This window comes from Vicugna pacos, chromosome 2 (genome assembly GCF_048564905.1).
Source record: "Vicugna pacos chromosome 2, VicPac4, whole genome shotgun sequence".
Lineage (NCBI taxonomy): Eukaryota > Metazoa > Chordata > Mammalia > Artiodactyla > Camelidae > Vicugna > Vicugna pacos.
Genome location: NC_132988.1, coordinates 105244798 through 105316886, shown reverse-complemented (window position 1 = coordinate 105316886; position 72089 = coordinate 105244798). Strand labels below are relative to the sequence as shown.

Below are 72089 nucleotides of genomic sequence, written 5' to 3'. Positions count from 1 at the left end.
GATGTTGAGTATATCTACAAGGGCAACTAGCCGTTTCAGTCTCTGTTATATATTTTCCTCTTATTTTAACCAGCCCTGCTTCACTGACCTAAAGTAAGCATTCTAGGTTTTAAGTAAGTGTATACATTGGAGCAAACTAAATGACAGTAACACGAGATTCATCAGAACAAACAAAATATCCAATGCTAAGCTATCACTTGAAAGCAAACCAAATGAGTGTCTTTCCGTGACTACAAACAACAGAGAAAAGAAAAAAACTGAGCCGGAAGTAAAGTAGAAACGTGAAGATAATAAACCACAGAAAAATAACAAGAACAACAAAAACTCTACCGTGGAAAAATATTTAAAAGCACATGACAGCTTATGAACCTACCTGGCAGTATACTCATCTTGCCAACACTGGAAAAACCAGACAGAAAACATTTAATTTTGGAAGAATTTGTTGTTGTTGTCCAACCTGCTTTTGTACAAACTGCTTTTGTTCCAAGTAGATTCAGGCTCAGTGCTTTTGTATTTGTGTGTGTGGTTTGGTGTTTTTTGTATTTTTGTATTTTTTTTTTTTTTTGCTAATTACCAAGAGCGTACAAAAGCCACTCCTTAATTATTAAATGATAGTAATTGTTACTATTATGATTACAGGTCTTCCCAATATAGGTGCATGGAAGGTGGAAAAGAGACACCATTCTAAACATGAGAAAATGAATGCTTTATCCAAGGTTAGGCAGGGCTGGAATGAGATTCCAAAGGGCGCCTTCCTTCCCTGGCTCACACTGTCTCTTTTGATGTTGTTTAGTCACAGTCTGGAGCCAAACTCTTTGGGGACAGAGTGCCTAGGGTCCCGTTTCACCTGCCTTTCTCAGACTCCCACAGCCAAGCTGTACAGTTAACCAGTGTGACTCAGCTGCCTGCTGGACTGCCAGTTGATAAAGTCACATGGCCAATCCCTCACAGGCAAGGGATGTCACCATTCCCGGGTTAGTCACCTGTGTGCAGCATGGCAAGAGGACCCCAAAGGTAAAACTGCAGTCACACTGACATAATTACTCACCTGTTCTGACAGCAAAAGACAGTGGGACATCAAAAACCAGAACTGACGTGACACAGAAAAGCAAGCACTGGTGGAAAGTGCATCATATGAGGGCAACAGGGAGAAGAATGTCTTGAGTTTGATTTTCAAGCAGTGAATTCATCGAAAGTGGCCATATGAGTAGTCAGATAGCGTTGGGATATATTTTAGGGACAGTATGTTTGTGTCAAGTGCAGAAGGTGGACTCTCTCAAAGTTCACGGATGACAAACTTGAGAATATGCTAGGCTACCTTCTAGGGAAGATAGGGCAATGCACATGCCTTCAACCAAACAAGACATCCATGGTCAAGTATAAGCTACATGTGCAACAACATTTCTATTATCTTTTCCCTGCCATCCATTTGCATCTGTCTCCTTGCCTTCTTGGTGGCCTTTTGCATTATGGTGAGCAATGCATCACTTACACCCTTGAAATGGAAATATATACTTTTTTAATATGCAAGTCTAATGGTTCCACTTGACAAAAGAAATCCCAGTGATCTATATTGTCTCTTAAATTGATCCAACATATTGTGGTATTTGGGTCGAGTTACTCGCTAATAATTTCTTAACAGAAAATGGAAAGACAATAGCATTAGTAAATCAAACCAAAGGTGTGATTAAATGCCGCGTGAATATCAGGCATTCGTTTCAGTTCCACCGGCCTGACTCCATCGCAACCCAGCCAGGAGAGGAGGTCGTGTCATCTGCATGCTACAGCAAGGTGCATTATACAAATCACCCTAAGTTATTGATCGCTGCAAGGGAACTGGTTGCTAGAATATAGCGTTCATATATCAAAGGCAAACCTCCAGTGAGGACACACTTTGATTTCTCATTTAAGAGGATACACTTTGTTGCCTTACAATACTTGCCCTTCTCCAAATCCAGTCATACCAGCTTCCCTTCAGATTTTTTGAGGTTGAGCATCATGGCAAACTGGCAATAACCTCTTGCTTGAAAACCTTTAAGGTGTCTGCATCTTTCTCAGCACTACAGATATTTCTCTCTAACCCACTTTGCCAGGGCTCTGGGTTTTTCAGCTGGTCTTGATTCTAATCTACAGTTTGAAATCACGCTAGATCTAGTCTCTTCTCATCTGTGCCTACCAGCTCAGCTTCAACAATCATTCTACTTCTGTTCACTTTTGACTTTTGACCACTTGGATCAGGGATGTATCTAGATTCCACGGTGGAACCTAAGTGGTGCTGTGCTCTATGGAATACTTTTCCATTAGTGATGCATCCATACATGATGTATCTGAAATCTCCGGAATGACATGAGAAATCCAGCCGCTGGTCTCAAAGGTTGAGAACGCATTGCATTATTTTATTCTGTGGCCGAGTGCCCTCCAAATCTTCGTGGGTTCCCCGTTTCAGAGTCTCATACAGAAAGCCCAAATTTAGGGGGGAAGTCACTTACCTAGTGGGGCAAAATATATTTACTTATTTATTTATTCACCATACAAATTGTTGAGTATGAAAAATGTGCAGACATGTTTTAATGAATAGCACAAAAAATTGACTTAATTATAATCCTGGGTTTATGACACATTTATGACAGTAGGAAGATAACCAGCACTCATGACCCTGTCTCCCAATTCCTTACATCTACCAATTTGCTTCTACCTAACCCTATCCCCTGGGCTTCCACAGGGTAATGATTACCTGAAGTTTTGCGTTTCCTTGTTTTAAAAAATTTTAAGCAAAGTACTGTTTAGTTTTATTTGTGTTTTTTTTCTTTTAAACAATGTTGTGGAAGTATGGTCAGAATATAATGTTGTGTCAACTTCTGGTGTACAGCATAATATTTCAGTCATACATATACACACATATATTCATTTTCACATACTTTTTCATTATAGGTTACTACAAGATATTGAATATAGTTTCCTGTGCTATACAATATAAGCTTGTTGTTTATCTATTTTATATATAGTAGTTAGTATCTGCAAATCTCAAACTCCAAATTTATCCCTACCCACCCCCTTTTTCCCCTGGTAACGATAAATTTGTTTTCTATGTCTGTGAGTCTCTTTCTGTTTTGCAAATAAGTTCACTTTTTGTCTTTTTTTTTTTTTTAAGATTCCACATATGAGTGATATCATATGGTATTTTTCTCTCTCTTTCTGGCTTACTTCAATTAGAATGATGATCTCTAAGTGCATCTATGTTGCTGCAAATGGCATTATTTAATTCTTTTTATGGCTGAGTAGTATTCCATTATATAAATATATGACAGTTTTTTTTTTAATCTGTCATCTGTTGATGGACATTTAGGTTACTTCCACGTCTTGGCTATTGTGAATAGTGCTGCTATGAATATTGGGGTGTATGTAACTTTTCAAATTACAGTTCCCTCTGGATACATGCCCAGCAGTGGAATTGCTGTATCATATGGGAAGTCTATTTTTAGAGTTTCTATTCACAACATTTTTGTTAACTGATCAGTACCTAATCTTATTTTTCTATTTAAAGACACCTTATTTAACATATATTGCTGATTCATTAATATTGACTTCACAGCCAGCAGGACTATAATTCACACGTGGATATAAGGATATATAACACATCCTTTTTCTCTATGAGTCATACCATAGAGTCCAAGAGCCTTCTTGCTCTTAGGAGCACTTGCAAGCACTTTAACACTATACATGGAGGCCATTTAAACAGGAACATTATCAAGAAAATGCACAAAAGTGATAAAAGTATGGCAAGGAACAGACTGTGAAAAGAATATTTGTTTACAGTATGAGAGCTTAAAGCAGCATATCTTATGCATTGCATGACTCAAATTTCCCACATGTGTCCATAAATGACCACAAAAGTGCCAAAAGAATTTGCTTTGGGGTAACAGGTAAAAATTTTAGCAAGTAGGGAATTTGCAACAATTGAATTAGAGAATGATGAGGATTAGCTGTAGTTATGTTTCATTTATTTGTTTTGCTGTATAATATCTCATCATGTAAATAAAAATACCCCATTTTTAAAATCACCCTTCTGTTACTGAACATTTGAGATTTTACTCAGAATTTTTTAAAATAAATTTTAATTTTTCACTGTACATGAATTGATCCTGCCACTGACATGATTATGCAAGGGAGAAATGTTGTTTTCATGTAAATATAATGTTCTGTATTTACATGACAAAATGCCAAATCCTCTCTGCTATTAATCCAATCCCTTCCTAAACATGTTTAATACTTTGTAGCAGAATCAAAGACTCATCTTATGCAGAGCAAACTGTATCACCATTTTTGAAGACAAATGTGGATTCTATGCTAAAAATATACATGTGTACTGTGATAGACCCTGAAGACACAGAGATAAAAGGATGATCATTGTTCTCTACAATTTCCAAGTCTAAAGACATGTAAACAGGTAACATAAAATCATAAACACTACCAAAGTGGTCTGAGTGCTACAAAATCCAGTTCCAGGAATGCCAACCACTGCATCAAGCTATCAGATAAAGCTTCCAGGAGGAGATGGAGATGATGATGATATTTGAAATACAGTAATACCTACACCACGACCTTTTCATGGCACTTCCAATGGAAAATTTGCAACTTTCCTGGACCTCATTATTACTTGTATTATTTGAAATACAGGGAGACCAGGCTTGGCCTTTACACACGATCATTTCCCTCAATTTCATGCAGTCCTCTCTGCTGACAGTAAATAAGGGCTTTGGATGCTGTGAGCTGGTTTTAGCTGCTGTAGGTTTTGATGAAACAGAATTTATCCTCCTCTCTATTCCTTTAATCTTTGGTTATATGTGTATTGCATTTGCGCTATTCCTGAACTTGATGGTATCAAATATTATTGGCCACTCTTGTCCAAATACAGTCAGTTCCTCTTCACAGACACCCAAACCTTGTCAGTATAAGGCAATGCTTTCAACCTGTGGTTCTCAAACCAGCAGCACCAGCCCCTGTTAGAAACATTAATTTTTTGCCCTCATCCCAGACCTACTGAATCAAAACTTTCTGAGGTAAGGTCCTGGGGTCTGTGATTAAAGAAATCCTTCAGATGATTCCATCACATGCTGAAGTTTGAAAACCAATGCAAAAGGAAATCTTTATTGATTAAAACCTGTCCCTACACATCAGGTTTTGTCAGGGCTGCGAATTGATCAAAGGATGTTTTCTGGCTCTGTCTTAACTAAGGAGTTAGGGTAAGAATTAAGAGAGTAAGTGATCAGAAGACTAAGTTGTAAATCACAAGCGCTAGGGCACAAATGCATTACACGGGTTGTAATTGAGAAAGCACTTAGAGAAATGAAGAAATATGCCATTGTAGCCAAACCCAGATGTCAGTACCTGGAAGAGCACTTAAGCCTGCTTCTTTAGACTCACCCAAATGCATTTATAGATCCGTGGTATAAGTGTCTATGCCCATTCTATACAAAATACGGTCCACTCTCCAGCAATATTGGCTTCATCTGGGAACTTTCAGAACTAAAGAATCTTAGCGCTCCATCTCAGACTCATTGAATGGGACCTGCTTTCAAACAAATTCTCCAGGTGATCAATTGTACATAAAGTTTTGAGAAGCAGTGGTCTAATCTCTTGTGCATAGTACATGGTATACATTGCTTCTTAATTTTGAATGGATGAAAGAATGAATAAAACTTGCCATAAATCATTTAGCCTTTAGTCATTAGACAGAAACACACTTAATACAAGTAAACACTCCTCTAGCACCTGCTATGTGCCCATCTTCATTTAAAAACGTCACATATGTTGATTCATGTAAGCCTTATAACAACCCTATGAAGTAGGTACTGTTATTATCCAGACTTTACACAAAGGGGTTGAGTCACTTGATCAAGGACATTCAGTTAATAAAAGACAGAATTATGATCCAAATTTTACTGATTTGTCTCCTGATCCTGCAGTAATCCTAAGGCTCTCTCCCTGATTCTCCAAGGAGCAGAGAGTCACAATGCCCTTGATTTGATTAAAGAGTTGTGTTGGTCTTGTAGAACCTCATGACCAGACTTATGGAAAAGGGGGCCGATTATGTCCAACTAGCACCCTTTTTCCAGAGTCCTCATAATTTCTTTTAAAAGAACTTCACTAGAAAAACTCTGCTGGACTCTTAGGCCCCCTAAGTTACCTGACAGGTGAATCTGGGATAAAGAGCAAGGTTTTTCTGGCTCAGCTCCTTCTGGATTCTCTGGGCTGTCTCTGTCTGTAGGGAAACCTGATCACTTTCAGAAAAACCCAGGGAAAACACCTGCCTCTGGTTGTGAGGCCGGTGGTTCTCCAGCCCTGCTTAGGATCGAGGGTTAAGCTCTGCCATCTAAGGACACCTGCTGTTGCTGGGGATCTGAGCCACATCCTTCAGTCCACACCTCACCCCCATTATCAAAGATATTTTGACCTATATTTCTTCACTGAAGATAGTCGATGTCTTGATAGGTCCTGGAATCAAGCATGCGTCTTTTCCCTCTTCAAAACCATTAAGATCCATACACCAAGGGAAGCAAGACTGCCTTTTCAGAATTTTCAGAGCAAAAATATGATCACCAGAACAGCCATAAGTGAAATCTAATTCAATTGTTTCCATATAATGAGGAATTCAGGCTTCTGTGATGTTGGGCGAGCTCTTTCCCCTACCTGGTCCATCTGGAAAGGTCCCGCTCCTCCTTTGAGATGAGGACACCTCTCCAGAAGGCTCCTTTTGTCATGAAGCTTTCCGGGGCCTCTCCAGGCCCACTGTGTGTTCCTTCTCTGGCCCCTCAATCGCCCGTATTGATACCTGTAGTTTGCACGCCCAGAAGAGAGGCCTTGAGGACGAGGGCTACTTACTCTTCTTTGAAAACAGCTAACACGGTTACGGCTGGGCACAAAGTAGCCATGAAATAGATACTCATTCAACGGATAAATGGATGAATGACTTGGACTTGCGAGGTGAACAGATTTTGAAATTAAATGTGGATTAGTGCAATCTTCGCACACAGGAAAAGAAGTATCATAGAAATCCGTGAAAGAGTAACTGCTCTGAGTTGGTTAAAAGCCCAACACCAAATTGAAATATAATTGTGTTATTTTAGAATAGTTACAGAAAATGTGGTGATTTATAGCCTAGAATTTTGGAACAGCATCAGACTGATAAATTTAAGGCTTTTGGCCCAATTTACACACTCACAGGAGAGAAAATATATGGTCACAGGAACAACTCAATCTAGTCTTGCTCTGCAGCTTAGTGGATGGCTTTAGGCAACTTCCTGAGATGTCCAGGTAACCTGGCCTACAAGTTGCTCAGTGGGAAAGTGCACACTGTTCCCCTGGGGAGAAAAATGGTTCCCATAGGAATTTTGAGTAGTTTCTATGACTCCTCCTCCTCCTGATCGGATTTGCCTTGAACTTGCACAATCAAGGGAGGAAGGGCTGGTTATGCAACTCCCTGTCTGAATTATCACAAATTTCAAGTTGGCAGGATTTGAATTAATGACGCTTTTACCCAACTGCGTTCCATTTCAGCTCCTCCAGATAAAGTGCACTGTGGAAAATTTGGAGGTGGACCAGAAGTCAGCAACTAAAATGATTCAAGTTTTGACTAATATTCCTTCTGAGGAAAGGCTAAAGGAATGGAGTTTATTTAGCCTAGAGGGAAAAAGGCTAAATAAGAAATTAATACTAGTTCTAGGTATATGAAGAAGTGTGTGAGTGATAAGGAACAGATTCCCTTACTTCTAATGAGTCCAGAACAGGAGGAAAGCAGCTTAAGACACGGGAAAACCGTTTGTCATCCCTAGGAGACTTCCTGGCTTTACAAGACTCATAACACTGACTCCTTAGGGATCGATCCAGTGGATGTTTTATAAAAAAAATGTGAACACTTATCTTCTTCCACGAGCTCGTCCATGGGCTTCTGTGAAGTCTGGTCTGGATGCAAGTGGGCTGGACTGAAATGACCACTCAACTTCCCTTCCAACCTGGTGATTCCATGTGATGAAAGGTCATCGGGCTGAATTGATTAGAAAGTTAAAATTGCACTCCTGGATCAGTGAATTCATACTGCAAGAGAGAACCTTTCCGTTCTGAGTGGCCAGTTTGAATTTCATCCTGTTGGCAAGCGACCCAGAGTTACACCACATTGCCCGCGCAGCCAGGACACACGGCACCCTCCAAAGTAACAAGCCTCGTTGGCATTGCACTGAGAGTGTTCTATCTTCCCTTTGGATTAAAAAAAAAAAAGTTTCAGGGCTGCATGAACAACCACACTGCAGCATCTTTTAGATTTATCTCAAGTGCTAAGACAGCAAAGCCTCCACAACAAAGCATCATGCCCGAGCAAGCAAGACAGTCAAGGCTTTAACCTCCAAGGATGCCAGAAGCCCGGAAATAAACATGATAGAATCAGAACAGGGATTCCTAGAGCATGAATGCTGAAGGTAAACATGAGGGGCTCGCGGTCTCTATACTGCCTTCTAAAAGACAGGACAGTTGCAAACCAGGGATCTGGAAGAGCTAGTCTAGTAAATATAACAGTGAAACGTCTTCTTGAGAAACTCACGTTTTCCCCTGGACCTGAAATCAAGGTGACATCCCTGACTCCTTCCTTTCTGTCCACAACTTCCTCCCAAATCCATATCCATTCCTCACCCAGCCCTCGGCTTCTTTATTCTACCCAGCTCTTGGGCATAGCCCCTTTTTGCATCCTTACTGCCACCCCGATCTATCTTCTTTTTAAGTATCAGTGGAACCCTTGAAGTAACCTCTTCACCAGTCAGCCTGCCTTTTCCACCCTTCAAACCACACTGCAAACTACAGCTGGAATTTCTAAATTGCAGATCTAATCATATCACTTACCTGCTTGGGGATCCTCAGTTGATTTCTCCTGATTTCCAAAATAAAGGTCAAACTCCATTCCAAGAAGGCACGAAAGACTTTCATAGTCTTACTGGTGTCTACTTTCTTAGCCAGACTCATATCCCCTGTTGAAAAGTAATTTTCGTATTCTTCAATGACTCCTGGCTTTTCAGACCTGTATGCCTTGACTCATGTTACTTCATTTGTGTTCAGTGTCTCTTGATCTCCCACCGCAACTCGCTGCTGCATACGTCACACAGGCAATTTGTGCTCATGTTTCTGTGAAGGTGCCACTTCCAACGGGAAGAAATCCTAAATCCCTCAGGGTGGTTCCAGGGCTAACATTTGTGGATTTCCACGTTCTCCTGACATAGAGCTATTATAGTGGTCATTTCTATTTTTTCACCTGCTCAGAATCCATGCCCTTCTTTTCTAATTTTCTTTCCCCTGTGATGCGAATTCTTGGGTGCTTTGCCCTCCAGAGTGCCCTGCTTTCCCCTAGCCAACTGGTGAGCTGAGATAAAACTGGGCCAATTGAGCTTACTCTCTGGGAAACTGAGATCTTGAGTGGAGAGACATAAGGATGGAGAATGGTTAGTGCTGATTAATACCAGTGCTGCCAGCCTGACAAAACCACTGATCGGTCCCTGACTTTTATCATGGACTCCCTCTGGCTCCTATTCATTTGGAAGCCTTAGTTACTCAGATGCCCTTTTAGTACTGTGAGCAACTCTGTAGCCTTCAAATAAAATTTTAATTAAATTAACTAGAGCTGATTTCTATTGATTACAGCCAAAAAATCCTGACAGGTACAACCCTTGTAGGGCTTTTATTTGGCTCAAGTTATGGGCTGTTTTCTCTTTAAGGGCAAGAACCAGGCACTTAACATCCTTTTATACTCATCATTTAATATAATGTCTGCCTTGTAATAGGTGCTCATAAATAACTGAATGAATGATTTACCTTGTGGAATGAACATGGGCAAGAAGCAGTGATTAATACCAGCCTAGTGGAAGGAGACTAATGTCTCCATTCTGGTTCACATTATTTGTCAATGACTGGGATAAAGATTTAGAAGGCATACAGATCACATTTGCAACTGGTATTAATTGGGAGAGCTAAAAAATATATATATATATATATATAAAATCACCAATCAAATCCCAAAAAGATATAAGCAAGCAAAAAGGATGAGATACATGTTTAAAAACTTTTATTGAGATATAATTCGTATACCATAAAATTCACCTGTTTAAAGTAAACAATTCACAGGGTTTTTTAAGGGTAATCACAGACTTGTCAAAAAGTAACTTTAGAACATTTTCACCACTCCAAAAACAAAACCCCATTCTCATTAACTACCCCTCCCCACCCTCCACTGCAATCCTCAGCTCTAAGTAATCACTAATTTACTATCTGGCTCCATAAATGTGTCTTTTCTGGACATCTCATACACACAAAATCATACAACATGACACATCGATGACTGGCCTCTTTCACTTAGCATACTGTTTTCAGGGTTCATCCGTGTTGTAGTATGTATTTACACTTCACTTCTCCCTTGCTGAGTAAGTGTCCCATGGTACAAATACACCACATTCTGTGTATCCATTCATCTGTCGATGGACATTTGGGTCATTTCCCTTTTTTGACAGGTGTAAATAATACTGCTGTGAATACCCATCTGCAATGTTGTGCTGCTGTATGTTTTTCTTTTCATTTGTGTGTATTAGAAGTGGAATCACTGAGTCATAGGGTAGCTTTATATTTAACTTAAAAAAAAAAAAGCTACCAAATTATTTTCCAAAGTGGCTGTACCGTTTTACATTTCCACCAACAATGTACGATGGTTCCAATGTCTTGGGAAAATGTTTTGCCAATTTTTAAAATCAGGTTGTTATTTTATTATTAAATTGTAACAGTATTCTATACATTCTGGATAGAAATCCCTTATTGGAAATATAATTTGCAAATATTTTTCTCTCATTCTGTGAATTGTCTTTTCACATTCTTGATGCTATCATTTGCAGGACTAATAGTTTATTAATTCAGCTTTCTTTTTTCTTTCGTCATTTGTGCTTTGGGTGCCACTTCCAACCTAAGGCTGTAAAGTCTTACTTTTATGTTTCCTTCTGTGAGTTTCATAGTTTAACCTCTCACATTTAGCTCTACGATCCATTTGGGGTTAATTTTTTGTATATAGAGTGAAGTATGTGTTCAACTTTACTCCTTTGCCTGTGGGTATCTAGTTGTTCCACGTCATTTGTTGAAAACACTATTCTTCTACCCTATTGAATTGTCTTGGTACCTCTGTCAAAAGTCAACCAAACAAATATGCATGGGTTTATTTCTGGGCTCTCAATTCTATTCCATTGAGCGATAGGTCTATCTGTATGTCAGTACTGCACCATGTTTTGAAATTGGAAAGTGTGAATCCTTCAACTTTGGTCTTTTTCAAGATTGTTTTGGCTCTTCTAGGCCCTTTGCATTTCCGTATGTATTTTAAGATCAGCTTGTAAACTTCTATAAAAATAAACAGCTGGGATTTGGATGAGTTATATTTTGTATTATGAAATACAATCAGTTTAAATACATAAAAGCATAATTAGTGAGTAAGAATAGGGTAATTTAAGGTCCCTGTCAACTCTGGGATACCAGTGTTCTGAAAAAATAGCCACATTAAAAGAGAATAAATATCTACCAACACAAACACAAGTACTAAAAAATAATAATTTAATTTAATTTGTTTCTTAAGGTAAAATTTTCCTTTACCCTTTTGCTAGCACAAAGCTTCAAGCGTTTTTTTTTTTTAATTTGCCTATGGTTCATTATTGTTATCACCATCAAACATTAATATTTATGGCTATTTGTAATAGAGCCATTAGCTCATTATTGTGATTTTAGCTAACTTAAAAGAATAATAATAACAATTTCTTCTAGAGAGGCAGGAAAGCTTTCCAGTCCTGAGAGAATGGAGACCAAGTTCTATTTCCCTTTATAGAATTAGCACCAAGTATGTAGTATCTAGCATCTAACACTAGTAGACCTCAGACTCCCCAGGCTAAACATGATGTATGAACAGGTTGGTTTATAAGAGCCCCAAATGACATTCATTTCATTGTTCCCCTAGAGATGATTGCAATGCCTCTAAACATGTTCCTTAAGATCCCGTCCCAATTCTTCACTGATCTTTTCTGAAAAGCCCAGGTCACCATCAGGATCATCTTCTTGGTTATTAAGTACCATCTGTCATTTTCCTTTTATTTAGCTCCAGCTCTATGGAGAGGTATATGAGGACAGCTCTGAGGACACTTCTATGCCATCAATCTGTGACGCTATTCCATTCTCAAAGCTACTGTGCTACATTCTGTTGTGGCCTTTTGCTTCTCCAGGTGAGCAACCTTAATAATAATGAAAAAAGATTTTAACGCTACTGTTAATAATACTGATTTATTGATGTTCATTTCTATTCAATCCTTATTCATATCTTTTAACTATTTTTTTAAAAATCAGTTATTTTTTCTTATCTTTTCTCCTTGTCTTGCAGGAGTTTCTATTATATTCAGTATTAATCCCATATTGTCTTTCGTAGTTGTGAATAATTTTCTCAGTCTGTTCGTTATCGTCAACTTAATCAGTGGTTTCCTTAAGCAGATATCATTTATTTTTAAGTATTCATAATTACCGATTTTTCTTCTTATGTTTCTGCTTTTACCATCTTGTTTAAGAAGTTCTTCTCCACCCCTAGGGACAAATACGTCTCTTACTTTAATCTAAGAGCTTTATAGATTTTTCTTTCACGTTTAAGTGCTTAATCCACCTGTGGAATAGGGTGGGGGCTCTTTTAATATGGTGTAAGATAGGGATCAAGATTTCTTTTTATTTTCTATAAATTGAGAAAATTTTCCTTCCTCAATGATTTAAACCAAATTGTGATATATAAATGAAACTTATTTTAAGCTCTTTTTCATAACCCTCCTTTGTTTATATCACACTGTTCATCTATTTTTTTCCTTTTTTTTTTTTTAGCATTGGCTTTGCAACATACCTTTCCAGAAGGAATTCTCTCTTTTTGCTCTTTTTAAAAACACCCTATGTAGTACTTTCATCTTTCTTTTAAATTTTGGAATATATCTTTCAGCTCTGTCAAAATACTAAGTGGAAATATTTTTAGAGTTATAGCAAATCGATTGATAAAATTTGGAACCTTCCCCTTTATAAATTAATTTCAGTCATCTAATAACATAAGCAATCTTCCTCTTTGTCTTAGATTTTCTTTTATGTCAATTCATATAATTTAAACTTTCTCTTGTAAAAATATTTTGTATTCTTTGTCAGATTATTTCCTGGATACTTTATACATGGTTTTTATTGTTATTTGAATGTTATTTATTATATACTATTTTCTAGATAAATATTGTTAATAGGGAATGCAATTGATTTTTATAAATTGGTCTTGTATCTGGTAACTCAACAGACTACTCAGGTAAGTCTAATATTTTATCTTAGGAGTAAGTTGGATTTCCTAAACAGATTGCTGTCTTACCTAAACTGTGTTTGTACTCTTCTAGCTTTTACATTTCTTTCTCTTTTTTTTTCTTATAGCATTATTCAGGAAATTCAGTACTATATTAAATGAGTGGTTATAAAAATCATTATTTTATTTATAAACCTAAAGGAATTCAACTTAAATTTTTCATTAAATGAGTTGTGGATATTAATTATAGGACTTTTATAAGTTAAGGAAGTTTTATTCTACCAGCGATTTTCTGGGTCTATGACAAAATAGACATTGAAATTTAGTAAATAAATTTTTGTACCTATTAAAGCAGTTGTATGATTAGTTCCTTATGTGATGAAAGATAAAATGGATCTATAAATGCCTTATTTTGTATTCTACTTAACCAGTTTTGAAATCAATATTATACTAGCCTCATAAAAACTTGGGTGTCTTTCTTTTCTCAGTTTTCTGAAAATCTTTTATAAGATAGGAACCACCTGTCCCTTGAAAATGTGGAAGAATTCAGCTATGAAGCTAATTGGAACTGAGGCGTCTTTGGAGGTGAGCCTGAAGTTACCATTTCAGTTTCTCTAAAGGTTATTGGTCTACCTGGGTTTTTATTCTTGTTGTTTTAACTCTGACTTTTTTATATTTTTATACAAATATCTCTCTTCTTTCTAGGTTTTCAAATATATTAGTGCATAGCCGTTAACAATAATTTTTATTATTTCTAAAGCTTTTGCATATATATGTATATTTATTATATCCTCTATGAATCCTTTAAAAATTTTTTGTAAATATTCTCTCCATGTTGTTGTGGTTTATTTATTCATTCATTTATTAAATATATATTGAGTACCTGTAATGTGCTGGTCTTTGTTACAGGCACTTTGAATCAATAGCAGTGAATAAAGCAGACTAAAACCCCTGCCTTCATGGTAGTTACATGCCTTGCTAGTCTCTGGATCTAGCTAAGGTTATAATTGGCTCATTTATCTTCCTTGGCTTTCTTCTTTTGTTTGTTTTATCCAACTTTTTATATAGGATGCATATGAATTTCCCTCTTAGAAATGCATTTACATTATCATTAAGGGCCAAGGACAGTATGTTTTAATTTCCTGTATGATTTTTTCCTTTACATACTTTTATCCTCAATCTTCAATTAATTATGCCTAACTTATAAATATCTACTAAAATATTATTGTAAACTTACTAATAGCTATGTCTTCCCCCATACAGAGTCCTTGCTTCTTAGGACATAAATGTAATTGAAGTCGTTTACTCACCCACATGGTCATGAACATACTATATCTATCTGTCTGTCTATCTCCTCTACGATGTCTCTTCTCATTTAAATACTTTCTCCAAAAATATTCTCAAAGAGAGTGATGTGGGGTGAACCTTATGAAGACTGAAAATAGCTACAGTTGTTTATGTATATTTAAATAAGTTTTAGCTTATTAAAATTTTTAAGTTTGAAGTTCTCTCTCTCAACAGTTTGAAAATATTATTCCATTATCTTTCCTTGTTTTGCTATTGAAAAACTTCATGTTAAATTGTTTTTGTCTGGGAGGTTTTAGCATATTTTATTTTTGCTGTTTTTTAATTCTTGGCATTCACCACAAGTTGTCTATGTGTAGGGTTTTTGACTTTTTTTTTTTAATCTAACTGTTTGCCACTCTAGAATCCCTTTCAGATTGAGGTCTTTCATTATTTACTAGCTCTAGTAAATTCTCAGCCCTTGACCCTTAAAATATGTTTTCTCCATTTATGAGTTTTCTTACCTTTAAGGAATCATATAAAAAATTAAAATTGCTAATTCTGTTCTTCATATCCTCCAACTGTTTACTTTTTCATCTCTGTTTCTTTCTGTGGTCTCATGGTGACATCCCAACACTCTATATTCTAAGTCAGCAATCCCTTGTGGATGGATAGATTTTGCTATTTATCCCTTATATTGAGTGTTTATTCTTAGCTCATATTTGTATTCTTTATGTGTGGATGGCATTGGGGTTCCCCCCACCCCGGTGTGCCATTTGCTCCCTTTATCAGTTAAAACTGCTTCTTGTGTCCCCCAAGATTGTTCACATTTTTCGAGTTGCTTTGCGTGTTTAAATCTTTCCCATGTGTTACCTCCAGGACGTGCTTCAGGGGACGGAAGCATCAAATACTAATCCCCACTCTTGTCGAGAATGAAAAATCAAGATGATTCTTTCGTATCAAGAGTAAAGAGCAGGAGGGGCTGAGAATTAAGGTGTGAATCCTAGTAGGATATCCCCTTGGCCAGGCAGGGTCTCTTCCAAGAACGCCCCACCGTCACGTCTTCCTGGGACTGCCTATACCTTGACCACGTTCAGACGGAAGCCTGAGGAGTGTGACATAAATATCAAGCAACGGGGAAATGAATTTCAACAACGAATAACATTTTGACTGAGAAACCATTATCACCTTCCAGTGGTCGATATTCTTATTTTATACCTACAAAGGCTGTGATTGAAAGATAAAAAGAAAATATTCTCTGCTCTCACCAAGGCAGTCACCCTGGAGGGTTTCAGGAGGCATCAAGACTGATCCTTAGCAATCAGAAGCCTTCAGAATTTGCTCTCTTTTTCCTTCTGTCTTCTTTCCTCTACTTGCCCTTATTTACACACACGTGCATGCACACAGACACACACACAAACACAACACTTTTTTATTTCTCCCTGAATTCCACATTACTTGAAAGTGGACTACCTGTGAACAAGTTTTCACTACTGATTTTACTTTGTTTCCCACATTTTCTACCATCTATTGTTAAGAGCATCTCACTGTGCATTCCAAAAGAATACATAGTAAATATAGAGGAATGGATATTTACTATATAATAGTAAAATATTAAATAATAGTATAGTATTAACATAATGCTATGCTATAATAAATTATATACTAGGGTATATAATATGCTAACATATGTATATTAAAATAATAAAAGTAATATATTATAATAATGTAATATATAATATAATATAGGAGCACCTGTCTTTTTTCTGATGCATATTCTAGGTGTGTTTGGGAACCTGTGTATTCATATTATAGGAAAATAAGGCGTGGAATTCTCAGTAGTTTTCCACTGTTGAAAGGGCTGTTGTTGAAAATCACCAGTCCCACATACTCAAAGCCCAAGCCAACCACTTCTTCTGTCTTTTGAGGCATGTGGGAAGCACAGAGGGAGAGAAAATACGCAGAGCCAACCCATCAGCGACCAGTGGTCATGTGAATCTTACACAGGGTTTATTATGCTCTGCCCAAGTGATACATCTTTACTTTCCCTATGTTATTGGGGCAGGAGAAAAGGCAAAATACTAAATGGTACATGAGGCCAAGGGGCGATCGCTACCCTGGGTGCAGGCTACTATTTCTGTGGTCTCTGTACAATCCAGATACTTTATAATCATTATTTTATTTTCTTTTCCCAACAACACTGTTAGATGCTTGTTATTATGAGCCTTTTACAGACGATGAGACTGAGCATAATGACATTCAGTATCACCCCATTTTCACCAGTAACAATGGGGAGGGCAGATTTCCCAAGGAGCATGTCTGAACCTATTACTCAGAACACTATTACACAAGAGCAAAGAGAGGATTTCTGCCCTACAGCAGGGTTGGCACTTGATTAAAGCTAAACAGCTTAAGAATACCTGTGATACCTCCCACCTGTAACTTTTCTATCTTATCTATTCCACGACCTTATCTTCCCCTTGGAGTACCCAGCCCCCTACCATTTAGGCATCTGATACTCTTAGCTTGTCTGAGTTTCCTCCAAGAGGACCATCTCACTTAGATGCTAGCCAAGAACTTGTTCTTTGTTGTTGTTGTTTTTTGCTTGTTTGCTGTTTAGATTGTTATTGCATTTGGTTTTTTGCCTTATCTAGAGGACCACAGATAAATGATACATTATTTCTTTCCTATCTGATATTGTTTAATTCAAAGAAATGAATCTCTAAAAGTAGAGTTTCATTCTCTTGAACCAAAAACAGACCATGTAAACATTAAACTCCCTATCACCAAAATGAAGAGAAATCTTGCCAATTATCAGTGCACCCGGGGTCCGTTTGGCACCAGAAGCCCTAATATCGGAGATTATAAGAGAAAGTAAGTCAAGTGGTCTTGAAAAAGAGTCCCTGGAGACAATCAAGGTAGAAATAAAGAAATCTCAAAAGTTTGGTGTGTGGATGTTTATCTTGCTAGATACCGTCAGTAGTTTTCTGTAGCTGCTTACTGAGCTGGCTCATGTTTAATTTGAGTAACCTTGTGGAGAGACCTGTTTAAGTGGCACTATCAAACAATAGCAGGAAGAGGAGAGATAAGAAGAAAGTATAAAAGGATTATTAAAGAGATGCTGGGGGTGGAATTTATCTCTCCAAACAAATCAGGGTGTTCTGGACTTAACAGAAGAATCCTATAATAGGTGGACAGATAGGAAACTGTTATTTTCCAGAACTCAGCAGCATGTAAGTGGTTTTACTCTGATTTTTTGACAGAGAATTGGGGAAGGGAGATTGTGACTTTCAGATTATTATTTTTATAACATATTTTCTAAGATCCTGACATCCTAAATACTCTGATTTTTAAACAAAAGATGAAAGTGGAGGGAGGGGCAGGGGTTTGAGCATGTCTTCCCTAATTCTCCATCCATAATGTAGCTATACAGGAAAGAAATCTCTGTTGATCCCTTTTGCAACCCTAAGACATCTCACAGCAGCACTCAGATAAGCTTTGGCCAGTTACATCAATACAGTAGTTTTACTAAGCAGTCAGAGTATAAAAGAAAGAGAGTAGAGAGACTAATTATTAGGTAGAGGCTGAGTTTGGCTTTTATTGTCTCTGTTACCTGGCTAGACACAGTAAATTTTCAACATGTGTTCCTTGCATTTCTCTATCATGGAAGAGAATTAATAATGTGCATGTATTGATTTTTTATTTGTATAGCTGTTGAAACAAAGGGGCTGAAGTAAAGAATCCAGGATTCTATTTGACCAATCAGTTTATATTTGTTAAGAAATTAATACATAGCCACCTCTGTGGGGATCTGGAGAAGGGCTGTCAGAAACGGAGTGACCTTTCTTCAGGTACTTACAGAAGAGATGGGCTGACCAAACGTACACACAACAATCAGGGCAGTGGGGTGAGATGCTATAGCTTTGATTGCTTTCATTTCCTTTTCTGTGTTAACTGGCATTACAAAATTATTGGAATCTTCCATAGAAATAAAGATCTAGCACAAAGGTTGGGACGACTAGCTATGTATCCAATTACCTGTGAATTTCTAAAAATTTAGGTGGACCGGCTCCACTCTTGATGAAATAAATCAGAATCTCCCTGAATAAGTGCTACAGATGAAATATTTGAGCACCCTTCCAAAATTCATACATTGAAGCCCTGACTCCTAACATGATGGTATTTGGAGATGAGATCTCTGGAAGTAGATGAGGTAATGAGGGTGAGGTCCTCATTATGGAATTAGTGCCCTTATAAGAAGAGACACCAGAGAGCTTGCTGTCACTGTCTGTGCTCTCATGAAGAAGAGGTCATGTGAGTCCATAGCGGGAAGGAGGCCATCTGTACTTCAAGGGGAGTGTTCTCACCAGAACCCAACCACGAAGCATCCTGGTCCTGAATCCCCAGCCTCCAGAACTATAAGAATGTAAATGTTCTTTCAGCCACCCGGTCTGTGGTGTTTCGTCGTGGCAGCCTGAGCTGACTAAGACAGTGAGCCTTGAACTTTGTGATGAACTGAGTTCCTAGTCTTCCTGCTTCTACTTAAACTATTTTTATGAGACAATAATTAAATTTTTCAAAATTTCCCTCATTGTCTCATTTTTCATTGTTTACCAACCACTCAGCTGTAGTCACTGCCTTAGTAGGAGAGTGAATATAGACCAGGAAAAAAAAACAGACTTAATCACGTTGTGGGTTAAACTGTGACCCACTGGGGGGAAAAAAAAGGAGAGATACTGAAGTTCTAATGTCCAGGACTTCAGAATGCAACCTTATTTTGGGACAGGGTCTTTACAGAGCTAATGAAGTTAAAATGAGGTCAGTAAGGTGGGCCTTAGTCTACATGACTCATATCCTTCTAGAAAGAGGAAATCTGGACACAGAAACATAGGGAAAACACCATCGGAAAATGGAATTATGCTCTCCCAAGCCAAGGAACACCAAAGATTTCCAGCAAACCACCAGGAACTAGGAGAGGGTCATGGAACAGGTGCTTCCTCACAGCCCTCAGAAGGAGCCAATTCTGCTGACACCGCAGTTTAGGACTTCCAGCCTCCAGAGCTGTGAGACAATAACTTTCCATTCTTTAAGCCACTTAGTTTGCAATACTTTGTTAATGGCAACTCGAGCAGATTAATACAAATCATCTGATAGCTAAAGCACTTATGATTTCCAAGAGTCAAGATTTTAAGGAAAAATTGCTTGCTTGTTTAGGATTTTTTTTTTCCCTAGAATCTACCGTTGTATGTCAAGATTCAAAGTCCTGTAACACTGAGATCAGTTATTCTCAAAATTTAATGTACATCAAAATGGCAGGAAGGGTTTGCTAAAACACACGTTGAGTTTCTGAATCAATAGGCCTGAGATGGGGCCTATGGATCTGCCTTCCTAATAAGCTATTAGGTGATACTAATGATGCTAGTTCGAGGACAGAGATGAATGTTGGCTGACAAAAGAGCCCTTTTAATAACCACATGGTGATGAGAGCTGGAGCAGTTGGCAGAGGGAGGAATCAGTGAGTAAACACAGAAGCCATGCCCCCTGGGGGCAGAGAGCTGGTCCTGGAATCTGCAGAACAGGGCAGCTGACTCAGTAGTTTTCCAAAAGAGGGTAACTGTAAGTCATGAGGAATTTCACAGATTTAGTGGTTCAGATATTTTCCTACACATGGCCATGTTTTCCAAATCATCCTCACAATTCTGGGAGAGCTGGATTACTAGAGGTGGGGTTAGAAGGGACTTTCAGGCAGAGTGAAAGAGCAAACAGCATGTGCAAAGCCCTGATGAAAATATAACACATGTTCAAGTTGAAAGAATGCCGGAGGGGCTGGAATGTGGACGGTGTGGCAGCCCACCTCTGTAAGGCTGGAGGTGGGAGAGCACTTCTCAGAGATGAGACTGTAAATTACAGACTGGGTGGCCACCCTAGGAGGTTAAAGCAGTTAACTCAGTTTGGCTGCTTCAGAGGTTAAAGAAACCCCTACCTATCCACCAGATCGTCCACATTTGTACTAAGCATAAAGGTGAAGACATGATAAGGATTCTTCATGAATTTCCTGCGATCCCCTGAGTCCAACCTTTACGGGCCAGTTGGTAGCCAGGTAAACAGAGCAGCATTCCATTTTTAATAGAGAGCATCTTAGGTCAGATTCTCCAGAAGCAGACCCTGAGACAAGATTCATGTGGATGTGACTTAGTAAGGAACTATCCTAGGAAAAACTGTCAAGAAGTAGAGGAAGCACAGGAAAGGAGAAGTCAGAACAGGGTGCTTTCCTGACCCTGTTGCTGGAGGAGAACTCTGGAGGATAAATAACACTGTAGGTTATCTTGGTCTGAATAGGGTCAGGAGAATTCCCAAGAGCTGTTTTCCAAGAGATGAGCTTCCTGATAGCCATTGGAAGCCAAAACATACAAAAACCAGGAGAAGAATGTAGAGAAATGGTAAAGAGTAGCTGTCTTAGTCTGCTTGGGCAGATGTAACCAAATAGACTGGGTGACTAAAACAACACAAATTCATTTTCTCATGGTTCTGGATGCTGAGAAGTTTAAGATTAAGGAGTCATCCAATTCAGTTTCTGGTGAAGTCTTTCTCCTTGGGTTGCAGACAAGGGATTTTCACTATGTCTTCAGTATCTATGCATGTAGGGAGAGAGAAAGAAGTATCTCTTTCTTCTTCTTAGAAGGACTCTAATTCCATCCTGTGGGCTCCACACTTGTAACCTAACACCATTACTTCCCCAAAAGCCTACGTCCAAATACCACTACACTGGATGTTAGGACTTCAGCATATGAATTTGGGGAAGACACAAACATTTAGTTCATAACAGAAGCCATGTGGATATGGTTGAAATGTAGTTAATAGCATCTGGTAGTACACCTTTCCTTGTCTGCTTCTAGTCTCTCCTGATGCTGGCCTCAATCAGGATCACTTCAACCCATCAATTGTGTTCTAAATGTTCGGAAACCCCTCCACTGATTTAGGGAACTCATTTCTGCAAAATTTCCCGCTTGCCCAACTCTTATGGTTGTGTGCTGGGGGGAGCACCAGAGGCTGACTCAGCCTGAGCTTGAGCCCTAATTGAGTCAAAAAGACATGCTACCTTTGGAAGATTAGATTTGGATTTGTTCTGCATTTATTTAAGGGAAAGGTCACAGGGATCACTATCTCAGAACAATGGAAGCCTATTGTTAAGGAAGCATCTGAGTGTGCAGCTCCAGAAACAGACAACAGACAGCAACGTCCAGATGGCGATTCTCCAGCTTAACAAAACAAAGCCCCTTTCCTGGAAGTGCCACCGTGCACCAAAGGTAACATCAAGCAGCCTTACCTCAAAAGAGAAGGAAGAATATTCTCTGGAAAAGTATTTCATTTTTTTCCCTTGCACTGTAGTTCAGTTCCTCCCTGAAGCCTATTCCAAGCCGAGGATGGAAAAGAATCACCCAAGAGATCAATGTGAACATCATCCCTGGCATCTTCCCTTCTCACTGAGCTTGCTGACTTTGCAGTCTTCAATTTTACGTTGTTTCTGGTATATGTGTGTGTATATGCACACACACATATACTAGGTTTTTTTTTTTTTGCTTTAAAACCCTCTGTTGGTCTTCATGTTGACTGTAAGCATTTAAATAAAGAGTTGTACAACAAATACATTACATTTTGTACTCTGGCATCACACGGACCTGGATTTGAGTCAGTTTCACCACTCTTGTGTATAATACTAAGTGTTGCTGAGACCTAAACATCTCATCTGTAAAGTAGAGCTAATTATATCTTATCTCAATTAGTTGTCACAAGGAATATATCAGATTACATTTGTAACGCTTCCAATTCAGTGCCTGGCACACAGTCATGAGTAAGATAATCATTTACTATTGTCAAATAACAATATTTTTAAGAAGAATTTCAGGTAATATAGTAAATAAAGAAGGCTGAGAATATCGATGCATGTGCTTAAAGCAAAAAATAATCCATATTCTATTAACTCAACTACCCTCTAAACATATTTTTAATTGGGAGGAGTCAGTTTGACAATGAAATTTGTAGAATGAACAAACCTGAGTGCTGGAAAGAACCTTAGAATTAAGCATTCTTCACTTTTAGATGATCAAACTAAGTCACCAAAATTGCTCTGTCTTGCTCAAGGTCAAATAGCCCCCAGGCAGAGGTAGCAGTGAAACGCGGTGCTATCACTCTACCACAATCTATTAGACCCCAATTCTTATTTGCTGAAGGAGTGGATCAGTTTCTTTTTAGAATTCATGGATGTACAAATTTATAAAGCTGACTCAGGACAAGCAATCCCATGTAACATGTTGCCCAAACAACTGAGCCTTGGTTTGACACACATCATTTCTATCCATCAGAAATGTTTACGTCGATGCCTGAACACATTCCAGAGTCTTGGAAGTGGGAGAGAAGGGTTTAAAAAGCAAACAACCCTTAGTCATGTTATTAAAGGACACTTGCTTTGGAATGGAACTCTGGCGTGTTTAATTATCAACATGTGCCTTTCCATCCCCGGCCTATTAAATCATCTGGCCTGCTAATAATAGCCTGTTTAGCCATCAGGAGAAGATGGATGAGGTTTAGTTCCCATTTTCAAATCCGAGGGATCTGCCCTGTTTCTGAATTATCTGCAGATGAAGATTAGTCACTGAGGCATCTGTAGGTTGTGCAGAGGACATCCGAGTCTTGGCCGGCACATTTATCCTCACCAGTGTGCCCCTCCCTCTCCTCCAGGGCTTGCACTGGTGAAGAGAGACTGAAAGAGCCAAGGTTAAATGTAGGCAAGGAAACCTTACCAATTTAAAGTTCTTTTTAGCACTTGCAAACTGGATTTCATTGCTTCCTGTTTTTAAACCATCTGTGAATAGATCACCTATTGAGCTTGGCAAAGGAAATCGTACACATAGCATGACTGCTTTCGCAAAGACAGCTGTTTTTTTTTTTTCCTCTTTGTTCTTTTTAATCCATATCTAGTGTTCCTGTTACCTGTTGCTGTGTAACAAACTACCCCAGAATGTAGTGGCTTAAAACAAAAGTTCATTTGGATCATGCTTTTGTGGTTGGGGAATTTAGGAAGAGCTCCCTTCACCAGGTGTCCCACCTCCGCTCCATGGGGTGTTACCTGGAGCAGCCTGACCAGTGTGAGGGGATCCACTTCCAAGATGGTTCACTCACAGGGCTAGCAAGTCGGTGCTGGTGTTGGCTGGGAGTTTGGCTTAGTCTTTTGTCAGGGTAACTTGGTTGTGATCCATGAGGGCTCATCTGCAGTCCAATCGGACTTCCTTACAGCAGGAGCAGCTGAGTTCCCGAATAAGTGTCCTTTCAGCCCCATGAAAGCGGCAGAACACCTTTTGACTTAGTCTCAGAAGTCCCGGAGGCCATTTTGGCTGCATCCATTGGTTAGGCAAGTCACTTAAGGCAAAGTTCAGATTCCAAGGGTTGCAATATAAACTCCCTCTCTTAAGGACAGAACAGCAAAGGTTTTGCAGACATCTTTTTCTTTTTTTTAACTGATTACAATGTTGTGTCAGTTTCTCGTGTACAGCATAATGTTTCAGTCATACATATACACACATACATTCTTTTTCCTTATAGGTTACTGCAAGATATTGAATATAGTTCCCTGTGCGGTAGACATCTTTTAATATATTACATCAAGGAAAATCAGACTCTTAACTGTTAGATTTTAGCTAACTCCTCTCCACACACAAATGAGCTGATGTTCGCAGAAGCTTAAAAGTATTTTTAGCTTATGCATTAGGTCTCCCTCCAGTCATGATATTTAATATTTAATAAATTAGTCGATTTGCTTATTTAATATTTAATTTAATACGTATTTTGTGATGTTTTCAAACTGATTTCAGTATCAATCAATCAAATTTCATTAGTTTTTTGGGTAATTATTCCTTTCCTTTCCCAGTCCATTCCCATTGATTATAATACTCCAAATGCCAGTCTGGATTCTAAATAACAGTCAGTAACAAATAGTGGAAGCTTCAACACAACATTCTCTACGAAAGTAAGGCAGACAAGGGAAAAAATAATTAAAAAACATTTTCCAAGCTAAAGAAGAATCTTAACAATGGCAGAGCTTTTGAGATATTTAGGAGGCTTTCATGCCACCCTTTCTCTTTTATGTCCCCAAGGAGTAAGGGTACAAAAAAATCAGTTTTGCAGATCTTATCAGTAGATCCCAAAGTAGAAATTAACTAGTAGTAAAAAAATCTCATATATTGAGCCCCTTTTCATTTGCATATATTTGCATATGAATTCCCAACTAATTGTTGTGAAGTAACAATTAAGAGAACAATAGAAGAAAGAAAAGGGGCCCCAGGCTGCAACAGACACCTGGGAGACTGTATTTAAAAAGCTTTTTAAATATTTGAATTTTTTTCAATAAAGACAAAGGCACTGAATCATGCACACACAATGCTACCAAAAGAATCAAAGTGGGAAAAAGTTCGTGACCTACTGATTCCACTTTTTGATGGAGAGGACTCTAAGTCTTCCCACTCCAATCTTGAATATCAAGGCACTGTAATATGTTTAGAACCAAAGGCACAGTCTAGAGACAGTGCTGAAGCCAGTTCTGAGCTCCCCCTGCCCAGCCTGTAAGTTTGCACAAGCCCATCTTCAAACTGCTCTTTTAAAATAGTTGCTGAATGTTCCTTTAGCAGAGAGCTTGTTTCCTTGGGACAAGGTGGCGTTCCTTTTCCCCCTTTGTCATCCTGAGCAATTCAGCCCTGACCCCAAGCTGGCTTACTTCTCTTAGCAAAACCTGTGACTTGCACTGAACCCTTTCCACTTTTCTTAAAAAGAAACTTAGCAAACATCTGTGCTGTCTTGAGCACCGTCTTTGAGCGATCTTCCCCGTAATAAATTTTTTTTTTAATTGGCCTGCCTAGCACCTGTTCCCTCTTCTGACAATACAAATCTAATTTTTCTTCATACAATTTTATCTCTTATTTTCAGTCTTTGTGGCTTCTCAGGGGCCTCTCACCCTCAGCTTTAAAAATAGAGCCAAAACAAAGAGATGGACCAGAGTAAGATAAACATAAAGGGGAAAGACAGAAGGGAAGAGAGAGACAGAAGACGCTGATGACATTAAGGCCTTGAGTCCAACTCTGCCCCAAACTATATTTTCAAGCCAACTAATAGTCCTCCTCCCACACAGACGCACACACACCCCGCACACATGTACACACAGAACCATTTCATTAAATGATATGATATTAATAATCATTGTTGCTGTGTTTAAGCTACTGTGATTTGCATTTCTGTCACTTGAGATCAGGCTTTATTCATACAACCCCTTACGAGCCCAAAGCAGAGTCTTCCTCCCAACTGTGTATAGTGCTGACCTTGAAAAGCACGTCACACCTAGACTTGTGTGTTAAATTCACTCCACGGGCTTTCATATAAGTGCAAACACACCAATGGTAGCTTTTCCCAATTACTTATGTCTATTATGGGATTATTTAGCATCACTAACTAAATTACCCAATATAAAATTATTTAATTTATCTAGACCAGACTTTCCTGTTAATATACATACACACACTCACATAATCCTCTTGTGTAAGGGTAAAAGGCCGCAATACTCTTAATTCTCTAGGTGGGTACATATCTAATTAGTGTCCCCATACGTGTGTGTATTCGGTAGCTTTGCTGGAGTGACAAACAACTCCAACATCGCAGTGTCATACAACACAAAGGCTTATTTCTTGCTTACATTACATGAAGGTTTTGGTCCAGTAGAGTTCTTCTCCAGTGGTGGCTCTGTTCTGTCTTCTCAGTTAGACCTCCAGACTGTAGGAGCAACTTCTATCTGGAATGTGACATTCTGAGAGCAGAAAGCAGAGGCAAGAGACTAAACTGAACCAGGCAATCATATTTAACAGCTTCTGCTCCAACCTGGCACACATCACGTTCACTCAGATTACACTGGACAAGTCTACCAAAGGGACAGGAAAGTAGATGCCACTTACACTGTGGCATAGCGAGTTACACGACAAAGACAAGGACATATAAACTCCTTACAAAGATGGGAGTGAATTGCTTTGAACAATAATACAACCTGACACAATAGATATAATCTGATGCAATAGATTTGTGTCAGATAATATTACTTCCTTTACCTGGCTGCTCCCTAGGTACCGCTATGGCTTGAATCCAGAACCAGGATTTCATTGGAATTCTAGTGTCTCTAATGAGAAAATTCACACACAGAGAAAAACCATGCATGCCTGCAGTGGGAACTCGTGCCCTGGAGCTATAAAAACTTAGGGCTCTTGCATTCTGCAGGGGAAGAAGTTCCCCTTCTATGATGGGCACCCCCATGGTCATTGCTTCACATAGTCTTACTCAGAAAGCTATATGAAAACAAGCAAACCCTAATGTATTGGTCTTAATTGCAATTAGCAAATATTTTGACTCTGCTATCCTACTCCTCTGACGCTAGATTTTTTATTTTTTACAAATATGTAAAATGTGAACTCCTCAAATATTGATGCTATTAAGATGTTGTGGTTCATACTGGTGAGATTTACATTCAATAAATGTATCCATACACTCATATATGCTAAGGCATTCTAGTCAATACAATTTTCTCCATTTTGTTATATTTCCAGTGATGTTTTAGGAATCCTTAAGTGGGCACTCTCTAGTAAGAGCAAATGTTTATCATCCGCCCCAAAGCTTAGAGACTTAAAACAACAATAATTATTTATGATCTTATAATTGATATGATCAGATATTTAAGAGCATCCTCAACTCTGTGGTTCTGAAGTTGTAGACGAATGCTGGCTAGGGCTAGTGTCATGAAGTCTTCCTCACTCATGTGTATGGAACTGCAGCTGGGAAGACTTGGGTATCTGGGAACAGCAGGGGCTCCTCAGGTATCTTTCTGTAAACTTATTTGGTGTCCTTTGTGATCCTACCATGGCCTCTTCAGAACTACTCATGTTACCAGAGTTAGGTCCTTGTCTCCTCACAGAAAATTTTCAGAGACAATACATGGATGTCAAGAAAGCAAAGTAAGGATTTATTTAGTGATAGTGTGCTCTCGAGGAGAGAGTGAACAGATTCAGGCGAGTAGCTGCACTGAGTTTCCTTGGCAAGCTGGTTATATGGGGCGTAAAAATGAATAGGCAGATGTTCATTGGAGAAGGAGGGGTTTGGGGTCATACTTCCTGATTTTTATCCCAGCGCCACCTTTCCAAGCGGAGGATGGACTGTTGTTCTTATTTAGTCTTGATGGGAAATGTCATGATGTCAGTTCATGATGGGTACTTCTTATCTGCAAGGCTAATCTTATTTTAATGAGGGCATAATGAGCCAACGTTACATCAGATGCTTGAGATTCCTGCCTTATCTCACCTTTCTCTGTCTACCTCCAAGAAATTTATCAAACCAAAATGTATGGTTTCTTATCAGTCTGGAGGTTCCTGCTTTTCTCTGTCTGCCCAAGGACCCCCATTGCTCACAAGGTATATGGTTTCCTGCCATTTGGCCCATGCCTCACTTTCTCTGCTCATATCTAGCTCTCTGCCAGCTCTAACACTTACATGGCCAATTAGATCTCCAAAGGTACAAGTGTATATATATATATACACACACACATATATATATAGAGAGAGAGAGAGAGAGAAAGAGAGAGAGAAAGAGAGAGAGAGAGAGAGAAAGAGAGGAGAGAGGAGAGAGAAGGGCTCCAGGTGAAACTGTATTACATTTTATAACCTAGCCTCAGAAGTCAGGCAACTATCAATTTTGCCATGTTCTCATAGTCGAAGCAGTTACAAAGACATGTTCAGCTTTGAGCAGATGGACCAGAGACTTCATCTCTCAACAGAGGATTGTCAGCATCGCTTTGTAAGAAGAGTGTGTGGTATGAGATTAATATCGGTATGGTCATCATTGGAAAATCCAATTTGCCAAAAATACCCTGTCGTCCTTGCCCCTTAATCTAATGCTGATGAGACACATTGGATTTGGATCAAAAAATGTTACAGCTAAAAGGAACAGACCATAAAATTTTCTTATGCAACTTTTTCCAATTGCCAATTCAGGAATTTAAGTGATTGCCCAAGGTAAGACAGATAATTAGATATAAATATACCAAAATTAGACTAGGAGTCCCTATTCTGTACCCTTTTCAGTGAATCACAGCAGCATGATTTATTTTATTAGTCTCCAATTTTTCAGGTCATGGCCATGGTGTAGTTACAATGATAAAAACTGAATCTCAAGTTCTATTGACCTACAAATCAACTGTTATTTGGTCTTGGATATTTATTTGTTTAGATTTGTTAGCTGATAGTGATACATACTTAAATTACCGGTCAAAAAGAGAACTAATTTCACACCTATACAAAATTAGCCTCAAATGCACTATAGATTTAAATGTAAATGTAAAACTGTAAAACTTTAAGTAGAGGAAAAACACAGAATATAATACCAGATTACTAAAGAACATAAAATGATACTTGATATGATTTTTCGTATATTCAGAATTCATATCTGTATGAAATAAGCAGTATTTACTGGTGTTATAAGGACTTCAAACTCAGTCCCTTAGCAGCAGATTTCAAACTCCTTAACAGTACAGGGCAATTGCAGTCATCTACTTCATAATCTATTTTATAGTAGGTACGTAGTGGTAGTTTGTGTTTTTGAATAAAGTGATTTATTTCATCTAAGTTGTCATGTTTATATGTGAAGAATTATTCATAATATTTCCATATTACATTTTAGTATACCTACAGAGTTTGTGGTGATATCCCTTACTTCGTTTCAAATATTTGCAATTCTTTTCTTTTCTTTCTTTTTTTTTTTCCCCTCCCTCAGATTTGCTAGCTGTTTGGCAATTTTTTTAATCTTTTTGAAGAATAAGCTCTTGGTTTCATTGATTTTTCTCTATTGTGTTTCTGTTTCCAAGTTCAAAATTTTTGCTCTTACTATTTCTTTTCTTCTGTTTGCTTTCGGCTTATTTTGTTCTTCTTTTTATAGGTTGAAGTGGAAGCTTGGATTATTGATTTGAGGAATTTCCTAATGTGTGAATTTAGAGGTATAAATTTCCTCCTCAGCACAGCTTTATCTGTGTCTCACAAATTTTGATAATTGTATTTCTATTTTCATTCTGTTAAATGAACATTTTAAAATTTCTCCTGAAACTATTCTATTGGCCCATGGATTATTTAAAATATGCTGCCTAGTTTCTAAATGTTTGGAAATCTTTCTGTAAATTCTCTTATTAACCTCTAGTTTGATCCATTGTGGTCAGAAAACACAATTAGTAAAATTTCAATTAGTTTACATTTTTGAGGCATATTCTATGGCTTTCTACCTTATGATATGATTCATAGGTATTTGAAAATGATGTGGGTTCTGCTGTTGTTGAGTGTTCTAAAAATATTGAGTAGATATTGTTGGTTAAATGGTGCTGTTGAGTTCTTCTATATCCTTGCTTATTTGCTGTCTAGTTTTTCAATAATTCACTGAGAGAGGGGTGTTGAGGTCTCCAAGTATAATGGGAGTGTATATTTTTTGTTTCAGTTTTATCAGTTTCTGCCTCACACATTTTGCAGATCTGTTGTTTGATGTATACACATTTAGACATTCTGTGTCCATTTGTGTGTTTACTTTTTTATCATTGTATGTTACTCTTTCTTTTTTGTAAATTTTTTTTGCTCTAAAATCTACTTTATCTGACATTGATATATCTATTTGTGCTTTCCTTAGATTAATGTTTGATATATATATATATATATATCTTTCATGTTTTATAAACCACTCTGCCAAACTCTGCCTTTTCATTGATGTATTTATGCCCTTTACACTTACTATAATTATTAATACTTTAGGACTAAGCCTACCATTTCATTTTCATTTTGATTTTTCTCTCCGGTGTTTGTTTTTGTTTTCTTTTTCCTGCCTTCCAATGGGTTACTTAAATTTTTCTAAGAATCCATTTTGATTTATCTATTTGTGTAGTTTTTTTAGTGGTTACTCTAGGTATTGCATTATTCATATGTATGTAGGTGAGATATATACAGATATATATATACATGTATCATCTCATATCACATACAAGGGTATATTTATGTATATATTTATATGTACAAACTAAATCTATTATAAACTTAAAACTTCCCTCTCTTTAAGTTCCTTTGTACTCCTCTATTTATAATATAGTTGTCTTAGATATTTCTTCAGCGTACATTTAGAACCATTATCACACAATGCTAAAATTTTTGCTTCAATCATCAAAAAAATATTGGAAAACTCAAGAGAAGGAGGAAAACCTATTGTATTTTTTTCATATTTTCTAAATTTTGTTCTTTCCTCCTCTCCAGACTTTTAGGGTTTCTTAGTTTCCTTTCTGTTTAGAGAACTTTCTTTAGCTGTTCTTATAGAATAGCTCTGAAAGCGAGAGATTATCTTAGTTTCTCTTCACCTAAGAATATCTTGATTTCCCTTTCATTCCTGAAGGACATTTTTACTGAGTATAGCTTTCTAGGTTGACAGCTCTTTTCTTTCACCAGTTGAAAAAAATATTGTGCCACTCTTTTCTGGTCTCCATCACTTTTGATGAGAAATCTGTTCTCATCCTACTTGTTTTTCCTCTACAGGTAATGGGTCATTTTTCTCTGACCACTTTCAAGATTTTTTCTTTGTCTTTAGTTTTTAAAAGTTTAATTGTAATGTTTGTTTGCATGGATTCCTCTGAGTTTATCCTGTTTGCAGTTTACACGGCTTTCTGAATCTGGAGATTTATGTCTTCTGACAAGTTTGGAAAATTGTTGGCCATTATTTCCATGTGTAACTTTTCCATCATTGTCTTCTTTTTCTTGAAATCCAATGGCAAGGATGTTAGGCATTTAAGAGAAATATATTCAATTTTTTGTAATAAGCTATAATGGAAAAGAATCTGAATGTGTGTATATATATATATATATATGTTTGTGTGTGTGTATATATATATATATATATATATATAACTGAATCATTTTGCCATACACTGAAACCAACATTGTAAATCAACTACACTTTAATAAAAAATAAAACAAAAAAATGAGAAAAAAAAGTTAGGTCTTTGATTACAGTTCCACAGATCCCAAAGACTCTGTTGATTTTTTTCAATCCATTTTATCTTTGCTATTCAGATTGGATAAGTTCTATTTTTCTATCTATATTCCATTCACTGATGATTTCCCCTGTCCCTTCCATTCTGTAATTGAAACTATTAAAAGAGCTGCCTTATTTCAGTAATTTTATTTTTCAGTTCTAAAATTTCTGTTTGATTCTTCTTCCATTATTTTCCATTTCCCTGCTGAGACTTTCTTTGCTGAGACTTTTTTATATTTTCATTTGTCAAAAGCACTTTGATAATTGGTCATTAAAACATTTTTTCTCTTGCTGCTTTAAAATCTTTGTTTGATAATTCTAGTATCTTTGTCATGTCAGCATTGGCATTTCTTGATTATATTTTTATTTAGTTTGAGATCTTCCTGATTCTTAATATGATATACAATTTTTCCTTGAAACCTGGACATTTTTTAATTATGTTAGGTAATCCTTGATATTATAAACTTCATTTTTAATTAGATTTTTGAGGGCATAACCTGTTGAGGGGAAAGGGGAAGGTACCATTTCTTTACCAGCATATGGAAATTGAATTCCAAATTTGCCATTTAGCCTCTGTTGACACTCAAGTTGGGCAAGGCTCCTCATGACTGCTGGGCAGAGGTGGAAGTTCTGATTCATTATGTTGCCTCCACTGACAACAATGGGGATGGCCTCGTTACCCCTGGGTGATGATGGAAGATATTACTCTCCATTAGCCTTCCTGAGTGGAGATTGGGAGCATTACTGCCAAGTACGAGTAGAAATCCATGCTCCCATGTGGTCTGTTCTGACACTGGGTGAGAGGACAGTAGGGATTAAAATTCTAGCTCCTTACCTAACCTTCTCCAACTCCATCCCAGGAGGGGTGTTATATTTCCTTGTTGTATCCTCAAATGGATTCCCACTCAGCCTTTGCTGATTTTTTCTGTGTTGGTTAGCTGGAATGGAGAAGTTAGTGTCTAAAGGTTTTCTGTCTTGTTAGGCTTCCATTTTTCTGGTCCTTTGGCTAGAAAGAGCAGGCTTTCATAAGGGCCATTTTTATCTTTGCTTGCTGGTATACCCAGGTTGCTGGCTTCATCAGATCTGAGTCAGGAGGCAAAAAGGAAACCTGGGTAACTAACTGCCATATCATTCCTTAGCTCCTAAGTTTCCTTGACAGTCTGCTTTCTTCTTCCTGTATTTCAGAGTCTTCTTATATTAGTTATATATATATATATATATATATATAAAATTAGGTATGAAGCCTCCCACTTTTACTAGGGGCACATGTATTGTTTCAAATCCAAAGGGGGAAAATCATATCTCTCTCTCTATATATATATATGAACTATATATACATATAGTTCAGTATTCCTAATTGTACTTAGTGTGATGATAAAGAAAGTATGCCTACTCCATCTCTTAGAAGCAGAAGTCTCATTAACAAAACTTTTAAAAATAATAATATAATTCATATTGTTTTTAAATTAAAAAAGAAATCCAGAGTCTAGTTTATCTGAGAGATTGCCCAGCAAGTAACTGAATCACAAAAATAATACTTAGTATTGTGATCAGCCTATCCTATGCAAATAGCATTTAAAATATTGTTTTCCATGCTATCTTTAGCTCCCAAAGAGCCGGAAGACCAGTAATGAATGTTTGCCTTCAGGTAATATATTGAGACAGCACTTGAACCAGTCATATCGAGCAGAAACTTGGGGTAGATCAATGACCAAACAAGAAATCATGGTCACAGGTAGGTAGACAGACCTGGGAGAACAGGATTGCGAATAGTCTCCTACTATCATGTCATCTCACTGCATCGTGACAACAGCCCTGGGAAGTAGGTACTATTATTAATTTTCATTTTACAAAAGAGGAAAGAGACACTCAGGGACTAAATAATTTTCCCAAGTTTTCACAGCAAGAAACTGGAGGATCCGTTCTTCAAAACTCATCTGTCTGACTCTAGAATCTAGGCTTTTAACTGTTAATAGATCAGAGATGCTCAGACGAAGTGACTCTAATATTAGCATTCCAGATAAGAGAACACAACAATGATATCCAAGGGTCAGAATAAACTCTAATCTCAGACACAATGATCTGCTAAGACAGTGATCTGAAAAGTAGCTGGAGGTTTCCAACAGATGAGCCGAGCTTCAGTAAATGGAATTCCAGTGCAAATGCTCCATTGTTGCTGGAAGAGAAGTAAATGGGTAGCATCAGAAAAATAGGGAGAAGGAAGCCTGATTTGTGGATCCAGGTCAGGGTGAAGATTTCTGGACCCATTCGAAGGGACTTGACAGAAATATAAGTAACTCACTAAGCACAAAGAGTGAAGGTGTGAAAGCAGCTCTTCTTAGGTCTTAAAACCTCGTCTTCTCAGCAGGAGCTCTCAAGCAGCCCGGAGTTGGTGTCTGGAGAGCAGTACCAGCCCTGCCCTTGTGAAGAGTCACCCATGAGCAGTGGAGCAGCTCCTCGGATCAGAGGCAGCAGGCAGCCAGGATCCACGTGGCCTGGTCCAGGTCACCATGGAGCTAATGAAAAGGGGTTGGGACTCTGCCAGCTACAAGATCTAGTACGGAGGAGCCAAACGATGTGTTTTAAACTACCTCGAAATCTGTGGATGTTTCCTTCACCTTTGAAGATCATTTCAGCCCTGAGCTAACCACCAGTAACCCCACGGAAGCCTAATAGCAAAAAGCAGTAGAGGAGCATAATTTCCCAGCCGATTCCGGCATCCCGCTCCGCTGAAACCCATCTCACTGTAAAACTACAGGATAGTGTATGTCACGTATTTCTTCCCCATGTGTATTTGGAGTTATTTTGGCAGGACTTCATGAGTTTCTTGATTCATGTAAAGGATGGTAGCCATAATGTTGATAGAGTGACTACCACCCCCATGTAGATAAAATTAAATGTCTGAGCTTATCCTAGCCATTCAGTAAATATTTACTGATTCCAGCTATCTGTGTGGCACCCTTCTACATAACAGAGATCGATGGGAGATATGCAAAGTTCTTGTTCAGTGAGGTTCGTCTAAAGAGCTGAGACAGTAGCCATATAATCAAGAAGAAAGAAGAGAAGGAGGGAGAAAAGTAAAAGGAAGGAAGGGAAGGAGAGAGTAAAGGAAGAAGGAAGGACATTTCTGGCAGTGTTAACTAGTAGGAAAATTAAAAAGGGCAACGTGATTGACCATACTCAGCATGTGTCTGCCTGACTAGTGCTGTGTCACACACCACTCAGATACTTAGCGACTGAAAACGATGTTGTGTTTTGTTTACAGGTTTTGTGATTGAGAATTCTGGAGGGGTTCAGCTGGGTGGTTTGTCTGTGATCCACACAGTGGCAGCCAGGACAGAAACATCCTCTTTGAAAAACAGCTTTTTCAGGCACAGGTCGAGGATGCAGGCTCCCTCCCTCCCTCCTTAACCTCTTCCTCCTTTCCTCTTTCCACGTGGCATTTCACCATTTCATCCTGTCTCTCAACATGCCTTCATTTCCTTACAGTGTGGCAGTCAGAGAGCAGTCACACTGATTACATGGTAACTTGCTTCTCTAACTGTGAATGACAGTTGCCAATCCCTAAAGGCCGGGGCCCAGAAGAGACTAGCAACTTCTCTATATGTGAGCCGTCACAGAGCCCACCCAGACTCAAGGAGATGTTCCGTGGGCCCCCAGCCCTCGATGGAGAAGTACCAAGGCACACAGGCCATCTTTAACCTAGCACAGGGTCTCTGACATAATGTTGAGTGACTGAAGAAGCTTCTCACGGGAGGTGACATTTGAACTGACTCCTGAGTGACAAGAAGAAACTAAAATGATAACTTCTAAGAGCAGACCACGCTGGGCAGAGGGAACAGCAAACACAAAAACCTGAGGCATAAATGATTGCTGTATTTGAGAGAAGAGTGAAGGCTAGTGCAGCTGGAGCTTGAAGACTGGAGGGAGAGACTGTGAGGAGGTGAGATAGTAAAAGTAGAGTCAGTTGGCCATGGGTGGGACTGGGATACTATTCTTAGTGTAAGGGAAGGCATAGGAAGCTTTTGAAATTAGCATGAAGTAATTTACATATTTAAAGGATTACAGAAGTACCAGAATAGCAGTTGGAAGAACAGTTAGGAGACTATCACAGTAATTCAAGTATGCGATGATGATGATTTAGACTCACTTGATTCCACTGAGGGCAGATTTAAGATAAATGTGGATATAGGTATAGGTACAGGTTTAGGAATAAGTGTAGGTATAGGTACACGTATAGTTGTAGACGTAGGGACAGATTTAGAGGTGGACCTATATATGTATGTATTTAAATAGAGACTTAGATATACATATGCACATAAAAATCAATATGGAAATATTTATAGAATGAGATAGAGATGGAAATAAAGAGAGAGACACTGACATAGAAATAGAAAGATAATAGATTTAAGGATAAGGTATATAGAGACAAAGATATGCAGATATATTTAGATACAGGTAGAGATAGATATAAATGTTGAAGTAGACATGAGTTTAGACAGAGGTAGAGACACAAACGGAGGTAGATAGACATTTGAGATGGACACAGTAGAGTTTGTTAGGGGATTAAGTAAGACAGCAAGGATGCAAAAGAATTCAAGGATGACGTAAGCACCTGGATGCAGAGTAGGGCTGGTGACTGAGTTGGAGGAGACTGGTTTACGGAAATTATTCCACTAAAGAGGTAAAATTGGCTCCAGAACTCCTCTGAAATCAGAATTGCTGGAGGGGGTCGTGTCACCCTGATTTGTGTCCTCTTCCCTCTCACATGAACGCTCTTCTCTGCCTCTGTCTTTCATCCTAGCGTTTCTCACCTCTGGAATATAATGACTGGGACAGTGTCACAGCTTTGGAGCAAGAGAGGTCTGTATTCAAACAAGGTGGCTGCCATTTACAAGCTATGGACCACGGGCAAATTAACTGGCTCCTTTAAGCTTCAGGATCTTCTACTTCAAACTGGAAATAACTTTACCCACCTCCCAGGGCTGCTATGAGAATTAAAAATTTTAAAAAATATGTAAGATGTATTTAGTGCTGTGTCCAGAACCTAACAGGGCTCAAGAAATGTTCATCTTTTCCTTATTTTCCCAAGCCTTTCAAAATCCTACTTGTTTACTAAGAATCAATCTTTCTTAGCTGCTTTGTGAAACTTTTTAAATCATTGCCACTCCTCAAAGTATCATTCCATAATTATTCCCATTGAGCTAATGCAACTCCCTGATTAAACTGTAATTTCCTTAAAGGCAGCAATTGACTATGACACAACCTCTTTTTTCCACAACATCCAGCACAATGCTGAACACTCCATAACTATATAAAATAAAACCCTATTTATTAAATTCTCTTTTTTTCTTTTGGTATATTAAGTAATTCTCCAACATTGAAGTTCCAACGAGAAACTGAATCTAAAAATGATTTAATACATAGTTTCATGGATTTTCCTAATTAAATAAGCAGAGGACTTCAGGAAGATTTTATTTTTCTTATTCTTTTCAAGTGGTTCTCATATTTAATAGAATGTTATAGATATGAAAATAAAAGTCTCTGTAATGGATAGTTTTTTCCCCATCAAGCTCTCGGAAAGTTAGTCAACGTCTTCAAATTACATTGATGTGTCATAGTCTTAAATGACTTATATTACATGAGAACATTTGTGAATGCTAATCACTCTGTATTCTTGGGGTAAAATTTACCTTTGAAAATATAGCTTCCTGAGACAGATATTGTATATTATATTTTAAAGTGTATTTGTTACAAGTAATTTTTTTAGATTCAAAATGTGACTTCTAGATAAAGTTTCACATTACAGTAATATCTTTCTCTTCTTTCTGTCTCTACCTATGTCCATAAAACTGTTTTCTTTCTTGCATAGAGTATGAAAGCATCCTCCCAAAATCTGGAACGATTCTTACCACTGCAAAAACTACGACCATTCAGAAGCTTTGTCTCCAATTTTGATCAAATACAAGCACAGCTATCTTTGTCAAACCTTATTAATATGAAGAGAATTTCTCTTTTGGATTTGTAACCATGTGTTCATAAAATTATTTCTCTATGACTTGAGGATTTTTATTGTCAAAGAATATCTCTCATTTTACACCATTATTGCTTATTGATCTTAGTATCCATTGATTTTCCACATTGACTTTTTTTCATAAAATAATAATTCTTATCTTAATAACTAGTCCCATATAAGATGTGTAAAATCATATGTAGACAAACAATCTTTTCGTACTATACAAATACCATTAGTAGTATATACTTTTTAATCAGAGTTGCAAATTGAGTATTCCATAACAAATGCTGCATATAACCATAATAAAAAACAAAGAAAATTATGAAATAAGAAATATTAAGCAAAAAGTTTCTTTCCTTGGTACAATTATAAAAAGGATTCCTCTATGGATAACCTTTTAATGAATGCTGGAGTGCAGGCTATCCCACTATTGAAACATTGGCACAAATATCTATGCCCCAAATGGATAATTCAGGATGTAGCATAGTCAAAAATGCACCAAATCCTTTGATAATTTTTCATCTGTACCTGGTGATGTGGATGATCTGACCCTTCTTTCCTTTCCGCCCTCATGTCAGATTACTCTCTGCTTTGCTCAGGATGATCCAGACACACTGATTCCAATTCCTTGAACACACATAACTCTCTTAGCTCAGAGATTTTGACCCTGACATTTCCTCCATGACCCTGACATTTCCCCCACCTCCAACATTTTCCAAATGGCTCTTCACATGGCAGTATCTTTTAATCCTTTGGTTTAGATATCACCTCCTCAGTGAGTTTTTTGGCTATTTGAAGTATGACTCCCTATATTGATAGAGCACCTAGATTCATAGATTTCACTTCATCGGGCATTTCACAGGCATCTTCTTTCTTGCAGAATACTCACCGCAATGTGTAATTATCATCACATATTATTCAGAGGTTTATTTTCTGTCTTCTTCACTAGAATAGGATCTCCATAAGGACAGGAAATGTGTCTGTATTGATCATCGCTCTCATTCTAGTGCTTATGGAATAACTGGCACATAGTGGATATTAACATGTTTTCTGCATGTATGAATGAATCATACACTTACGCCACAGAAATAAAGTGAGTGATAGGTCTAAATGTCCCCACCCACCATCAGCTTCCAAGGATTTGACACTAAATTCTCCTTCTCTAATGTAGTCTACTTTTACTCTTTTGTTATTCTGTCTGATGTGTAATAAAATCATGACCTTTGGAGTCAGACAACAAATTACGTTTATGCTCATTTGGCAAAATAATATGATGTTAGATGTTGGTGAGCTAAATATTGATAGTACGTAAAGTAAATATTGGGCAGCTATCAGACTAGAAATGGACTTATATGTTATTATTTCTCAAATTTGTCTGTTTAATAAGATCTGGGGCTTGTTAAAAAGTAGAGATTCACAACAACCCACTCCTCTCCCAGATGGCCTGTTAGATTGACTCTCCACTTGTGACAGTTAGGAATCTGGACATTTTACAAGAATGCATTTGCTTCTGATGACTAAACACGTTTAGGGAACATGAGTAGATTTCATGCTAAAAATTTTATCCTGAAGATGTGGAGAAACAGTTAAGAAGTTTAAGCATTTTCTGGTGGCTGAATGTAGCAGTCAGGATGGAGAAGAGGCAGTGATTTGTACAATATTAGATGGGAAAAATGGAGTTGAAATTTGACCAGTGCTTAGATTTATGAGTTGTAAATCTGGGAGAGAAAAATCAGGTGGATAATGGTATCTTCCATTAAAACTGAACTTAGAGAAAGAAGATAGACTTCAGAGTAGAGCAGTGTGTGCACATATGAGTGTGTGTGTGTACCTGTGATTGGTGGTGCTTGGGGGTGGGAGGTTGGTCTATGGAAGGATAGAGTTCAGTTTGGAATAGATAGATTTGAAGTGCCTGTGGAGCATTCAGTGCCAGGAAGCAGCTGGAAACATGGATCAGGGTTCTGGGGTGTGATCTGAGCTGGAGGGGTTGATAAGAGAATGGTCAGTATAGAGACAATTACTGAAGTCATTAGAGTAAATGAGACTGGGGAGGAAGAGTGTACAGAGAAAGAGAGAGAAGAGGAATGAGGACAGACACTCATGGAATCCTAATATTTAAAGGAAATGTGGAGGGAGAAGGATCCAGAAAGGAAACTGACCAATGACCAATGATGTAGGAGGAAATCCAGGGATGAACGATGATAGGGGAAAAAATTGGAAAGGATTTTCAAAAGAAAAGTAATCACAGTATTAAATTTTGCCAAGGTTAAGTAAGGCTAGAACGCAAAATGCTCATTGCGTTTATAAACAGGAGGCTCACTAATAACATTTGCTGGTGAACTTTCAATAGACAACAACAGAATCTGATTACAATGAGTTGCAATATGTGTGAATAAGGATACAGATGTCTATGATATTCAGTTTCTCATCTATGAAGTGGATACAGTAATACCATCCCTGAAAGGCTGATGTGAGGATTAAATGAAATCACAGGTTTCTGACACGCTGTTTAGAACAAAACAGCTATCCCAAAATATTTTGAAGAAATATTTTTATTCAACATTATCAATACAAGGTGAGGGATTCCATATTAATTCAGTAAAATTCCATTCAATTTATATGAGTTAAAAGCAAAGACTCCATTAATTAATGAAGAGAGTGACTCATTTTCATAATTGTTTATTAATGAAGAGGACATAAGATGATGTTTTTGAACACATAGAATTTATAAAATTAATCTAAATAAAATATGCTAAAATCCTATCTAGAAATAATAATTTCAGTTACTTTGATATTCTGTGGGGCAAAATAATGCCCTGAAAACAAAATGGTATGTATGCAAAACTGATATAATGTAATCAATTTATATTCATGAGTCAATTCTGTACTGCAATCCAGCATTACAATGATGTTTATTATACTGTATTGCCAGGGAGAAAAAACTGTAGGACAAGTTATCATTTATTAGGTAGTTAATTCATTTTTTAATTCATAGCTTTAGTGAGTTCTATGAGTGAAACGTGTCCTTAGGAAGGTTATATGTCTTCTTAGTTAAACTCAACGACAACTGAGGCAGAGGGGGCTCTGTCCTCTTTTGCAGATGACAAAATGGGCACTCAGAAAGACTAAGAGTGCTGCCCAGGACACCCAGCTATTTAAAGGTAGTACTTGTACTTGGCCTTTGACAGTGTAACTCTTAAGCAAACTAGTTTATCTATTTCCTTTGTTCTCAACATTTGTACTCTAAGAAGCAAGGCACTGGGTTAACATCTTGATTCAGCCTCCATAAACAAATATCTGTTGATGATGAAATATGAGCAGAGGACTCTTGAATCTGAGCATGTTGATGGGTATGAGACATCATCCTTTGCTTAATCAAAGACAAATGAGACAATTATATACAACCACAAAGGACTTACTATTATTAGCTACAACATATCAGTCGAAGTGCATATACATGCTGGGGAATGAAGGTTGTATCTATGTTTAACTTGAAAAACTTGAAGGCTGGAGATTTTATCCATATTTGGGTCCAGCTTTGTTTATAGGAAATAAGAAATCTGTAAAGATGATAAATTGCTAACACCCTGATAATAGGCAACCATGGAGTCAAGAGTGCAAAAAATAACCGGTCACTTCCAAAGTGGCAAGAACTGTGTGCTGTTGGTGAGATGAATAAAATTTACTTTAAAATGTTTCAGCGTAGCCCTCTAGATTATGCTGTTATAGGTTTGTTAAGTGGTTAAGCAATAAGCATGTGCAGATGGCTGCTCTAATCAGGAATTCACACTCCGAGGGAATCTAGCTAGCATTTTTAATTTAAAAACTCTTATTCTAGAATTGGCTTCTACCTGTGCTTCTGCTATCCCATTTAGATTAATAACAATGCTTTACTAAGTAGCTCGGTGATTGTCAGAAAAAAAAAGTTGTTAAAATTAGTATCCTATTAAATATCATGGTTAATATCAGAAATGAGTTCTCATTGGTAAAGTATTCAAAATATTTTTAGAGAAATTCTAACCCTTGGATTAACAGGGTGTACACATCTAGGCTGCATTTCAAGAAACGGTTCGTAAGGATGAGGTGCCAGCCCACTAGTTGGGGAGAATTTTGGTTGCCATACATAGACCATAAAGACCCCCAGCCTCTACCTCTGACCCATTATTACACTCACCTTGAGTGAATGTTTCATGTAAGTGATGGTCACAATACCTAGTAGGACAGAAGGCTGAACTTATCAAATTTACAGAACCAGTCATGTGGACTTTCAAAGACTGCTTCCAAATAAATGTTTAAAAAAGAAACAAACTCAGTCATTTGTGTGAAAGACATTGATTTGAAACTTACTGTTATTATAACTAAGTAGCATGCTTCTAGAGGATTAGCCAGCTCTGACCCTCTTCAAACATCTTGGTTGGCCTGTTTTCTACCAGTAAGAATTTACAAGTTATACATGTCTAAATTAGTTTAAGACCATGTGCATGATAGCAATGCACATGGACTGAAACATAGTGGGGAGAGGTATTTTTGATTATTGAGAAATGTTCATAGCTTTGGATAAGAAGCTTCATCATCCAAGAGTGGAAAAATCTCATGGAGACAAGCCTGTCTCCATGACCCTACTCTTAGTCTCCTCTCTGTTTCATCAAGGATGCCTTTACCCCTCCGACTGAGACAAGTATCTTTTCTTATAGTCCAGGTTCCCAGAAAACTTTACCAACCACGGGTACTCTTCCTGATAGAAAAGCACTGATTAAAAATACTCCATGTAAAACCACCTGTTTTTTAAAAGCTTTTCAAAAGCAACTTGCATTCTAATGTGTACACATTAAAATATGTATCTCTAAATATTTTTATGCTAATTTTCCAAATTAATGTGTAACTCTAAAGCACTTTATTATGCGTTAGATAGAGTTTATTGATGGATTTCAACAAGAAAGATGGCCACATGTTATGGTACCTCATATCTATTTAATTCTACATTCACAGGCCAGTTTGGAAAATTTAATAGAGTTCTCAAAAAAAAAATACACCTTTTGGATCAGCACAAAGTTTTGCCTTAACATAGTAGGAATACATTTATATAATATTTAGACAATAGCTCCATTCCATCTATTGGGAATACTGATCATAACTTGGAAAGAATATTTGTAGACAAATAGCTTTTTCCATAATATTTAGAGGAGAAATGTAATGGAATGTGGTCCATTATTAAATTCATTCTAAAAACGTTTGATTAGAGCACCTGTTAATTCTCTGTCCTTAATTTTGCGTATGGATTAGCACATTGGGTGCCAAGGAATTCAAAGTTTCTTTTTTGCTAGGGAATCAATATTAGTGATTGAATGGGACAAGTTCATCTGTCTACCCCGTATTGAAATATGACTGATGTGGTGAAACTACATCTAGTTGGAGGGAGCAGGGATATTTGATAGCAAAATAAATGGGATCTTGCCAAAAACCTTCTCCCCCGCTTCTCTTTCTCAGTGACACCTGGACCAGAACCAGCACAAGAACGATCATGTTTCTGAAATGTTCCAAGGTCGCCCTTCTGGGAGTTCTTTCTGCTATCTTCCGTGGACACATGTTTACTCTCATTTTTAAATGAGGTTTATCTGTGGAATAAGTTTTTAATAGGAATTGCACATTTTGAATCAAACTAATGTAATTGAATGGGGTGGGGGGAGTGATAGTTTTTCACAAGGCACTATTCCAAATTCCTCTAGTCCTACAAACTACATCTTCCTCATTTTAGCTGTATTCTTGACAGAGCCTGAGGTTAACCCCCAGGCAGAAATGCACATTTTTAGGAAAAAGGTTTGCATCCTCTGGCACAGTTTTCAATCAAGATTCGTGGAGGGAGGGGGTTTGTTGTGGTTTTGTTTTTACTTGCAAAAGGAACATTTCTTAAAATACTGCATTAAAAGTCCTTGGCATGGCAGCAGGCAAAAATGGTGAATGCAGGCATGGCCACTGTGGATAGCTAAATATATCTCACCTCAGTGGACTCTTTGATATTTAGGTTTTCAGTGCTCTGTTAAATGCTCTGCACATTTTAAAAGCTGTTTACGGGCAATTCATGTAAGATGGCATAACAGGCAATGGATTGAATTTGCAAAACATGTTTATTTAACAAATTCAGTTTTGCTTCAGTTGGATACTTTGGCATATTATATTTTTATCTCTTTAAGATTTAGAAAACTTTCTTTAGGAGCCTTCCAGTTTTTCCTACAAAAGTGTAACAAATACCATCTTTCTTGGTAATCTTCTGAATGGTTTTCACAAAACAGGATTATCAGAATTCTTTTTCCTACTATAGAATCCTGAATCAGCAAAATTTGCAGCTCTGCTGCATACTTAAAATAGGCTGGCATCAATCTAGTATGGTATTGCCGGCATGGGTCATTTTTTTTTTTTAATCTGTAAGGTCGTCAGAATATGACCAGTGCATGGAAAGAAAGAATCTATCCTCGTGAACCACTCTAGGGCCGGCCGCTTTTCTATCGCTTTGCCTCTGTGCTTCCAGAAGACATGACTAATGATTTTGAATTACAGTGGCCTGGTGACTTGTCAGTGACAGATAGAAATGACAGGCTCCTGAAGTAGCCCAGTCTTCACAACTCCCCTATATTGGTTTCTCAGCCATTCACAGTCAATGTTCAACGTTCTTTTAGGTACGTCTTAAACCTCTATGTATCCCCTTTAAGATACAGAGCAGTTGGAAATTGGGAAAGGATATTGCCATTTGGTGGAAACTACAATTTCTTTAATACATGAAAGCTTGGCTTCATTGCATCTGGGAAAAACATTTCAAACAAAAAAGGAAACAAGAACTAACCCGGAAGAGCCGTCCTTTGTTTCATTTCTGAAATCCACTCTTTTGCCAAAGTGGTACAATTCACCTCTTTGTAGAACTTTCTCTATGAGTCCTCATGTTGTGTGTGTTTGTGGTGGGGTGAGGGGAGGTGATTGATGTCTCATTTTGTCTCTTACTCATGGTCTCACTCTGGGCTGCTTTCACAGTTTTTGATCTCTGAAGATGGGAAAAAATCAACTGGAGAAGGTGCTTTCTAAAAGCCCTTGTACCTCCCTTCATGGGGTTAACTCTCCTCCATTGATACCAGCTTGATGGGGCTGTAAATCATTTATTCTCTCCGCTCTAGATGCTGAGGGAGTCCCTGGAGACACGATTAGCTCCTTTAACGAGACCTTTTCTCTCCAGCTTACTACAGCCAACAAGTAAGTTACATAATCCTTAAGCTCAACCAATCAGACTCTTTCTGCTGGAATCTGAATCTCAGCAAGAGAGTTTCAAGATCTGAAAACATGGCCGGTGTGGATTTATTCTAACTGTGGCATCCTGATATTCCGGCTGAAGAGTTTTTCCTGCCCTGATTGTTCTTACTCTGTTTGAAAATACGTGTGGATATGTGTGTGTGTGTATGTGTGTTTTAGTTTTCTGGTCTATATACTAATTTTGTAAGCTACTAATATCTTTCCAGTAAATTTACTTTTGTTTAAATCACTCACAATAGATTTTTATTATTTGCTGCAAAAAAGCAAGCAAACAAAATAAAACAAAACAATAAAACAAAAACCCCTAAAAGATATATCCGTCACAAACCCTTTTTGTGACAAGGTAGGATAGAAATAAATGTAATAATTAGGTAGAAAAGCAAGCTTTGGGCATAAGAATTCAAGTACTGTAGCTGCTATTAGTTCTAGACATCCCTTTATAGAGATGATATAAAGCAAGTTTCAAACAGTATGTAGTTTCGTTGTGGGCAAGAGATTCTTGTCTTGTTGCAGAAAGAATTCAGAGACAAGAAGCAGAGGTTAAGAAAGAAAAGCAAGGATTTATTAAGGGGTAGGTAGTACGCTCTCAAGGAAGAGCGGGCAGACCCAGGCGGGTGGCCACCCCCAGTTTCCTTGGCAAGCTCATCATATGAGTGTAAAAACGAACGGGCAGAATATTCATTGGCAGAGAGGGTTTTGGGGTCTTCTTTCCTGATCTTCATCCCAGCTCCATCTTCCCAGGTAGGGAGGAGGGATTTTTCATCCTTACTTAGTCTTGATTGGGAAGTTGGATCAGGTCATAATGAACAAAGGGTTACATTGGGATGGGGGTATCCTAAACAAAAGTTTACTTTTGGACGGAGGTCATGATGATCAAGAGGTTACATTTGGATGGTGGGGATTCCTGTCCTGTCCTACCCTTCTGCCTCCAGGACACTTATCAACCCAGAAGATGTGTGTGTGTGTTTTTTTTTTTTAATCAGTCCACAGGACCTTGTTTTTCTTGGTCTGTCCAAAGACACCCATTGTTCACAAGATGTATGGTTTTCGGTCATTTGCCCATGTTCCTCTTTCTCTGTTCATATCTAGCTACCTGCCTGCTCTAACAGTTTCAAACAGTAAGAAAATTTCAAACTAACGGTAGTAAACACCTACTCTATATCATGATTCATATGAGAATAGATGTAAGAGATAAAATAACGAAGTGATTCTCAAGCAGCTTATAATCCAGCTTAAAAAACAAACATGAATAGATGATTTCAAAGTCATCATATAACCCAGCTATAGGGCATTCTTGTGTGAATCACTCTTTCTCAACTCTGACCTCATATATCTCATCACCGAGATAGAATCTAGTCACATTAATGTGTTCATCACCCATAGAGATTTTTCTCAAAGACGTGTTAGGGAAGAATATGGATATGGGGGGTTTTACATTGCACAGCCAAACATCCGCCTCACTTACACGATTTTTGCATGTCTCCTTTCTCAAGCTTCTTTTTTTGTCCTTTCCCTGGGCAATTTTTGTCCTTCTCTTTCTCCTGCCAGCAAATGTCTTCCTTGACACTTCCTTTCCTCTCACTGACACATTTTTTTCCCTACTAAATGATTAGTCCTTCAAATTTGCTCTACCCCAACCATCACCCTTCTCAACTAGCCAAGGATCTTCTGGTAACAGGACTTATCAGCCTATTCAACAGCCAATTCCACAGCCAATTACAGAGTACAAATGAAGGTTTTTTGGTGAAGATGGTAAGGTAATTTCTAATCTGGGTTTCAGTCTGTACTTAAAATCTGCTAATGAGCATGGACCTGTGCAAGTCTCATACCCTCTCTAAGTTTTATTTTTCCAACTTCGCCCAGAACTACCTCCTTCAAGGGTCTGTTGTGACAGTAAACTATGTTCTTTGTAGACTGTGCCATAGTATAGATATGTAAGAAAATAACATGCCATCTAGGTGGTATTTTGGCAAGATCACCTTTATGTCACCTTGTCCCAAGATGTTATGAGTTACATGAATTATTACATAGAAGAAACCCAATTGAAGGTATGCAAATGACAAGGAAGGTATCTCAGCTGTCATCGCCAAAAGTTCCCAAGCAATAATCTTTGCCATGTGAAGTCTGGTTCTTTTATAGCTCTGCCAGGTAACCTGATATTCTCGTTTAATAAGTGTTCACTTGGATCCCATGAGGCTATAATCAAAGACTCTTATCCATGGTCAACTTTCCCTGTCTGTGGAACTTGTTCGAGAGGGATGAGATCAGGGAAAGAGGTGCAAACACATTAAATACTGAAAATACTCCATCACAACAAGCACTCACCCAAACAACACCCCCCCCCCACATAAACACCAGCCCTTTAGTGCCAGAATACCTACTTCCTGGTGGGTCTTTTTCCAGGAGTTAATTGTCATGAAAAGGGTTGTTTCTCCTCTTTCTGAAGACTCACCCTCTTCCAAAAGCTGTTGGCTTTCTCATGAACCAGTCAAACCTCAGCACGAGAAATACTTAAAATCCAGTTGGAGAATGATTACACTTACAGTATTGAGCTACGTCTGGGGCAACAAGTCTTCCTTTCACTCTTAGAATTTTCTAAGTATCTGTGATATCAGATCCTATTCAAAATTACGTATAGGACAAAAGCCTTGTGATTTCCCTGGCACCGGGTTTGGTGGCAGGAGAGAAGAGCTTCTGCAGCTGACGGACACGCGGGCTTCAGCCACAGTTCAGTCCGTTGCTTTCTCGTGGGGCGTGTGTACTCATGATCACCCCTGAGCAATCAATTTCATCCAACGTGGGCTCAATGGAGTGCTACTGGCATTACTGTATTGAAAATAGGCACAACGCCCCTTGTATCTGTACTGACATAAGACAGTGAAAGGGAGGCATTTATAAACCTCTAAGGTAAAAGGGAACCAGTTGCTTTATAAGAAGTAATGATTATGGTAACCTGACCTCACATGGGGAATAAAACAGGAAGCGCTGGTTAAACGTAATTCTACATAGAGCTTAACAGAAGACACACCTAAATATGTTTTTTTCAGTTATTCTGCCCCAACCTGACGGGTGCAACCTTGCCCCACATAGCAGGTCCCACATGGCAGGTCTGTGTAACACACACAACTCTGCCTTTTGCTCAGAGTTAACTCTGGTGGCCCCACAGACATCTATCATCTGTCCGAACAAGACTGGCCGTGCAGGATCCCAGGGAATCGTGGGAGGACAGGCCTGACTGCTTCCTCCGGCTGAACGACCTACCACCCTGGAGCCAGCAGAAGCCTCAGGGTGTTGTCAGTGCTTATTGAATGAAAGCCGAAGACAAAAAGGTGCCTCCCACAGTGGGACTTGAAATTCAAGCAAATATGTAGAGTTGAACTTGAAGCAAGTAGGTAGATATTGTCGACTGAAATAAATGCGCAGCTTGAAAGTTAAGAGTTATGTTTTATTTGGCAGGAGGATTCGAGCCGGGATGACAGCCTCCCAGATCGCTCTGAGGGACTGCTCCGAAGAGGCAGGGGAGGAGCTAGGATATATAGGAGCTTTACAACAAAGACCAGGTAGTTGGAACGTTAAAAAATTGCTTATTATCTAATGAAAACCAGGCATCTCAATTTGAAGGATTGAGGGCTTTTCTTTGTATGGGAGGAAGCAAACATTTGGGCTCATTGAATTCACTCCTTTGACAAGCACCTCGCTATCTAGGGCCAGTATCCTGTCCTTTCTTATTCTGAGTCCCCTCAGGGTGCACCATGGTGAGTGGCTGCAGAGGCTTGGCTGCAGGTCTGTCCTCACTGGCGGGGGGGGGGGGGGGGGGGGAGCCGGCAGCGGCTGATGACTCGATGGCTTCAGCATTCTTTGTTTACTGATATCATTTGCAGTATTTTTTTTTGTTCACAATAAATACAGTTTGGCTAAATATTATAGCTTTCTAATTTCATCACAGATTCTGATGATTCAAAGAGGGAGAGAGTCACTCCCAAGCTTACAAGCAGCAAATGTCTTTTAAAGTAGAGCTAATGCTATTACAACAGATTTTATTAGCTAACATGTAACGTGTACCTGGGTGGCATGGGCTCTGTGGGAAAGCATACGCACACAGGTTGAGGAACTATGAACATGTACCCTTAAATGCGCTAGAAAAGACAATAGCATGCTTTTCTGTTGTTTCCTGAATTACCTCTGAATTGGAAAGCAAAGTTTCATGTTACAGCACGAGTAACGCATGCAGAGTCCTAGTCTTCCCACCCCTCCTCTGCCAGAAGGATGTGCTGGCAAGAGCAGAATTAACTTAACAGGTTAACTTGGCCAATTCAGCCTGAGGATTAGATACAAAAGTGATGGTTACATGCAAATGATGATGTTGGCACAAGTAGGACTTTCTCTCTTTATTTATTTTTAGGCTTTGAACTGGGTTTACTGAAAGAAAGCTTCCTAGGCATCCTGTATCTGATATATTTTAATCTCCCTGGGAAACATTGCCCAGTCTCACTTTTCAGTTTTCCGGTGGGGCGGTGGGATGGACTTTCTCTGGTTTATTGTTCCCCATAGTCAGCCCTTCTGGGGTCTCTCACTGCAAAACAGGCTTGAATGCAGTTGCTGTGGAATGCACTAATTAATTACATTTATTTTACATAATTGGCATTAGAGCTTTCTGAACAAAAATGCAAATTTATGGAAATTGGTTGAAATCCTTATGCAAAATAATATAAAAATGGACCTCTAAATTATTGGGAAAAACAGGTAATTTTAATTGAACAGCTAAAAGATTTGTACTTTGCTACATGATTATATCTAGTAAACTCAATTTAAAAAGTAAGTTCATTTGCTTTTATCTAACCCTTCCATATCTTGCTCAGTATTGTTGGTATAATTATCACCAATAAAGGCCCAATCTTATTTTCTATCTCTTTTTGCATCAAGCGTTCGTTCTGTAAACAGAAATGGAATATGTTATTCTTTTGAACAGAGCTTTGTGCATTACAAATTAGGAAGCGTCAGGCCAAAGGGTTGCAAAGCAACCAATTATTGCTTAAAGGGGACATAATGCAGCACCCTGCTTATTTGCTGTTCTGCAGGGGGAACGACTTTGCTGTAGAGCAAGACTTTTCACAAAAGATCAGTGCAAGGCAGTTGTAAGGTAAAGGGCCTTGCAATCAATAGAATCCATCTGCAAAGGTGGCAAGGAATGTGTAACGCAGATAGAGATGCAGTCAGTGGGGTCATAAAAAGAGTATTAAGATGCTTGTGACATAGGAGTGAATACCTGAATACCAATAAATGAGCACTTAATAAAAAAATTGTGTCAAGAAATGTGGAATATGGGTGGATAAACACTAAATGAAAGGAGTGAGAAATAAAACACTTCCAAGCTAGAGGACATAGACATTTACATACAATTAACAAGCTGTTAATTATTGATGGACAACTCCCCAAATTCAAAGAGATTCAATTTACTATACATTCAGCTAATCAAGAAATTAGACTGACTTCCAGACTCCAAGGGTGTGGAAGTGGTTTCACAAGATTTAAATAATCGTGCTAATGAATCAACTTCCTTATTCACTATTTTTTCCTTTTGGGGGCGGGGAAGATGGTTTTGACACAGGAAAAATGGCTGTGGGGTATGAAGAGGGCCAGTCTCAGGCTTCAGTTGAGCCCTTGGGACATGCCCCGCCAAGTGTGGGTTCTTGGCTTCGTGCAGGAAAGAATTCAAGAGCCAGCCACAGCTGAGTAAAGGTAGGTTTATTTAGAGATACATTGAAAGGCAAGAGAAAAGCCACAAGGTGTGGGAGCTGGGTGCTGAGATTAGAGTAAAAGCAGGTACACACTCCATAGACAGATTGCAGGCCATCTCTAAAGGGGGAGAGAGAGAGAGAGGGCAGACTTGAGGTGCCGGGTTGCCAGTTTTTATGGCCTCTGTGGCTTCATATGCTGATAAGTGGAAGGACCAGTCTAACTAGCCTGGGGAAGGGGCTGGGATTCCCAGGAAGTTGGCCGTTTCCCACTCTTTGACCTTTCGTGGCTAGCCTTGGGACTGCCGTGGTGCCTGTGGGCGTGTAATTCACCATGTTAATGTATTACAATAGATGTATAATGAAACTCAAGTTCTGCTAGAAGTCAAATCTCCCAACATCTTGAGCCACAAGGCCTACTGGGCGTTGACTTTTCCAGCATTTGGATGTTCATTGCTGTGGCCTTCCTTGAACGGCTGTGCCCTGCCCCCTTCCTGCCTCAGTTTGGAGCAGACTGAGGGCGGGCTTACTTTTCTGGCGGTGTTTTAGTATCTCCACTTGTATTATTTCTTAAAACATCCTCAGGATTCAGCTGAATACTTTATTTTCATGAGGTCCCTACCATAAAATGTAATGGGAGGTCGCCTGAGACTGTTTAAAGCTTGTCAACCTCTCATCAAGAAATGGTAGGTGAACTGATCTTTATAAATAGAGGGCTTCATTCTCACACCTCGTTCCTCTGCAGTGATAAGCGGCTGAAGGACAAAGCTCTAGTAACCTAAAGTGGAGACATGAAATTAGTAAGACTTAAACACGGTTACCTGAAATATTCAGATTTTAAAAGCCAAAATGGGGCTGTGATATTATGATTCTCATCAGACATCTCCTGTGTGATGATACATCATTTCTTCCAATTTCTGTTTTGTTTCACAGTTTGCTGTGCTGCATGCTCATTTTGCTCCTACTATGTGCAAAATAGTTACAATACATCCTGAAGAGAAATACAGAAATATAATTCATTCACAGTTCTTGCTCTTCTAAGACACACACAAAATACAAAACATCAGGCAGCGTGTGAAAGGGCTACAATAAAAGTAGTAAACGATGAAGTTTAAAGAAAATTAATTGTTCCTAGATGAGATATATAACAAATTGGACTTAAAAGTGCATGTCTCGTTGTAGTTTTGATTTGCATTTCCTGACGAGTAGTGATATTGAACATTTTTTTCATGTGCCTATTGGCCTTTTGTATGTCTTCATTGGAGAATTGCTTGTTTAGGTCTTCTGCCCATTTTTGGATTGGGTTGTTTGTTTCTTTATTATTAAGTTGTATGAGCTGTTTATATTTTCTGGAATATGACTCAGCCATAAAAAATAATAAAATAATGCCATTTGCAGCAACATAGATGGACCTGGAGATTGTCATTTTAAGTGAAGTAAGCCAGAAAGAGAAAGAAAAATCCCATATAATATCAATTATATGTGGAATCTAAAAAAAACACACACAAAAATGAACTTATTTACAAAACAGAAATAGACTCACAGACATAGAAAGCAAACTTGGAGGGATAGGGTGTGGGAAGGGATAAATTAGGAGTTTGAGATTTACAGATACTAACTAACATATATATAATAGATAAATAATAAGTTTATACTGAATAGCACAAGGAACTATATTCAAGATCTTGTAGTAACTTATGGTGAAAAAGAATATGAAAATGAATACATGTATGTTCATGTATGACTGAAACATTATGCTGTACACCAGAAACTGACACATTGTTAACTGACTATACCTCAAAAAATATAGATAAGAAATTTCTTAAAAATGCCTAGGGTTTCTCTAAGCCCTTATTAAAAAGGATTTCCAAATTAAAAAAAAAAGTGCATGTCTCCTTTACTAGTCATTAACATCATATGTCTCATTTTAATATTATTATAGAAAGCATTGAAATAATTGCACAATCTTTCCCTCCCTCTTTCTTGTCTTTTTTTCACTCTTTATTTATTCTTAAATTAAAGCATGCAAGATTTTTAGGAGAACTGTCTGCTGCCAAAATTGTGGGGAGTTCAAACTAGAAAGATACCATAAAAGTCATGGAATTGTTCAGGTCAAATGGGTGAATGATACGGTAGATTTCAGGAGAGCTGCTAGAAAACCAGCAAAACTACTGGGTTAACTAGTAAATTTGTTTTGAATGCAAGTTTGTGTGCCCGAAGCACAGTGAGGCCAAACAAACCATAATGTAAGAGTTTGGAGCAGAGAAAGGTTTATCTGAGGGCCAAGCAGAAGAACGGACAGCTTATGCTCAAGAAACCCAAACTTCCTGATGGTTTCTGGAGAAGAATTTTTAAAGGGCAAATATGGGGTGAAGGCTACAGGGTGTGTGGCTTTCTTCTGACTGACTGGTGATGAGGTAACAGGGAATCTCAGGCATCAGCCCTCTGGGTCCAGCCAGGCTGGGGTCTCGGCATGGAGTTATCATCCTCTACCTGGGTGGGGGCCTTGGCTCCCGTAGAAGAACTCAGAGTTACACTGTTTCGTATATTCCTTGAGGAGGAACAAGGGCTCTGTTGTACTGTTTTTTCGTGACTGCTTTTCCTTTGTTTCTGCATTTGTTCACTTTCCAGATTAGTAACTGTTTGACTCTGCCCTTATCAGACTCAGGGAAGGTCTAGGAGGCTGAAGCCTTTTTCCTATGAACAAGACAAAGGGACACAGAAAGGCTTTTGTACCCAGGAGGGCCCCACAGGGTCCTGCTCAGTTTCAAATTCATGCAGATAAAAACTATCAGAATGATTAGCGTCGGAGCCCACTCACTCATTCACAAATTCATTGAGTATTGTTCATCAAATATTTGGTACAATGTTGGAATTATACCAATGAATGCAAATCAGTGCCTAGCCCCTGTCTTTAGTGCGGGAAGAAAGACAGATGTGCAAAAACACCATTGACCATTTAGTGTAAGGAGATAAGTTAAACAAAAAGAGCAGTTTCAAAGATGTGAGACTGGAGAGTTTGAGGAGGAAGGATGAGATCACCAGGATGGTCAGCAGTGTGAAGGGAAGATTCTTGGGTAAGGTGAGTGTTGAGCTGGGTTTTGACAGATAAATCGACATTTTTGGATTAAAACGTATGTACATATGAATTGGGAGATTCTACATCATACAGGAAGACGACAACAAATGTAAATGATGGAAAAACTATATTAAGTTACTTAGGTGTTAATTATATTAGAAGAACTCAAAAATGTTAAATATTTCTAGCATGTAAAGTTCTAAGATATGATCTACTGGAGACAGTGGTCAAATCATAAACAATTTTATATGCCAGAGCAGAGAGTTCTTAACCTGTTAGCAGGTTCTCCCAAAAAACCCCTTCAGGTTTTCTTTTAAATTTTTCATAAACCCACACAGTGGGCTTTGCCAGAACTTGCTAGTGAACAGAAGACAAGGTCCTTTTTCAACCAAATATTCCCATAGTAGAAGGTTTGTCGTCCTTTTCTTTTCCTGAAAGAATTTAAAAAAAAAAAGCTTAGATTATAGTTTCTTTTTCTCTTATCAACACCAGAATTCTTCCCTTAATTAATTAATTAATTAATCAATCAATATTACTTTTCTTAAATATCTGCTATATGCTCAATGAGAATAAGGAAAAAGTCATTTTCCAGTCTTTATTAAAATTAACAGAAAGCATTCATACACAAAGAAGAGATGATTCAGAACACACTAAACTATGTCAGCATAAAATAAGCCACTCACAAAAAAGGCCCAGATGTTTTAAACCAGGAATAATGGAAATGGTACATGATACATTTGACGTTTCATTCCCTGTACTGTAAAGCTTCAGTGCACACATATGAGGGTACTATGTAAACCCAGATTCATTAACTCCACTTGTTACCTCAAGATGCTAAGGCCCAGAGAGACTAGGATACTTGTTACAAGCCCTGCAGCTCTTTATAAGCATGGCTGGATCTCAAAATATAGTTCCCTAATTCTACCTCTAGGTTTTGCACCAACTAATCATTTTCATATTCCATCCTTTGGGCCTCAGAAATCTCACTAGCAGGAAGACAGAATGAAAAAAGAGCAGGGGCATAGTATTATAGGAATGAAAGGAAAATCTAAAGTTTGGTAATACGTGTGGGCTTTAAGAAAATTAGCTTAATTGTAAAGACTGTTTCACAGGTCATAGCTCCTTACGATAAAATTCAAACCCCTCCAGACTGTTTTTATTATGTTGGTGCTTTTCTAGGATAAAAGTTGGAGGAGTGGGTATTCCACTTTGATGCTCTTCTTAAGTAGCCAAACAAAGAATCTGAAAAAACACAACTACAGGCCCATGTGCACGTCCACACACACATGCTGTCTCACAGGGGGAGTGAGCGCTTGACCAAGAGTGAGTTTTCAAACGAGCAGCGCCCCAAAACCTTGCCAATATCTCTCACATTTGAGCCCACATTCAGTGCCAGTCACTGTGCTAAGTGCTACATATAAATATATTCTTATGTGATTCCCACAATAACACTGAGTTGAATTTTACAAACCAGGAAATTGTAAATAGCAGATGTTGCATTGGAAACAATGTCTGCCTGACTCCAGAATCCACACATTTGATATTGATTTTACCAACATTGAAATGGATGGAGGATGCTTTGGGGGTTAAGTTTCTTCCTAACCAAACACCCAGACACAGTGCGTGGGAAACCTAATGAGTAGACAGTCCCACAAGCTAAATTGTGTTTAGAGTTGATTGTTACATAAATAATAAATGAAATGATATAAAAATCATTTTAAAAATACAGAAGATATAAAACAAGAACTTCTCCCACTCTATCAACTTACCCATATTCCCACTCTCATCAGATAATTGCTGTGAATCACTCATTTCAGTTCAAATGGGGACCACTAGGTATACAAAATATGCATTTATTAACTTTAAACAATTATCCTATAGCTTTCAATTTGAATGATGAGGTAATTTTCAGTTATACCACCTTCAACTTTTCTTCTCTATTCAACCATATTGTCTCAGCAATACTATTATTTTTACATTGTTGAGGTTTACAACAATTTCATTGAATTCAGTAGCCATAATTATACTGTCTACACTTGCCTACAGTTTAGTTCTAAATGCTGAAAATTAATAAAGTGTTTAGCTTCTCCTTAGGTAGTCTAAATGCTGAACTGTAAGAAACACTAAGAAACACTGAGCCATACCATTTAAGAATGTAGGAACACTGAACTGTAAGAAACACTGAACTACACCATTTAAAAGGAAGTATTTCATAAATCTAGATCAAATTATCTTTTCTCAATTGTTCATGTTTATGCCATTATTTTTCTCCATTTTTGGACCTTGGTTTAGTTTTGAACAAAGTTTGATTCTAAAAAATAAAAATAAAATAATTGTGACTATATATATACATGTTGTTCACTGACCCAAAGTAACAGTTCCTCCTTATATTACATAAGACTTGTTGCTTTTGTAAGCTCAAATGCCTTTTATTAAATATTAGTACATTCTTTGCACTTAAGAGTCCAAAAAAACTCCCAACCAGCTCATGAAATCATTATTTCACTCCTTAATAATTTCCTCTAAGAATAATTTGTCCTTCTCTTCCACCGTAAATTTAAAGTCCACTAGACCTTTTGCACAACTGTCATCCTGGGAACTTCCTCTGTTGTTTTCCTGAGTTGAAGTCCCTGCTTCTTGGAAACCAAACAGTAAGCACAGTGTACTTATAAACCATGTCAGATAGTTTCAGTGCTTATAGTCTGAGTCCATTTATTTATTTGTCTTATTGATTATATTATAGTTTCCTTTTATGCTTGAAAGTTTTTGATTGTGTGTTGCTCATTGTCTTTGAAAAATTATTTCGGGTCCTGGATTCTCTGTAACTTTAGATGAAGTTGCTTTCTACCATGTTCTGTAAGTCCAGGGCAACCCCAAATCAAAGCTTATAGTTTACTTCAAATCCCCAGGCAACGTGAATCTAACCTACAAATCTGAGTGACAGCAGTGCAATAAGCACAGCTCCTCAGAATTACTGCTGTTGTTAATTCTCTTTTCTTTTCCACCCTTTACTGTTCAGCACTGAAGCAACTTTCCCTGTGTCCTCTGAGGACAGAATTACTTCCTGTTCACCTTTATCTTCCCAAGTTAGGGTAGAGATGTCTCCTGTTTCACATTGGATGGGCCCTGCTTGCCAAACCAAAGTCCCAAGTTTGCCAGCAGTAACAAATGACCTCAGAGCAAATACTCCCTTATTCTAGTGCAGGACACTGCTTATATCTCTGGATTCCTACATTTCCACAAATTTTTGACTTAGTAGCTCCTTCTATCTTTTCAGCTATCCAGTACTTTGAATATTTTTTTAATATTTTATATAGCAATTTTTGTTACCCTTAGTATAAGGGTCCAAACAACCTGGATCTCCTGCAAATAGAAGCCCTTCTTTTTATTCTTGAAGTTCAGTTATTTCACCAGTATATTTTGGTGTTAATAGGTTGGGGACGGGTGTGCTTTTCTATCTGCAAAAATAAGCTTTCTCCTAAATTTCACAATAGTTTTATTTTCATTGTATATTTTAATATTTTATGTACCACATGGTCTATATTCTTATATTCAGAAACACTATATTTTACAAATATTCAATTTCCTTTTTCTGTCTTCCACAATGAGTATATTTTTATAATCAATTTAAAATGTTATTTTATTTTCTTCCATTTTGTGCAATTTCCTCAAACCCATTTACAATATTCTTGGAAGAACTTTCTGCTGAATTTATGTCCTACTGTTGTTTTTTTATGTGCCTTTTCTCTCTGTTCTGTTTTCCTCGTACTCTCCTGTCTCCTTTCTGAGCTCTTCCCACTTGGCTTTCGTCTCTGACTTTTGTTTTATAATTTCTTCTTTAAATCCTTGTGTCTTTCATTTGAAACCATAGGTTTTCCTTTGTTTTAGTAGATCAACAATGTATGTTGTTCTTTTGAGTCTAAGGCTGACTAGTTGTCTGAATCCGTCGAGTGCTTCCTTGAGTAATTCTGTTTGTCTATGAAAAATCTTTTCTCATTGAATTATGTTTTGTAAGGAAATAAATCCAGATGACACATCCAGAAATGTTGGTTGAAGAAAGTTGGGAGGAGCCCTGGGACTTCCCATAAATCACTCTTTCCCTATAAGGTCCTAATGGGACCATAGGACTAGGATTAGGCACTCAGAGTTGATATGTTTAAACTGAAGAAAGACAAGGAAGAAATTTGTTTCTCTCCATCACATAATTACAGACTGTTTTCTTCCTTGCCATAGCTCAAAGGTTAGCTTTTCAATATCCTAATGGATCTAACACTCACTAAGAGTTTATAAACCACATTACAGTGTACAAAGTCACTTTAACAAAAGTGTCCACTACATGCATAAAAGTATTTTTAAAGTGCCATATTGTTATTATTTTTATGATTATAAGCATTCAAATGAGTGAGAAGAGGTATTTCTTCATTGCAGCCTATTGGAGATTTCTTTGTGCTAGTTCAGAGAACTAGGAATGCCGTGTGAATTCATTTCACATCATTTTGAACAAGATTTGGTCCAACTTACCTTGACTCCTCCAGCAACGTAGAGAGATGAGTGACTTCAAAGTTGTCTTGGGATAGAGGGCATAACCATGTAAAGACCCTAAGGTGGGAGTTAACTGGCATGTACCAAGTTGCAAGAGGGCATGTGAATGGAGCAGACAGGGAGGTGGGGAAATGAGGCCCGATAGGTTGGGAGGAAGGGTTACCTTGGGCCTCGCTAGGTTTATGGCTTTTACTCTGAACGAGGTAGGGAGCCACTGGAGGGATATTGTAAGTCATGGTGATTGGAATCATGATATATCCAAAATGTTAGCTCATTAAGCAGTTCACTCTTGCTGTTTATCCACCGCATAGGCTTACAAGAAAGGTCTGAGCACTCATACTACAAGTGGCAGCATCTTACCCAAAAGCCCTCCAATATCCCCTGCTTTAAAATTCTGCATCTGAATTTGCTTATGGCTGGTAAAAAAAAAAATATTATGCATGTTGGTCTTTTGCCATGAGCCCTCATTATTCTGTGTTATAAGAAATTGTAGAAAGAATGTAAGCTGAGGAAAGACCTGAGATACTGAAGAGTTTCTCCGAGGGTCAGAAGGACAATAGGCTTTTTGGAGAAGTAACGGGGGATGCTCACGTGATGAGGATAAGTTGACGGGGCTGAGCTGAAATCTAAACATCTGGCTTATGGAAATTTTTGCTGTCGCTGCTGAGCTAGTCAGCATTATCTAGTTCCTTGATCACTAGGGACTTTACGATCTGTCTTAAGCTATGTGTGCTCTAACAATAACTTTAACTGTTCATTCCATGATTTCTACTATTGGTGGGGAAAAAAAGAGAAAACGGCGTCTGAAAAATCTGAACGTAAAAAGATGTTAAAATAAGGAGACTGGATGTTGAAAAACAAACAAAAAATACAGAAGAACACCAGGAGATGCAATAAATCCAAATGGTTTTCCAAACAAGAGAGGGAAAAATAGTTAACGCAAAACTGAACTGAAAGATGCAAATAAATAAGTCAATTTTTCATTCAGGATCCATTTGGAGGCCGTATTTCCTGGCAGAATTACTGTTTATTATTTGCACGTTTCTAGTTTCTCATCTCCCTTTGTCAGTCTATTGAAAGCTTGTTAAAATCTTCTTTGCTTTTCCTGTTCTTTTGCGGTGGTTGTTCTCGCCTTAACTTTAATGTTAAACCATGTGGAAGAAAAGTAAAAGGGAGCAAAAAAATCAACAGAAATAGTCACTGCAGTGGCCTGGTTTTATGAATATTTTATATATCGATCAGCTTATGTTTCATTCAGACTTGATGGGAGAAAAATTGGGAAATAAGAAGGAATCTCTCTCTTAAACAGTAAATTGTAATGCTGATGCCAAATGTCTAAGGGTTTCCTTAGAGTCTGGGAGTCTGGTTAGAGTCTAAAAGTGGCATGGATGTGGAAGAGAAATAATTTGTCCATGGGTACTCCAAGAAGAACAAAAGGTTGCTACACTAATTCTTATCTTCTTGTTTTGGAGAAAATGTTAATATACTTCATCCTTGTCCAGAACTAAGCACGATGTTAGATAGTAGATCTATAAATAAGTGGCGAAGGAATATATGAATAAATAAACTGATGATGCCAGGTAAGAACACACTTACCCGATTAAAAGTAATCCGGTCCATAGAGGTTCTAATGGTCAGAAATACTGGATTGTCCACATTCAAAGGGAGGGACATTCAAATGCAAATCCTGTGCCCTTAGCCACCGTGCAACATGATTCAGAATGTACTAGCTGTGTAGTCTTGGGCAAGCAACATTTGTGAGCCTCCTTTTCTAATACTGGAATGGAATGGAATAATGTCTCAAGATGTAGTTGTGAAGACAATGAATAATAACATGTATAAAGTCCTTCTCCCCGTGCCTGGCGCATAGTCAACATCACTGGGGATGATGATGGTAGAAGTAAGGGAGTTGTGTTAACTCTTTCCTCTTTATTGTCAGCTACTTCGCTAACATTTTCTCTTTCTCGTTCCCAACATTCTCTAGAGAAATTTTTAAATCATATCCATCCTTGGCTGCCTCTCACAATGCCGCCATCCGCATCACGGAGGGCGATGAGCCATTTAACATTTGCTTATGCTCCTCGGGTACCTATCTCACCTGTCCCTGATTGCAATTCCATCAAACCCTATGTTGCATAGAGACTGTGGGGAATCTGGTGAATCCTGTCTGGCCATTTTAATTGCATACGTGAAACCCTAATAGAATATTAGTGCCTCGCATAGAGTGGGCCCCTATCAAATGTTTCTTTTTATTGAAGAGTCTTGCTTTACTTCCATCAGTTAACCACACCTTATAGCAGAGGATGAAGACAAATTCACACACACGGTTCCCTCCCCAACTAATGTGACGTTTGAGTTTAGACTTCAGCAGGCCCAACCCAGGGACCGTTTGCTGATGTCAAAAATCACAGAGAGCCCAGCTACATCTCATAAGAACACCAAGACAATCTCTCACAATGATTTACCTGTGAGATTAATCTTTTTTTTTTCAGGGATATTTTACAGTGCCTCTTTACAGAAGATGCCAGGCTGAATGTTACTCTGTACTGGAGTTCTAAATGAATTGGGCCCACTCTTCTCACAGGAATGAAGGGAAATGCATCTCTTAAAAATTAAGATTACCTCCCCTAACACCACCATACCCTCCCCCAAGCCTCTTACATTGGTGCCAAATACAATCTCTTTACCAGTGTGTGCATATCTGAAAATCGCGCATGGTGATCCTCTTGAGTCTATTCCTTTCTTTCTTTATTAATGAAAGGGTTTTTATTTGTGCCCTCCGTTATTCCCAGAAGTACAACACAAAACTGGATGGGGAACCATGACTTATCTTCTATTTGGTAAAAACATCTGCAGAATAAAATGAGCCTCTTGACGCCGGAATTGTCATCAGTGATGACTTTGACAAAATGAGCAATACATAATTTGCTAGCTCCCTTGCGAAGCTGAAACAGATTGTCAAATAAAACACTGGAGGAGATGCATATGGGCTGAGTAGACCAGCTCTGAATAGGAACACACACAGGTGGTGGCTTCGCAGTGGCTCTAAGAAAGAGGACTGCCCTAATTTGGAGGGTCGTTTGCATCTGAAAATGCTCATGTCTAAAGAGTGAATATTCCCTTTAGGAAAAGGGAATGGATACTGCCCAAACTGCCCCTGTTTCTGTCCTTTGGAAACCTGAATAAAGCAGAGAGCCCGAGCAAAGGAGAGAGCAAGTTACACTCAAACAAACTGTCCTGAAGTAGTGGACTTTACAGAATACACATCAGTGATACACGAAAAAGACGCTTACGAAGATCAATTGCTTTATGGTTAAAGATGGATTTTCCATCAACACAAAGCATGGAAAGTATACGAATGGGTATATTCAGTGTGCATTTTAAGAAATGGCAATCAAATGCTTTTACGAATCTTTCTATCTGAAAAGTACAGCAGAAATCATGTAATTATTTTAAGCCTGAATTTCACAAGTCAATACTAGTTGCCAGGATAGGCAATCAAAGCTTCTATATCCTGAAGATTTGAGTCTTCGCCTGAGAGATCATGCCTCTACTGAAATCCCTGTTCAGTTCAGTTCTTCCCTCAAAAGAAAAAAGCAACCGATGTTTTGCCATCACTGTTACATTATTTACTCAAAATGTTATTCTCCCTTAGTGTATATATATATATATATATATTTCTAATAAACTTTTAGTTTAGAATAAATTTAGATTTACAGAAAAACTGTGAAGACAGTACAGGGGGTCCCTTAGAGCCCACAACCAGTTTCTCCTGTCATTGACATTTTATATTAGGATGATACATTTATCAGAATGAATGGACCACTGTTAGTACATTTTATGCACCTCATACAGATTCTCCATACAAATTTCCTTAGTTTTTCTTAATTTTAAAAATTTCTTTGCTTTTACTGAAGTAAACTAACTTTCCGTTCCAGCATATCATCCAGGACCCCTTATTACATTTAATAATCATGTTTCTTTAGGCTCCTCTTGGCTGTAACAGCTTCTCAGACTTTCCTCAGTTTTAGCAGCCTTGACAGGTCTGAGAAATACAGGTCCGGTGTTGCGTAGGTTTTTCGATTTGGATTTGTCTTATGTTTTTCTTACGGTTAAACTGGGGTTATGGGGTTTTGGGAGGAAGACCACAGAAGTGAAATGTCATCTCATCCCGTCATATTAAGAGCGCATTCTAGCAACGTGACTTGCATTGAGGTTAATTTTGGTCATTTGGTCAAAGTAGTGCTTGTCAGGTTTCTCCACTGTAAAATTATATTTGTGTCTCTTTCCATGCATTAGTCCCTAGAAGCAAGTCACTAAGGACATATTCATACTAAAGAAGCAAAACTCTTAAACTCCACCTACGTGAGAGGGTATTACGTGCATCACTTATTTGGAATTCTTCTGTATGAGAGATTTTTATATGTGGGATTATGATACAATACTTACTGTCTTCATTAGGCTTTTACAGAGAAACTGAATGAATAGGAGGTATCTATCTATCGATCTATTGATCTATCTGTCTATCTTTCTATCTATCTATCTATCTATAGAGAGAGAGAGAAAGATTTTAAGGCATGGCTCATGTGATTGTAGGGGCTGGCAAGCCCAGAGTTTGCAGGGTAGCCTGGCAGGCTGGAGATCTAGGGAAGATTTGCAGCTAGAGTCTAAAGGCAGTCTGCTGGAAGAATTTCTCTTTTTCTCAGGGGAAGCCAGTCTTGTTTCTACTAAAGGATTTCAACTGACTGGATAAGGCTCACTCACATTATGGAGAGTAATCTGCTTTAATCAAGTCTAATGACTTAAATGTTAATGTCATCCAAAAATATCTTTATATAAAAATTTTAAATAATATTTGACCAAATATCTGGGTACCATGGCCCAGGCAAGTTGATATATAAAATTAACCATCACATTACTTCAATTATTTTATTGCTCAAAGAGTTCTAAATTTGGTCTTTGGGAGCTCTTTCGGTGGTCTCCCATGACCCTTTGACAAACACCCATTATTGTAGGGGTGTATTTCTTTTTTCTTTTTTGGAGAACCTTACTTTCTGGCATTGTGAGAAACTCAGACTCATGCAGTAGTCCCCTCTTTATCCACAGGGAATACATTCCAAGAACCCCAGTGGATGCCTGAAACTACAAATTGTACCCAATCCTATATATACTGTTTTTTCCTATACTCACATGCCTATGGTAAATTTAGTTAAAATTAGGTACAGTAAGAGATAAACAACAATAACTGATAATAAAATAGAAAAATTTTAAAGTAAAAATAGACAAATATCTGTTGCATACTTAAAAATAGAGCAATTATAACAATATACTGTAATAAAAGTTACATGAATGGGATCTCTCTTTCTCATAATATTTTTTGTGCTGTACTCACCCTTCTTATGATGATGGGAGATGGTAAAATGACTACGTGATGAGACAAACTGAACTGAATGATGTAGGCATTGTGACATAGCATTTGACTGCTGTTGACCATCTGATGATATGTCAGCAGGGTCGTCTGCTTCAGGTGATCTTAGATCATCGAGCCATAATGATGTTGATGGTTGGCAGTCAGGAGCAGATGATGTCGATTGTTGGGGATCCCAGCTGAGATGGAGTGGAATAGAGCAAGATTTCATCATGCTACTCAGAATGGCAAGCAACTTAAAAATTATGAATTGTTTATTTCTGGAATTTCCCATTTAATGTTTCTGGACCTCTGTTGGCCATAGGTAACTAAAACCTCAAAAAGTAAAACCATGGATAAGGAGAGACTACTGTGTTGTGTATTTCTTTATTTCCTCCCACAGTCCTAAATCAGCCATTTCTCCAAGCATTCTGAGAGAACACACCATGGCATTTCTACTTATAAAAATAGTAATTTTATCAGATCAAGGTCCCATCTTTATGATTTCATTTGACCCTAATTGCTTCCTTAAAGGTCTTATCTCCTAATACAGCCACACTGGGGTGGTGGGGGTGGTTATTGCTTCAATATATAAATTTTTTGTTGTGGGGGGGACACAAACATTCAGTTCACAACCTATCATTTCCTTTCTGCCTGAAGAACTTTCAACACTTTTCACAGGGTAGGTGTGCTGGAGATAAAACTCTTTGGTTTTTATTAGTCTGAGAGTGTATTTCTCCTTTACTTCTAAAGGATAATTTTGCTGAATGTAGAATTCTAGATTGGTGATGTGAGATTGGTGGTTCTGTCAGTATTTTAAATATTTCACTCCACCATTCTTCTTGCTTGCACTGTTTTTGATGAAGAGTCTGCAGTAATGATTATTCCTGTCTACTGTAGGTAAGATGTGTTTTCCTCCCCACTGATTTCTCTCAAGATTTCTCATTTTCATTTTTCCTGTGGTTTTAATATAACATACCTAAATGTAGTATTTTTTCTATTTATCATGTTGTGTGTTCCATGATCTCCCTGGATTTGTGGTCTGCTGTCTTTCATTAATTTTGGAAAGTTCTCAGCTTTTATTACTTCAAGTATTTATTCTGCTTAGTTCTCCTTTCTTCTTCTTCTATTCCAATGATGTATATGTTACCCCTTTTGATATTGTCCCACAGTTCCTAAATGTCTGTTCTCTTTTCAAAATGCTTTGAGAAAAAAAGAATTGCATTTCAGTTTGGGAAGTTGCTATTGACCTGTTTTCAAATTCACAGATTCTTTCTTGGCCATGTCAATTCTACTGATAAACCTATCAAAAAGAATTCTTCAATTCTTCCTTAGGGTTTCCATATTTATTCATATTACATCTGTTGTTTCATGTTTATTACTTTTTTTCGTAGAGCCCTTAACATGCTAATTATAGTCATTTTAGATACTCTGATAGTTCCCAAATCTGTGTTGTATCTGAATCTGATTCTCATGCTTACTTTGTCTCTTCAGACCTTTTTTGTTGTTTGATTATTTGGTTTTGTCTTTTGGCATACAGTGTAATTTTTTTTCCTGACAGCTGGACATATTGTATTGACTAACAGAAATTGAGGAATTAACCTTTAGTATGTAGATTTAGGTTAATCTGCCTAGGAGTTGGACTGTGTTTAATGTTTGCTGTAGCTGTAGGTGCTAGAGGCTTTAAATTCCTCTAATGTCCTTGTTTTGGTCTTTCCTATGTGTTACTCTTCAGGAAGAGTCTGTATGTGCAGCTTTTCCAGGTAGAACATGGTTATTGTACCAGAGCCCTGTTTGTAGAACAGTAAAGCAGAGTGTTCTATAATCTGCTGATTGATTTTCAGCCCTTTGATGGGTCTTTTTATTCAGGGCTTTTTTTTTTTCAGACCTTCATTAATGTTTCCTCCACAAGGTTTTCTAAACACAAGCCCTTTATTCCCTTCCATAGCTACAGTGTTCCCAAACAATTTCCTTGAACAATGAACCCTGCAGACTGTATTTCCCCCATAGGTGAAACGAAGGCTGAAAGGGGCTGGAGTGGGAGGGATTTCAGTCCCTCAGCTGAGATTAGGCTCTGGCAAAGCTCTTTCCTCCTTGAAGAGTAGGCTTTGTTATGGAGAAAGCTCTGGGTGTATTTCACAATGATTACCCTTCCCCTCCCTTTGCCAGGGCCATGAGGTTGTTTCCCCTGAAATATTGCAAGAACCTGGTGGAGTTCCTGGAGGTAAAACCCAGAGAATTGTGCCCCACCTCTCCTAAGACTTTGGCCACCAGGTATTTCTCAGTAGCCTGCTAGTCCACACCCAGCCACAAGCAATTCACCAAAATTACCACTTAAATGTAACTGCCAGATTATGGCCCCAGGACTTCCGTCCCAGGTAAGGAGATATAGGCAGTATCTCATCTAGAAGCACCTACCTCTAGTGATTTCAGGGCATTGGTTTGCCCTGAGACCTCGATTCTCTGATTGGTCCAAGAGACAGTCACTGATTTTTAGGTTGCCCAGATTGTCTTGTTGTCAGATTGAGGGTGACAACTTTCAATCACTCTATGCTTTAGGATTGAAGCCAGTAGTCTATATTTTTCTACACTCTATTTAATTTTGCACACATAATTTATGCTAGTCTTTTAAATGAGAATTTCTAAATGACCATGTCAGAGAAATTGTTTTTTGCCTTCGTCTTGTGTGTGCATCATTATTTTAAAATGTTCTGTCCACACCAATTCATCATGAGGAATTTTTGTTCATGTATTTCATGTCCCTCGTCTATGATAAGTCATATCAAACTCTCCATTAAAGACTAAAGATTAAAATATAGCAACTTTTATATTTTCTTATGATATCAAATAGTAAATAATCAATCAGAACAGTTTATGAGTCATATATAACCCCAGGCATCATTCATTATGGGAACACACAGCCTATAATGGCCAAACTAAAATGACAGGGCAAGAATAGAGTTTTTAAAACTACAGTGCATAAATTCTGGCTGTTGTATTTTTATCTTTTTCACTACTTCTAGCTCTTTTTTTTTTTTTTTGGTGGTACTTTATGGATTCAGTAATTGAAAACTTAAGAGTCTTGCCTAATGAATATGTCAAAGCATGGGACAAAGTGTAACCTGGTGCTTCCTGACAGTAAATGTTTAATCCTCCTTCCTGGAGAGACTTCAGAAAACTCTAGTAATTGAGGAAGCAAGAATATTTAACCCTGGAGTACAACTTTTTATGAACACTGTGTAGTTCATGGCACACAAGGGATCTTTTAAAAACAGAGCATTGGTGTTCAGTAAGTTTACCCTTTGACAAATGATTGTTTTACTGTATACAACAATACTCCCTACAAAACTTTTACTGCTATTACACAAAAGAGTAATAAAATGAGATACACCTTTCTTCCTTCTCTGTTTATGCAACTCTTTTGCCCCTGTAACTAAGCCTAACATTTACCTGAGAGAGAAAAAAACAATTCTGGGGAAACTTATGCAGGGTTGATAAAATAAGCAATGAGCTAACCTAAGGAGTAGTTATTGAGTTAATACTGAATGACACCTCTCTCCCCATATTCTGCCAGTCTACACCTGGAAAGCCAGTAACAGTGATCCTTCCAAAAGAAGCGTCACCCAAGCTTAAAAGGAAGATCTCTCTGTAAAGGTGAAGAGGTATTTCCCATTTATGGGTGTTTTCTTGTGCCATCCGATTGGGAAAGTGTTCAATATGAATGCAGAAATTTACAAGTGTCCCTCCTACCCTCTCCCCACACCCCTGTGCTGTGTGCCTGAAGAGAAATTCTTCCAGAGATGATAGCCTATGGAAATAACAATACACTCCATTAATTACTCTCTCCAAGGGAGAGACATGTAACACATCTTACAGATTCAGCTCAAAAGACAGAAAATCCAGAGCACTCATTATATGTTTTCTCCTGACACAGCACATTAAAATCTGAAAAAAGAAGGCCATCTTATCATAAAGTCAGCAAAAAAGAAAACAAAACAATGCTCTTCTGTTTGCACACCTCTGGTCATTTGGAAGATTATGCATTATGCTACAAATATTGTTCTCAAAGCTCCCACATGGTGTGGTGCAGGGGACACGGAATGGCTAATTAAAAACAAATTAAATCTCCATGACTTCTTAATCCATGTGATCTTCTAAGAGTTATTTAAACTCTCTGTTCCTCATACTTAAATTACTACTTATCTTCAAAGGTTGTAGTAAGAATTTTTATGAGACAGTAAAAATAAAACACCTAGCAAAGGGTTTAGCACAAAAAATAACTTAGCAAGTGTTTGTTTCTTCTGGCTTGACAGTCTGTCGGTAGGTAAATGAGACCGAAAATATAGCCACTGGTATGTTGGAAGACAGTCCCTAGAAATCTCAACAATTTCATCTAGTCTACAGTCCTTTGTGCTTCATTGGTGAAAGCTTCTTTCTCCTTCTTTTTTCAGGCCTTTCTCATCAACATATTAAGTCATAGGTTTTCACTAAAGGCCACCATCTTAGATCTCTAATGTTCTAGGTACATCGGATGGGCCAAAGCTAGACTGCTCAGAGAACACTTCCTTGACCAAAATGATTAGCCTAGGGTTAGGAAGGAAATGCAGCCAGGGAAAATCAGAATCTCTCACTAAAGTTTTTCAAATGGTTGCTGGAAAAAAAAAAGAAAGAATTTCCCATCAAAAGAAATAAGAGTTTAGAAATTGGGTGGGGGAGTACTGTTCTCTGCCTGAGGAGAAAGCCAGTTTGCAATAGAAAGAAATGCACTGACAAGCAAAAGGAAGCTTCTCGTATTCTTATTCCACTGTGATGCTCTTGAAAATTAAGACATCCCTTTTAAGATTCAGTGTGGGTGTCTGTCTAGGAAGTCTGTCATGATTCTACCAGGTTGGATTTAGCAATCTATCATCTGTCCTCATACAGAGTTCTGTGACCACTTCCATTCCAACTCTGACCACTTTATAATGATGTATCAATTGCTCTCCCTGTCATCACCACTAGTCCCTAAGAGACACGAAAGATGTTTTATCTTTTAGTACCCAGTACTTCTCTTGGTACTGAATGCATCGTAGTCTCTAGGACACAGACATATAAGTCTATTTTAACTAACGCTTCTGATTTTAGTTTAGTTCCTTGCTGCCCGGCAGTCCACAGCTGTGCCACCATATTTGAAATTTCATCTTCATATGTCTTTATGGTTGTTTTGATTACTCTGGTTGAGATTTGATGACTTAAATACATACATAGCTTTATTTGAACATCTTTTTACTATCATCATAAACAACTAAAAAAATCCTGAAAAAAAAAAGACGAAAAGAAAAAAAAATGCAAAGAAAAACAAAACTATCTGGGAAAGTATTCATATTATGATAGAAAATCCTGCCCATCTATACACAAATGATCTGTGTTTAGTTTTGGCAAAGAAGTAGCCACACTTCTATTTGAACGTTTGTCTTATTTTTAAATGTTACCCTGTTTGTTTGTATCAATTATGAAAGTGTTTCAACCCACAAACAAAAATATCACATGTTTAATGTCAAAGTTCAGGAAAAGAAAAGCCATAATGTTTTTACACTTTAGTTCAGTAGGTTTTGCTATATATTTATTTATCAAGATTCTTGAATGTGCAAGATTCTTAAATGAATTGACATGAACCTAAAGTGAAATGATTTTCACACTCCCTAAACTTTCCTCTAGGAAACAATAATCAGAAGACAAAGACTGAAATGCCCCCTGGCAAGATGCGGTTGGAAAATAAACGAGAAAATTTCCTAAGAAGGGCAGGAAAAGGTTGTTTGGGCTTGTCCTTCTTAAGGTTTTTACTAATTCTCCTATAGAATGTCATCACCGAGTTTTCAAGACTTAACAAATGTCCTTCACAATTCGAGAGTTTCTCTTAGATTCAATTTCCCCCAAACGCCTTTTAAGCCAATCCATGGTCAATGCCATTGAGAGAGGATTTATGATCCACCTCTTCATTTGGATTGCTCATCCAACTGTTCAAATCAAAGAGCAGGACCAGCCCTGACTTTGGTACCAGGGAAGCTGGTGTTCGAATCCAGTTTTCACTAAACTCAGGCTGGGATCTTCATCAAGCCTCAATGTTTCTAACCCTCAATTTAATTGTATGAAAACTGTGACTAAGTGATACCAACCTCTCATTGCTCTTAAATCTCAATTTAATTGTATAAAAGCTGCCGCTAAGTGATACTTTCAAGGTCGTTGCATGAAAAAATGAGACTTATATCCAAAGTATATAGTACAGTGCATGACATGCAGAAGATGCTGTAAAAAGGTACTTGTTATCCAGCAGCATTATGAGACCTGATATTTGTGCCAGGTATTGCACCGAGCACTAGAAAATAGGGGGTAAGGGCAACTTATTTCTGCCTGAGAGGTACCTTCTGGAGAGGACAGTCCCTTAACAAGTAAATGAATGTATGAGGGATAAATGAGTGAATAACTACAGATTTTTTAAAAATACCATGAAAAGGAACAACAGTGAAGAAGATGTTGGTAAAGTATAGGGAGATGATCCAGATAAGGCTTTCTGAATATGTGATATTTACATTGACACTTTTTGAGGACTGTGGTCCAGCCAGTGGAAGTCCCCTAGGGAAAAAAACATGCAAAGGCCCTGGGGCGGTAATGGACTTGACTTTCAGGGGCCTGAAAGGAAGCTAGCATGGATGGACCTCAGAGAACAGCTGGATTTTGGAATAAGACTAGTTTTAGAGATGGGCAATAAAAAACAAGAAGCAATGGCAAGAGTTTAAATTTGACCCTATGAGCAATGGGAAAGCAGGTCTCGAAAGACTTGAGCAGAAGAGTAGCTTGCTCTGAGTAATCTGGTGTGTGCTGAATAGACGACAGAAGGGCAAAGTCTGAGACAGGAACACCAGCCAAAAGGTTATCAGAGTGGTCCGGTGGAGAAATGACAGCAATTTGTACTCAGGTGGTGGTCATGGAAATGAGGACATTTGCACATGTTATGATGAGGAACATCAACCACACTCCATCAAAACACCGACACTCAGCGTGGGCTTGCAGCTTCCTCAAGGTTCCACTTCCTCAGCTCTCTGTATTTTGTTTGCAGGTGTCTGCCTTGCTCTCTCTTAGATCAAAAGCTCCTGTGAGGCTGGGATCTGCATCTTACCTGTCTGGCTTGACAACTCTCTCCATCCCTTCATTCTTATCCTAAAAACAAACATATAACATCTGGGCAACAGTCAAAAAACAAATGGCCAAGATAAATAAGTGATAAGGGTTACAATGGGCAATTTGCCAGCTTAATTCTCGCTGGTTCTGTTCCCCTTTAGAAAAGGACTGCAAGTCCCCTTCCTCAGAAACCTGAGGTCCCCTGCCATGCTTCAGAATGCTACCCATACCAACAGTGCAGAAGCGTCTGCCTGATTATCAGGTTCAGAAAGAGTTTCTTTGAACATCTCATCATAATCAGAGGTGAGTTCTGGCTCTCACATTATTGCTGGCCATAATTAGCTCTAGTTAAACCATCTCTGTGCATCCTGGCAGGCAGATCACCTACATCAATACTGCTACCAGCTTAAGCTTGCTCTGGGGAGACACTGTGTGTGACAGACTTTATCTTCAGGGCACACTGCCACCGATTGCAGCTGCAGAATCCATCGCTCTGTTCAGTTCAGCTAGAACCGTATTTGATCGCTGGGACTTACGGGTGAGTGTCAGAATAACAAGGATACTAATCATCTCCAACGGCACGGCACCGTTCATCCAGGGATCTCCGAGGACATTGCCTGAGTTAATTAATTCTGACAATGCCTCTGTGAGCTAGGTAACTGTTATTATTCCCATTTTACAGATGAGGAGACTGAGTAATGGAGACATTAAACAGCTTGCTCAAGGTCACTCAACAGAGAGATGGAAACTCAAAAAACACCCCTGCGCCCGCTGAGCCTCTGTCTGCCTTGTCAATTAAGTACATCAGCTCATCATTGCTTGCTGCTTCTTAGACGATCATGTTTTATTAATGTACACTGTTAAGCAGCTGCCACATTTCACCCAAGAGGTAGCCACCTTTCAATCAAGGAGAGAGTAATTCCAGTTTACAGCTACAGTGGTAGCAAACGCTAAAGGAAGTGAAGCTGCCTGCCTTCTATTATATCGCTCACTCTTTGCCCTTAATGACTTCTTGCTTGGGGAAAAAAAAATCTGGTCAGAAACTTTTGATTGGTTGCATTGCACTGAAAGGTAAT

At 38.1% G+C, this 72089-nt stretch overlaps 1 long non-coding RNA gene across 1 annotated transcript; it reads right to left on the bottom strand.

Moving 5' to 3' along the window:
• Positions 1-54133: 54133 nt before the first annotated feature.
• On the bottom strand, positions 54134-55739 carry LOC140700567 (uncharacterized). Its single transcript, XR_012078966.1, has 2 exons — positions 55676-55739; positions 54134-54337 (listed from the first exon to the last, which is right to left on the bottom strand). It is a non-coding gene; the product is annotated as an uncharacterized lncRNA (long non-coding RNA).
• Between the last annotated feature and the right edge of the window lie 16350 nt (positions 55740-72089).